Genomic DNA, 72,089 nt, shown 5'->3' with positions numbered 1-72,089 from the left:
GGTTACCAGGTGTTCACCATATGAATGATTTTTATCTCTATGTATGGGATGTGTATTGAAATATGAAATCTTGTGGTCTATTATTATGATTTGATATATATAGGTTAAACCTATAACTCACCAACATTTTTGTTGACGTTTTAAGCATGTTTATTCTCAGGTGATTATTAAAAGCTTCTGCTATCGCATACTTAAATAAGGACGAGATTTGGAGTCCATGCTTGTATGATATTGTGTAAAAACTGCATTCAAGAAACTTATTTTGTTGTAACATATTTGTATTGTAAACCATTATGTAATGGTCGTGTGTAAACAGGATATTTTAGATTATCATTATTTGATAATCTACGTAAAGCTTTTTAAACCTTTATTGATGAAATAAAGGTTATGGTTTGTTTTAAAATGAATGCAGTCTTTGAAAAACGTCTCATATAGAGGTCAAAACCTCGCAACGAAATCAATTAATATGGAACGTTTTTAATCAATAAGAACGGGACATTTCAGTTGGTATCCGAGCGTTGGTCTTAGAGAACCAGAATTTTGCATTAGTGTGTCTTATCGAGTTTGTTAGGATGCATTAGTGAGTCTGGACTTCGACCGTGTTTACTTGAAAAATGATTGCTTAACAAATTTTGTTGGAAACTATATATTTTTAACATGTGAATATTATGTGATATATTAATCTCTTAACGCGTTTGATATTATGTGATAGATGTCTACCTCTAGAACAAGTCCCATTGACTCACCTAATAATAATGAAGAGTCAAATGTAAATTGGAATGATTCGTGGACTGATTCACAAGTTCCCGAAGAGGAACCGGAAGAAGAGTCGGAACCGGAAGAAGAATCGGAACCGGAAGAAGAATCGGAACCGGATGAAGAAATAGAACCGGTGGGGGAAATAATAAAACGGTTAAGTAAAAGAAAATCCTCAACCAACCGACCAAGGTTAATTATGGTCAATGGTGTTTCCGCCAAGGAAGCAAAATATTGGGAGGATTACCAATTCTCCGATGAATCGGATTCCGACGAGAATTCCGATGATGTTATAGAAATTACCCCAACTGAATTTAAAAAGGCAAAAGAAAATAATAAGGGAAAGGGCATAAAAATAGAGAAATCTAATTCCAACCCCGATGAACTTTATATGTATCGTCAACCCCCGAAGTCCTTAAGTTGTAACAATGACCCGGGAACCTCTAAACCACCAGGTTTTTCTAAACCAATGTGGATAATGACGGCTCGTATTAGGGGAACATCATATATCCCTAGAAACTTGGCAAAACGAACCAAAACCGAAGAAGAAGAAACGAGCGAGTCGGAATAAGATAGTTGTATTCGTGTGGTGTAATATATGTAATATAGTGTGCTTATGCTTTATGATATATGTAAAAATTGCTTGTATTAATAAGTATTTTTTTTTATGAATCTAACTCTTGTCTATTTTACAGTTTAAAAACACAAAATGGATAGACAACCCAATATTTTAAGAGACCTACCCGGAGACATGATTGATGAAATCTTGTCTAGAGTCGGTCAGAATTCCTCGGCACAACTATTTAAGGCGAGATCAGTTTGTAAGACATTCGAAGAACGTTCCAAGAATGTCTTGGTTTATAAGAGACTTTCGTTTGAAAGATGGGGGATATCACATTGGGAAACCCATAAGTTACGATGTGTTTACTTTGACGCATATATTGCGGGGAACCCAAATGCTATTTTACGCAATGGGTTAAGAAATTATTTTGACTCAATATATCCGAATATTGGACTTCGTGATTTAGAAAAAGCGGCTAACATGCAACATAAAGAAGCATGTTATGCTTACGGATTAGTAATGTTCGCTTCCCACCAATGTGAGAACAAGAACATCGGGCTACAACTATTAAACAAAACATTTCCACAAGTGACGGAGTCGGTAATTAGGGTAAGAAATGAGGTTTTTAGATTGTTACGGGACTGTTGGACATTACGTAACCCTCGTCCCTTTGACGACGTTACAACACGCTGTCTTATCAACGGCCATAACGGTTATGTTCCACAAGACCAAGGATGGGAAGTAATCCTAGTAAAACCAGAATGCATGACTTGTTTCTGGACGTATGAATTACGTGTCTTTATTGCCTTTGCTGAACGACTTGTGTACTAGCTAGAATTATCTTCACAACCATCTTGTATCAAATTTATTGTGTGCTATATTTCATGCTATATGTAAAATAAGCGGTATTGTAAGTTTGTAAAATATTGTGTAAAAGTTTGAACGCGAAATATTATTATAATTAGTTTTTCATATAGAATTGTAGTAGTTGAATTGTATATTAGCTACTAAGTATGAACTTAACTGGTAGGTACTACCCGAATTTAAACTTATAAAACGCTAATATGAAGAAAAAGCTTTTATAAATGAGTTCATATTATGCTACGAAATACTATTAACTACTCTTAATATTCTGTATGATTAACTTGTTCCATTTAACTATTTTGAAGGAAATGGCACCGACTACTCGACACACCGTGAATATGAATGAAGAGGAATTCCGTACTTTTCTAGCTTCAAACATAGCCGCAGTACAGGCTGCGCTACATACCAACAATAACCTTGGATCTAGCAGTACAGGAAATCGTGTAGGATGCACCTACAAAGAATTCACTGCCTGCAAACCTTTGGAATTTGATGGAACCGAAGGACCGATCGAATTGAAACGGTGGACCGAGAAGGTCGAATCGGTGTTTGCCATAAGTAAGTGTACTGAAGAGGACAAAGTAAAGTACGCTACGCATACCTTCACAGGTTCTGCGTTAACATGGTGGAATACCTATCTAGAGCAAGTGGGACAAGACGATGCGTACGCACTACCGTGGTCAGCATTCAAGCACTTGATGAACGAGAAGTACCGTCCCAGAACCGAGGTCAATAAGCTCAAGACAGAACATAGAGGGTTACGAACCCAAGGATTTGATATTACCACGTACGAAAGACGATTCACAGAATTGTGCCTATTGTGTCCGGGAGCATTCGAAGATGAGGAAGAGAAGATCGACGCGTTTGTGAAAGGATTACCAGAAAGAATCCAAGAAGATATAAGTTAACACGAGCCCGCCTCCATACAACAGGCATGTAGAATGGCTCACAAACTCGTGAACCAGATTGAAGAAAGAATTAAAGAACAGACTACTGAAGAGGCTAATGTGAAGCAAGTTAAAAGAAAGTGGGAGGAAAACGGTGATAAGAATCACCAATACAACAACAACAGCAATTACAACAATAATCGCAACAATTATCCCAACAATCGCAACATCAATCGCAACTACAACAAACGGCCCAACAACAACAACAACAACAACAACAACAACAGCAACTACAACAATCATCCCAACAACAATAATAACCGCAACAACAACAACAATCAGAAGCAGCTATGCCAAAGGTGTGAAAAGAATCACTCGGGGTTCTGCACCAAATTTTGCAACAAGTGTAAAAGAAATGGTCATAGCGCGGCGAAGTGTGAGGTCTACGGACCAGGGGCTAATAGAACGAAAGGAACAAATGGTGTCGGAACGAGTAATGGCGGAGCAAGTAGTGTCGGAGCAAGTTATGCCAATGTAGTTTGTTATAAATGTGGAAAACCGGGCCACATTATTAGAAATTGCCCGAACCAGGAGAACATGAATGGACAAGGCCGTGGAAGAGTTTTCAATATTAATGCGGCAGAGGCACAGGAAGACCCGGAGCTTGTTACGGGTACGTTTCTTATTGACAATAAATCTGCTTACGTTTTATTTGATTCGGGTGCGGATAGAAGCTATATGAGTAGAGATTTTTGTGCTAAATTAAGTTGTCCATTGACACCTTTGGATAGTAAATTTTTACTCGAATTAGCAAATGGTAAATTAATTTCAGCAGATAATATATGTCGGAATCGAGAAATTAAACTGGTTAGCGAAACATTTAAGATTGATTTGATACCAGTAGAGTTAGGGAGTTTTGATGTGATAATCGGTATGGACTGGTTGAAAGAAGTGAAAGCGGAGATCGTTTGTTACAAAAATGCAATTCGCATTATACGAGAAAAAGGAAAACCCTTAATGGTGTACGGAGAAAAGGGCAACACGAAGCTACATCTTATTAGTAATTTGAAGGCACAAAAACTAATAAGAAAAGGTTGCTATGCTGTTCTAGCACACGTCGAGAAAGTACAAATTGAAGAAAAGAGCATCAATGATGTTCCCGTCGCAAAAGAATTTCCTGATGTATTTCCGAAAGAATTACCGGGATTACCCCCACATCGATCCGTTGAATTTCAAATAGATCTTGTACCAGGAGCTGCACCAATAGCTCGTGCTCCTTACAGACTCGCACCCAGCGAGATGAAAGAACTACAAAGCCAATTACAAGAACTTTTAGAGCGTGGTTTCATTCGACCAAGCACATCACCGTGGGGAGCTCCTGTTTTGTTTGTCAAGAAGAAAGATGGTACATTCAGGTTGTGTATCGACTACCGAGAGTTGAACAAACTTACCATCAAGAACCGCTACCCACTACCGAGAATCGATGACTTATTTGATCAACTACAAGGCTCTTCTGTTTATTCAAAGATTGACTTACGTTCCGGGTATCATCAAATGCGGGTGAAAGAAGATGATATTCCAAAGACTGCTTTCAGAACACGTTACGGTCATTATGAGTTTATGGTCATGCCGTTTGGTTTAACTAATGCACCAGCTATGTTCATGGACCTTATGAACCGAGTGTGTGGACCATACCTTGACAAGTTTGTCATTGTTTTCATTGATGACATACTTATTTACTCAAAGAATGACCAAGAACACGGTGAACATTTGAGAAAGGTGTTAGGAGTATTGAGGAAGGAAGAATTGTACGCTAAATTTTCAAAGTGTGCATTTTGGTTGGAAGAAGTTCAATTCCTTGGTCACATAGTGAACAAAGAAGGTATTAAGGTGGATCCGGCAAAGATAGAAACTGTTGAAAAGTGGGAAACCCCGAAAACTCCGAAACACATACGCCAGTTTTTAGGACTAGCTGGTTACTACAGAAGGTTCATCCAAGACTTTTCCAGAATAGCAAAACCCTTGACTGCATTAACGCATAAAGGGAAGAAATTTGAATGGAATGATGAACAAGAGAAAGCGTTTCAGTTATTGAAGAAAAAGCTAACTACGGCACCTATATTGTCATTGCCTGAAGGGAATGATGATTTTGTGATTTATTGTGATGCATCAAAGCAAGGTCTCGGTTGTGTATTAATGCAACGAACGAAGGTGATTGCTTATGCGTCTAGACAATTGAAGATTCACGAACAAAATTATACGACGCATGATTTGGAATTAGGCGCGGTTGTTTTTGCATTAAAGACTTGGAGGCACTACTTATATGGGGTCAAAAGTATTATATATACCGACCACAAAAGTCTTCAACACATATTTAATCAGAAACAACTGAATATGAGGCAGCGTAGGTGGATTGAATTATTGAATGATTACGACTTTGAGATTTGTTACCACCCGGGGAAGGCAAATGTGGTAGCCGATGCCTTGAGCAGGAAGGACAGAGAACCCATTCGAGTAAAATCTATGAATATAATGATTCATAATAACATTACTACTCAAATAAAGGAGGCGCAACAAGGAGTTTTAAAAGAGGGAAATTTAAAGGATGAAATACCCAAAGGATCGGAGAAGCATCTTAATATTCGGGAAGACGGAACCAGGTATAGGGCTGAAAGGATTTGGGTACCAAAATTTGGAGATATGAGAGAAATGGTACTTAGAGAAGCTCATAAAACCAGATACTCAATACATCCTGGAACGGGGAAGATGTACAAGGATCTCAAGAAACATTTTTGGTGGCCGGGTATGAAAGCCGATGTTGCTAAATACGTAGGAGAATGTTTGACGTGTTCCAAGGTCAAAGCTGAGCATCAGAAACCATCAGGTCTACTTCAACAACCCGAAATCCCGGAATGGAAATGGGAAAACATTACCATGGATTTCATTACTAAATTGCCAAGGACTGCAAGTGGTTTTGATACTATTTGGGTAATAGTTGATCGTCTCACCAAATCAGCACACTTCCTGCCAATAAGAGAAGATGACAAGATGGAGAAGTTAGCACGACTGTATTTGAAGGAAGTCGTTGATAATGCTAAAAACGAACATATATTTCATAGCATTATTCCTCAAGAAAGACAAGCTTTTAGTTGCAATTGTTCTATTTACAAGTGATATTCGTTTGTATAATAAAAGGTGAAGACAAAAGACAGATTCGACGAATTGAAGAGGCAAACGACCAAAAAGCTCAAAAGTACAAAAGACAATCAAAAAGGTTCCAATTATTGATAAGAAACGTCTCGAAATTACAAAAGTACAAGATTCAAAACGCAAAGTACAAGATATTAAATTGTACGCGAGGACGTTCGAAAATTCGGAACCGGGACCAGAGTCAACTCTTAACGCTCGACGCAACGGACTAAAAATTACAAGTTAACTATGTATATAAATATAATATAATATATAATTAATTATATTAATTATATATATATTATATTTATAAATAAAAAACCGTCGGCAGAGAAAAACTCCAAGGACTGAGCTGTAAAAGTAACCTCCGCGACTCGCGGAGTTTGAAGAGGTTTTCACCGCGAGTCGCGGAGCCCCAAAATTGAAAACTGCCTATAAAGCCAACCGAATTCTGATCAAAATCATCATCTTTTTCTTCTCTTATCATACGTAAAATTTATATATATATATATAATTTATATTTTAATTTTAATTTTAATTCTAATAATAAGGGTATGTTAGCGAATGTTGTAAGGGTGTAAGTCGAAATTCTGTCCGTGTAACGCTACGCTATTTTTAATCATTGTAAGTTATGTTCAACCTTTTTACATTAATGTCTCGTAGCTAAATTATTATTATGCTTATTTAAAACGAAGTAATCATGATGTTGGGCTAATTACTAAAATTGGGTAATTGGGCTTTGTACCATAATTGAGGTTTGGACAAAAGAACGACACCTGTGGAAATTAGACTATGGGCTATTAATGGGCTTTATATTTGTTTAACTAAATGATAGTTTGTTAATGTTAATATAAAGATTTACAATTGGGCGTCCCTATAAATTACCATATACACTCGATCGGACACGATAGGCGGGGTATTTATATGTACGAATAATCGTTCATTTAACCGGACACGGGAATGGATTAATAGCCACTAGAATAATTAAAACAGGGGTGAAATTACATTCAAGGGTAATTGGTGTAATTGTTAACAAAGTAGTAAAACCTTGGTTTACACGCAGTCGATAACCTGGTGTATTCATTAAACAAAGTATTAAAACCTTGTTACAATTCGAATCCCCAATTAGTTGGAATATTTAACTTCGGGTATAATAATAATTTGACGAGGACACTCGTACTTTATATTTATGACTGATGGACTGTTATGGACAAAAACCAGACGGACAGATTAAATAATCCAGGACAAAGGACAATTAACCCATGGGCATAAAACTAAAATCAACACGTCGAACATCATGATTACGGAAGTTTAAATAAGCATAATTCTTTTATTTCATATTTAATTTCCTTTATTTTATATTTAATTGCACTTCTAATTATCGCACTTTTATTTATTGTTATTTAATTGCACTTTTAATTATCGTACTTTTTAATTATCGCAAGTTTATTTTATCGCACTTTTATTATTCGCAATTTCATTATTGTTATTTACTTTAAGTTTTAATTTAAGTCTTTTATTTATTTAATATTTTACATTAGGTTTTAACTGCGACTAAAGTTTTAAAATCGACAAACCGGTCATTAAACGGTAAAAACCCCCCTTTATAATAATAATATTACTTATATATATGTTTGTATTTTTATAAAAGTAAACTAATATAGCGTTGAGCTTTGTTTAAAGATTTCCCTGTGGAACGAACCGGACTTACTAAAAACTACACTACTGTACGATTAGGTACACTCCCTATAAGTGTTGTAGCAAGGTTTAAGTATATCCATTCTATAAATAAATAAATATCTTGTGTAAAATTGTATCGTATTTAATAGTTTTTCCTACTAAAATTAATAACTATTTTATATACACCTCGCTTAACATCAAGTATTTTTGGCGCCGCTGCCGGGGAATATCTTAAAAGCCGGAAGCGCAACGCTAATATAAAAAAAAAAAAAGATTTTTAGCTTACTTCTATTAAAAATTCGTTTTTGTAAAAATACGTTTTAATTATTCAAAAATATAAAAAGAAAAACAAAAATATAAGTATTTTTTTTAAAATATTTAAGTTTTATAAGTTTCTTTATTTTTATTTTAGTTTATAAAAATATAAGTTTTATTTTAAAATCTTTTATTTATTTAAAAACAGAAAACAGAAAATAAAAAAAAAATAAATAAAGAAAAACGCGTAAAAATTCAAATCTGTCAGCTGAATTCTGGAACCCCGCGACTCGCGGGGTTTGAAGCATAAAATACCGCGGCTCGCGGAGCCTTTTTGACAGGCGACAAAAAACCCTAAACCAGCATTAATTACGGGTTTTAATTAATTATTATTATTTAAACCTAATTATTATTATTATTATTATTAGTTTTATTTTAAGATTTACTTTTTATTTAATTTGTTTTATTTAGTATTAATTAGTTTAATTAATTTGTAAAATTAATAGTTTTATTAAATAAATAATATAAAAATAATATTTTTATAAAAATTGTACTTTTTACAACTTTTTGTATATTTTTATATTTTGTCCCTTTTTAATCGTTGTAGCGTAATATTTGTATTTTTCGCTCATATTTAATTTTAAACTTAGTTTTTGCTATAGTTATTTTTACTCCTAGATTTTTAGGCTTTGCCGTAGAATTCCTTAAGTGCTTTTTCTTTAGACTAAGATTTAGGTGCTTTAGAATTTTGCGACGCCTTTTTAAGTTTTAGTTTCTTTTTAAGTTATTTCCATTTGGGATTTAGTTTTTCCTGTAAGCTTTAATATTTTTAGACACCTTTTACTATGTACCAATTATCATTCCAATTAGTAATTTCAATTTGCGATTATAATTTTAAGTTAGTTGTAGTAATAAGATTAGGTTAGTTAAGTATTTTTAAGTTTTTATAAGTTTCTTTTATTTTTCCGTCACCTTTTATTTTTCAACCATTTTTTCTTTTTCAACCTTTTTCGACGAACTCTTTTTCTCTCTTATTTCTCGCTATTCTAGTTTTAGGACATAGATTTTTATTCTACTTCTTATCTAAATTTCTTAAAATTACGAAAATTTATTTTGAGTGGTTAAATTGATAGACATCAAAATTTTCTGGTTCGTAGTAATAGTTGGATTTGTACGTGGACCGGGTTATTGGAGCCAAACAGTCCTCAATTATATTGAGACCAAACGAATCCTGCCCCTCTGCTGCATCTTTTGGTTATTCGAAACGTGGGCAAAATCAGAAAAGTCTATTAATTGGATAACTTATTATAATTTTTCTTTCCTTTTAAAAACTAATAGGATATTCAGTGAATGCACCGAGCAAGACGTTCATCACCTTTTGTACGTTCACCACCTGTAACTAGATCAAGACATTTAGCAAATATAACCGCCGTTGATTTTTCTTTAGAATCGTCATCCAGTCGACCAAGTACTTCAGTTCAAATTTCCGATAATCCATTTTTTGAACCCGACCTCACAATTGAGAATCCGGAGAATATTCAGGAACGGTTCGTAGATCCTGAACCACTAAACTTTCCTCCGGAGCCACCAATCATTCAAACAGAGATTGTTGAGGAACGAACTATTAAATCAGAATCATCTAGTGATACCGATTCAACAAATTCAATTATGGAGAATCTGGAACCTTTAAGTATGGAAGACCGAATGAGAGCTAAACGCACTGGCCAAGGTCACGCAATTACTCATCCAGACATTAATGCGCCAGATTATGAAATCAAAGGACAAATTCTACACATGGTGACTAATCAATGCCAATTTAGTGGTGCGCCGAAGGAAGATCCAAATGAACATCTATGTACCTTTAATAGGATCTGCACACTATTTAAAATCCGAGAAGTGGAGGATGAACAGATATATCTCATGTTATTTCCCTGGACTTTAAAGGGAGAAGCCAAAGATTGGTTGGAATCGTTACCTGAAGGGGCGATTGATACATGGGATGTTTTAATTGACAAATTTCTTAAACAATTCTTTCCTGCATCTAAAGCCGTAAGACTTCAAGCAGAAATTGTTACGTTCACACAGAAACCAAATGAAACTCTATATGAGGCGTGGACAAGATATGGAAAGTTATTAAGAGGATGTCCGCAACATGGTTTAGACACCTGTCAAATAGTACAAATATTCTACCAAGGATGCGACATCACTACAAGAAAAGACATAGATATAGCAGCTGGTGGTTCTATTATGAAGAAAACCGAAACTGATGCTTACAAAATTATTGATAACACTGCTTCCCACTCACATGAGTGGCACCAAGAAAAAGATATCATTAGATCATCTAAAGCAGCTAGAGCCGATTCTAGCCATGACTTAGATTCCATTTCCGCAAAGATAGATGCTGTGGAACGACGAATGGAAAAGATGACTAAAGATATTCACTCAATACGAATTAGTTGTGAGCAGTGTGGAGGACCACATTTGACAAAAGATTGTCTCAGTATTGAATTAACAATGGAACAAAGAGAGAATATTTCATACATAAACCAAAGGCCTGGAAATAATTATCAGAATAATTATCAACCGCCAAGACCGATTTACAATCAAAACCAGAATTATAACCGAAATATTCCATACAACAACCAACAAGGTCCTAGCAATCAACAAGTATCCAATAATACTTATAATCAGCAAAGACCGAATTTTCAAAACAAACCACCACAACAAACCGATGATAAAAAGCCAAATTTAGAAGATATGATGACAAAGCTAGTTGAAACTCAAACACAGTTTTTCACATCTCAGAAACAAACTAATGAACAAAATGCTCAAGCATTTAGAAATCAACAAGCTTCTATTCAAAATCTGGAACAAGAAGTGAGTAACCTAGCAGGGTTAATAGGTGAAAGAAAACCGGGAAGTCTACCTAGCGATACAAATGCTAACCCCCGGAATGAAACAGCTAAAGCTATTACCACAAGAAGTGGTACAACACTTAAACCACCTGAAATACCTGTAACTTCTGATGAAACCATTCCTACTCCACAAGAACCACAACCTGATCAAGATAAGGAAAAAGAACCGGTAGTTGAGAAGGTTAATGAAGATAACACAGTTAAGGATAAACCTTATGTTAAACCATACCAACCACCACTTCCTTACCCGAGTAAAATGAAGAAAGAAAAACTTGAAGCCGAGCAATCCAAATTCTTGGATATGTTTAAACAGATAAATGTAAATCTTCCTTTCATTGATGTGATTTCAGGAATGCCAAGATATGCTAAATTCTTGAAAGATCTAATCTCAAATAGAAAGAAAATGGAAGAACTCTCGGCTGTTACTATGAATGCTAATTGTTCAGCAGTGCTGTTGAATAAGATACCAGAAAAACTATCTGATCCAGGAAGTTTCACAATTCCATGTTTTCTGGGTAGTCTTAGTTCAATAGAAGCATTGGCAGACTTAGGTGCTAGTATAAATCTAATGCCGTATTCACTATACGCTAAACTAGACCTTGGAGAATTGAAACCAACCAGAATAAGCATACAACTAGCCGATAGATCAATAAAATATCCTAGAGGGATAATGGAGAACATGCTAGTTAACGTTGGTACTTTAGTATTTCCAGTAGATTTTGTTGTTTTGGACATGGAAGAAGATTCTCAAGTTCCTCTCATATTTCCTTGCTTCATTGGTATCCATGTTTCATGGATTCGAGAGTGACCCAGGTTCGAGTCTAACAACTAACAACTAACTTGCCTTTCAAAAAAAAAAAAAGGAAGACCATTCTTAAACACGGCTAAAGCAATGATAGACGTGTTCGGTAAGAAACTGACCCTAAGTATAGAGGATGAGAGTGTTACCTTTTCAGTTGATAGAGCAATGCAACAACCACAATCTGCAGATGATACATGTTATTATATTCAAACTATAGATGCACATGCAGAATTATTAGAAGAATTTCCAGAATTACAAGGAACAGGAGAATGTTCTTTAGGAGAAAGTAATGAACCAATTGATGAAGCTGAAATGTTAGCTACACTTATAGCTAATGGATATGAACCAACAACAGAAGAAATTCAAATGCTAAAAGAAGAAGACAGATATCGATATAAATCATCGATAGAAGAACCTCCGAAATTAGAGTTAAAGCCACTTCCAAACCATTTGGAATACGCTTATTTACATGGTGAATCTGAATTACCTGTAATAATATCGTCTTCTCTTACTGAAAATGAGAAATCACAACTCATTTCTGTGTTGAAAGCTCATAAACCAGCCATTGCATGGAAGATTCATGATATTAAAGGAATAAGTCCTTCGTATTGCACACATAAAATCCTTATGGAAGAGGGTCATAAAACGTATGTGCAACGCCAACGAAGACTAAATCCTAATATGCAAGATGTAGTTAAGAAAGAGATTATTAAACTGCTAGATGCAGGTTTAATTTATCCAATCTCTGATAGTCCATGGGTAAGCCCAGTTCAATGCGTGCCTAAGAAGGGTGGCATGACTGTCATTACAAATGAGAAAAATGAGCTTATTCCTACTAGGACTGTAACAGGATGGCGTGTATGTATTGATTATAGAAAATTAAATGACGCCACCAGAAAAGATCACTTTCCCTTACCTTTCATAGATCAAATGTTGGAAAGATTAGCCGGAAATAGTTACTATTGTTTTCTAGATGGATTTTCCGGATATTTTCAAATTCCAATAGCACCCGAAGATCAAGAGAAAACCACATTCACGTGCCCTTATGGTACTTTTGCTTACAAACGCATGCCATTTGGACTTTGTAACGCCCCTGCAACCTTTCAAAGGTGTATGATGGCGATTTTTCATGACATGATAGAAGAATGCATGGAAGTTTTCATGGATGACTTTTCAGTCTTCGGTGATACATTTAAATCATGTCTAGTTAATCTGGAACGAATGCTAATTAGATGCGAAAAATCAAATCTAGTACTTAATTGGGAGAAATGCCATTTCATGGTTAAAGAAGGCATCGTTCTTGGACATAAAATTTCAAAAGAAGGAATTGAAGTGGATAGAGCTAAAGTGGATGTAATTGCTAAACTTCCACATCCCACAAATGTTAGAGGAGTTAGGAGTTTTCTAGGGCATGCCGGTTTTTACCGACGTTTCATAAAAGATTTTTCTAAAATTGCCACTCCTATGAATAAACTCCTAGAAAAGGATGCGCCATTCATCTTTTCAGATGAATGTATCAAATCTTTTAATATTCTTAAAGAAAAACTCACTAATGCACCGATCATGATAACACCAAATTGGAATCTACCATTTGAACTAATGTGCGATGCAAGTGATTTTGCAATGGGAGCCGTTTTAGGACAAAGGATTGAAAAACGATTTCAACCTATATATTATGCTAGTAAGACATTACAAGGAGCACAAACGAACTATACAACTACTGAAAAAGAACTCCTTGCTATTGTCTTTGCTTTTGACAAATTTCGATCATATCTCGTTCTAGCAAAAACGGTGGTCTATACAGACCATTCTGCTCTTAGATACCTATTTTCAAAACAAGATGCTAAACCAAGATTAATCCGTTGGATCTTACTCTTACAAGAGTTTGATATTGAAATCCGAGATAAAAAAGGAGCAGAAAATCTCGCCGCTGATCATCTTTCTCGTCTTGAAAATCTCGAATTAGAAGTTCTGAATGAATCGGCCATACAAGACAACTTTCCTGATGAATATCTATTGAAGATAGATTATAAAGAAATCTCATGGTTTGCAGACTATGCAAACTACTTAGTTTGTGGATTCCTTGAAAAAGGATTATCGTACCAAAGACGAAAGAAATTCTTCAGTGATATAAAACACTATTTCTGGGAAGATCCACATCTGTTTAAAAGTTGTCCCGATGGAATAATACGCCGATGTGTATTTGGAGATGAAGCTAGTAAAATTTTAAACCATTGTCACACAGGACCAACAGGAGGGCATTATGGGCCTCAACTAACAGCAAGAAAAGTTTATGAAGCTGGATTCTATTGGCCTACAATTTACAAAGACGCACACCTTCTTTGCAAATCCTGTGATGCATGTCAAAGGGCCGGAAGAATAAGTCAACGTGATGAAATGCCACAAAATGTCATCCAAGTATGTGAAGTATTTGACATTTGGGGTATTGACTTTATGGGTCCATTTCCAAAATCTCATAATAATCTATATATACTCGTAGCCATTGATTATGTATCTAAATGGGCGGAAGCACAAGCTCTCCCAACTAACGATGCACGAGTTGTAGTCAACTTTTTAAAACGTCTTTTTGCAAGGTTTGGAACACCGAAAGCTTTAATAAGTGATCGGGGTACTCATTTCTGTAATAATCAACTTGAGAAAGTTCTTAAAAGATATGGAGTAACTCATAAAATCTCCACCGCATATCATCCACAAACAAGTGGACAAGTTGAAAATACAAACTGAGCTTTAAAACGTATTCTAGAGAAAATCGTAGGATCAAATCCGAAGGAATGGTCCATTAAATTGGAGGATGCACTCTGGGCTTTTAGAACAGCCTATAAAACTCCAATTGGAACCACACCTTTTAGACTTGTTTATGGAAAAGCATGTCATCTTCCAGTAGAAATTGAACACAAAGCATTTTGGGCTTTGAAAACATGTAATCTTGATTTACATGAAGCTGGACGTCTACGATTAAGTCAACTAAATGAATTAGAAGAATTAAGACATGAAGCATACGAAAATTCGTTAATCTATAAAGAAAGAACGAAGAAATGGCATGATAAAAGAATCAGAAGTTCAAAAGAATTTAAAGAAGGAGACAGAGTTCTTCTTTTCAATTCACGATTCAAGCTATTTCCTGGAAAATTGAAATCAAGATGGTCTGGACCATTCATAGTCAAAAGAGTTTTCCCATACGGAACGATAGAATTAATAAATTCAAATGGGATTGAATTTAAAGTTAATGGTCACAGAGTTAAACATTACATACATGGTCCGATGGAAGTCGACAACGAAGTTAATCACAATTTCGACACCACAGCTAACTAAGTGTGGGGAGAATCAAGTCTTTAAAGGATAATATGTATTTTTGTTAGAGTTAGATTGTCTGTTTTCGTGTAGTTCTCGAAAATGGAACCCGAATGGTCTTTCCCTAGCAGACCCTAAAGAACTAGTCTTCTCCCCCCATTCTGAATTTTTATTTTTTTTAGGTTTTTACAAAATGAAGACTGCCTGTGAACTAAACCATGGTCTAATGCTACACGCTTTGATCACTAAACGTAATAATGACATACTACCGAGTGAAATAGTATCAGTAATCAGAGAAAGAATGGACGGAGTTAGAAAAGAATCCAGATGCGAAGATAATAAGTTACAATTTGGTAAAGGAAAATCAAAATCCGCAGCGAAAAGAAGAGCACGACACCTAGAAAGATGTCACAAATGCGGAAAATGGTCACATGGAGGTAAATGTTCAAATAATCAAACCTATTCAAATACCGAATTTGTTACTTTATGCAGAGACGGACCGTTCATATGTTTAGAAGAAAAGACACTGAATGCTCGAGGTTACGCCTATGTAGCCATGGAAAACCAATTAAACCGACTATCTTATGAATGGGATAGATCATATAACTAAGAAATCTATTTCACAGGTATGTCTGTACAGTTTTTATTTTTATTTTTATTTTTAACCTTTTGATAATAAACGCTAATTTGTTCGCTAAAAAGTATTAAATTGGTATTGAATAAAATTAGGTTTGGCGACCGAAATTATTGATATCATTCAAAAATTTATTACATCACTGCGAAATTTAACGTTTATTCTTAAGGTATAAATATCTTTAATCAATCAACCCAAAATATTTTAAAAATTCGTCATGAGTTAAATTAGGTCTTGGAACCGAAATTACTTTACCGAAAAGAGGGGCGCATATTTTTGATAATATTTGATTGATTAAAGTGGGATAAAATGACAAAAAGATTTTTAATTTTATTTTTACCATGTTTTTAATCTTAATATTTAAATCTTAAATTAATATTGTAAACTTTGTAAAAACAATATATTTAAAATATTTGAAAAAATTAATATAAATTTTTAATTTTATGCATTTCAAATTTTAAGTTTGGTGTGAATTTTTAATTTTTAAAATATAAAATTTTAATTTTATGCATTTTAAATTTTGAGTTTGGTGTGAATTTTTAATATTACTTTTGAATTTTATATTTAAGTTGTGTGAATTTAAAAACAAAAATTTACTTTATCTCATTAAGTTAAGAATATGATTTTTAAAATTCGTCATAAGTTGAAGACTAGGTCTTTGAACCGAAATTGCTTTACCCGAGGGAGGGACGAGAACTTTTATTATCATTATTTTTAATCTTATTGATTTAAAGTATGCCAAAAACATTAAAAAAAACCCAAAAATCTTAGCTTTTAAAACAATCGCTACAAAAAGACAAATTTTAAAATTTTGTCGAAGGACGGACTAGGACATCGATCCGAAACGACCTCGTCCTAAATAACAAGGGAAACAAAATTTTAAAATTAAGTACTTAATTGTTTCAAAAGTTAATGATTATAAAAAAAAAAAAAAAAAAAAAAAACTCCGCGAGTCGCGGAGTTTGGAGTGCATTTCGCCGCGACTCGCGGAGGGACCGAAAATCAGAAAAAAAATAAAAAGAGCTGAACGATCAGTGCACCACACAACTCAAACACTGCGAAAAATAACAGCGAAAATAGCTGCGAAAAACCCGAAAAACACCCCCAAAAATCCCAATTTTTAACCGTTAATCACCAAATTTTTTGCTAAAATCATGTTGAGAAGGATGCTATCTAAGAATTACTCAAGAAAAACGGTAAATTTCTACACCTAAACACCATTTAATTCGAAATTTGGTGTTCTTGAGCAAATTTTTCCCCAATTTGATTTTGATGCTTTTTAGTGTAATTAGACTTAAATTGTTTATGTATTATGCTTGTATAACCTAGATTGATGCTGTTTAACATGATTAGAAGCCTTAAACTTCAAATTTTGAATAATCTAGGGTTTGTGTTCTTGAGAAAATTTGGGGCTTTTTGATATAAACAGGTTATGGCCGATTTTTGTCATGAATTGTTGCTAAATTGAGTAGTGTAACATGTCTAGGTAGTTAAATGATCCAAACTTTGAGCCTAAACATGATTTTGAGAATTAAAGTGGACTTTTTCAAGTCTAAAATTCATGAACTTGATTTTTGAAAGATAATGCCATTTGAGACTTGTTTAATTGCTAGTAATGATTATTTTGACATGTTATTTGAGTTGAATGCTTATGAACTTGGCGAACATTTTCGTATATGCTTATTTGAAAAAGTGTAGATTTGATGAAAATATGAAAATGAGCTCAAGTTTGATATAAATTGATAATGTCATTGTAATTATTTTGATTGATGATTTTGCTGACACTAATGCATATTTGGATGCACAAAATTTGTGTTTGATGTGTTTTGCAGAATGAAAGGGGTGAATCTTCATCCCAAGCCCGCAATGCTCCTGCTGAGAATTTGGAACAACAGGAGGTGGATAACTACTACAAGCAGGATGTACCTCATCCAGTCATGACTTTTCCGATATGCACTTGGAAGAGTTGCACCCGAACCTGAGATTTGACAAACTTTGGATAGATTATCCAAAATATCAACGGGGTTTGCATACTCTTCATTCTAAGGTTGTTGAGGTACCGAGGGTCATAGAATGGGGACCCTTAGAAGCTGTAGAATTGGCCGGGCCAATTAGGGAATTACTTGTACAGAGGTATGGTAATTCTTCTTTTAATGACTGGATATGTTTATTCACCATACGTAGACCTGTATATAAAGTATGGTGTGAAGAATTGTTATGGTAGCTAGTTTAGCCGATCGTTCTTTTATTAGATTTTTGTTAGGCGGTTCGATGCGCCACATGTCTTTACTGGACATGGCTCAGGCTTTACGTATATATACGCCTGAGGAGTTAGCGTCTGCCGATTGTAGAGGATTGATACTAAACGGTAGAAAGATAGATGAAAATTTTGATACACACGGTGTGTGGAGTCAAATGACAAGCCATCACCGTTTCAAAGGGGGAAATTACTCTTATTTGGATATAGATAGAGCCGAATTAAGAGTGATACATAGGTTTTTAGCTAATTCGATTACACAAAGGGGTAAAAACAAGGAAAAAGTAAATGAACAGGATTTGTTTTACCATATGTGTATTCGAGACCCACAAAGCGCTGTAAGTATACCATATTGTGTGGGTTATTATTTATCAGCTATGGTTCGGGGGATGCGACCACATAGCATAATAGGAGGTGGTATTTTTATTACTTTGATTGGTGAATATCTCGGTGTGGATATAAGTCGGGGGGGATTATTACTAGAAGAGCCGGAACCCCGCGATACTATAGGTTTAAATGTATACCATGGTGCGAAAGTTTTGAAGAGGCGAAATAACGCCGCAGTACGATACCATGGTAGACATCCACAGGTGGAGAGAAACCAGCAGCAAGGTAATGAAGGAGGGGGGAATGAGATGCAAGAAATGCATAGGTTTATAGCTTCTCAGGAATACGAAAATGCTAGACAGAGAGCATTTGAAGATTAGCAAGTTCATCAGAACCAGATCATAGCTCATTGCCAACATATAGGTAGAAACTATATTCCTACACCGAAACCCATCTTCCCTCCTTGGTCTATAGAGATGCAGCCACCATATCCTACGTATGACCCTGCCGAAGCATTCTATAGCACTTATGGTTATGCCTGGAACCCCTATTGGTACCAATATCATCCTTAGTTTATTTATTATTATTTTTTTTATTTTGTAATTTGTAATTATTGATACATTTAATATTTTTGTTAATATTGTAATCATTTTTATAATTATCTAACTTTTATTCTTAGATTTTAATAATTTTTGAATGTGGGGTAATATACCAAACTTCAAAAATATGTATATATGTTTGCAGTTTATCTTATGTACACAACAGGGTAAAACAACGCATTTTCAAAGACTGGCATTAAGTTCAGCAAAAGCAACTAATTTTGACGACAAGATGCAAAATATATGTGAAATAACAACAAGACGGAATGAACAAATGATGTGCACCATTTATCATTCAGCAAACAAACGCCAATATATTTGGAAACTTTGGTAAAAATTTAATCATTTTCACACAAATCACCCTCAATAATTTAAATTGTTACTGATTTCTTGCAAATGAGGGCATTGCAAGATCTTAAGTGTGGGAAGGGGTTAAATTCTTTCGGATTTTAAAATTTTTTACTTTATACACTTGGTTACCATTAAAAATACTAGTAAAGCAGTAGTTGTATTAGAATCTAGTGCTCTCTGATAAAAAAGAACAGCCCTAGTCTTATATACTGACTACCCAATTCTAGTAAAATTTTTCAATTAAATGAATTCAAATCATGTTTATACATATTTATGAACGATAAAACTAGGTTTTAACACCGAAATTATTGTTACCTCGGAAAGGACATAAATTGAGAAACAAACCAAAATGTTAAAATTCATTTAAAATGGAATAGATGACGATAAAAAGAAAAATAAAAAGCCAAGTGTGGGAAAATTTACCAAGTTATTTTAAACATATGTCACATATATCTGTAACAAATAACTGAAAATACTTTTGCTTTGGACTAAACTAAACTGTTTTACCCGATGAAAGAAAAGAAGAGATGGATCTACATGATGAATCAATTCCATCATTAAAAGGAAGTAAAGTCTTCCGAAAAAGACACGCGCTTCTTGATTTAGGTCATGAAGTTGTCGTCCAGACCAGCTGTAGGTTGACGAAAAATCTAGAAAAGTCATCACTAAAATCAGCAGGAAATCCACGGACCTCAGCATTAAACAGGGTCGCCAAGTGGTCAGATTTATCCTAACCATGAGAAGGATTTATCTCGTACAATGGGGGGGCACCGTGCAAATTAGCTTGATAAGACTAATGAATCAGATCCCCAGAAAGGATAATCTCCTTAAAGATTAAAAATCAGCTTTTAAGACTGATATTACTCAATCCTAGAGATTGACCTTAAAGATTGAGAATTACAAACTCATGGAATTCGATGATATCTAAACTCGAGCTTAAACGAGAAAATATTTTGATCAAAATTATAAACCGATTTGTTTTCTGAAAACCCTATTTTCAATGCGTTCATTACCATTGAACGTAAAATCCTAGGAATTCACCTGGAATTCATTAGGTCACCTGAACTAAATCGGGTGTCAACAGTAAGAACGGTGGTTGCATAGTGGTCAAAGACAGGACCTTGTGCCATACCGAAAAAAATTATAAGGGTGAGCTTTACTATTGCTCCTACCAAGGATAGTAATTGCGTCCGACACGTTATAGACCATAATCAAAAGCATGTCACGGGACATTGCCTTAACAGTTGCTTGTTCAACGCTTTCCTTTACAACCGGACGGTAGTTTACCGAAAGGTAATATACGGGACAAGTAAACTGGACGTGTTGCTTTCCAAATACAAGGTTAGCAAGTGGGTGACACAAAACCGCAAGTTTTGAGCTAAAATTTTCAAATTTGAAACCCACCAAACCCACAAAAATATTTTGCAAACACCGGTAAAGGGTTATTCCAAAAAACTTATCTAGGGTAAAAACTAGATTTCAAAAGATCAAATGTTTTCATAAAGATCCAATTTCCTTAATGGATCTAAATTTTTATAGTCATGTGGGACTGTAAACCATATCGTTACTACCATTGTTTATACCGCCGTATAGAAATCTCTGATGTACAAAGTGTGAAGAATAAAGAAGTGATTCTAGTATTTCAAGACAATATTGCTTGAGGACAAGCAACGCTCAAGTGTGGGAATATTTGATAATGCTAAAAACGAACATATATTTCATAGCATTATTCCTCAAGAAAGACAAGCTTTTAGTTGCAATTGTTCTATTTACAAGTGATATTCGTTTGTATAATAAAAGGTGAAGACAAAAGACAGATTCGACGAATTGAAGAGGCAAACGACCAAAAAGCTCAAAAGTACAAAAGACAATCAAAAAGGTTCCAATTATTGATAAGAAACGTCTCGAAATTACAAAAGTACAAGATTCAAAACGCAAAGTACAAGATATTAAATTGTACGCGAGGACGTTCGAAAATCCGGAACCGGGACCAGAGTCAACTCTTAACGCTCGACGCAACGGACTAAAAATTACAAGTTAACTATGTATATAAATATAATATAATATATAATTAATTATATTAATTATATATATATTATATTTATAAATAAAAAACCGTCGGCAGAGAAAAACTCCAAGGACTGAGCTGTAAAAGTAACCTCCGCGACTCGCGGAGTTTGAAGAGGTTTTCACCGCGAGTCGCGGAGCCCCAAAATTGAAAACTGCCTATAAAGCCAACCGAATTCTGATCAAAATCATCATCTTTTTCTTCTCTTATCATACGTAAAATTTATATATATATATAATTTATATTTTAATTTTAATTTTAATTCTAATAATAAGGGTATGTTAGCGAATGTTGTAAGGGTGTAAGTCGAAATTCTGTCCGTGTAACGCTACGCTATTTTTAATCATTGTAAGTTATGTTCAACCTTTTTACATTAATGTCTCGTAGCTAAGTTATTATTATGCTTATTTAAAATGAAGTAATCATGATGTTGGGCTAATTACTAAAATTGGGTAATTGGGCTTTGTACCATAATTGGGGTTTGGACAAAAGAACGACACTTGTGGAAATTAGACTATGGGCTATTAATGGGCTTTATATTTGTTTAACTAAATGATAGTTTGTTAATGTTAATATAAAGATTTACAATTGGGCGTCCCTATAAATTACCATATACACTCGATCGGACACGATGGGCGGGGTATTTATATGTACGAATAATCGTTCATTTAACCGGACACAAGAATGGATTAATAGCCACTAGAATAATTAAAACAGGGGTGAAATTACATTCAAGGGTAATTGGTGTAATTGTTAACAAAGTAGTAAAACCTTGGTTTACACGCAGTCGATAACCTGGTGTATTCATTAAACAAAGTATTAAAACCTTGTTACAATTCGAATCCCCAATTAGTTGGAATATTTAACTTCGGGTATAATAATAATTTGACGAGGACACTCGTACTTTATATTTATGACTGATGGACTGTTATGGACAAAAACCAGACGGACAGATTAAATAATCCAGGACAAAGGACAATTAACCCATGGGCATAAAACTAAAATCAACACGTCGAACATCATGATTACGGAAGTTTAAATAAGCATAATTCTTTTATTTCATATTTAATTTCCTTTATTTTATATTTAATTGCACTTCTAATTATCGCACTTTTATTTATTGTTATTTAATTGCACTTTTAATTATCGTACTTTTTAATTATCGCAAGTTTATTTTATCGCACTTTTATTATTCACAATTTCATTATTGTTATTTACTTTAAGTTTTAATTTAAGTCTTTTATTTATTTAATATTTTACATTAGGTTTTAACTGCGACTAAAGTTTTAAAATCGACAAACCGGTCATTAAACGGTAAAAACCCCCCTTTATAATAATAATATTACTTATATATATGTTTGTATTTTTATAAAAGTAAACTAATATAGCGTTGAGCTTTGTTTAAAGATTTCCCTGTGGAACAAACCGGACTTACTAAAAACTACACTACTGTACGATTAGGTACACTGCCTATAAGTGTTGTAGCAAGGTTTAAGTATATCCATTCTATAAATAAATAAATATCTTGTGTAAAATTGTATCGTATTTAATAGTTTTTCCTACTAAAATTAATAACTATTTTATATACACCTCGCTTAACATCAGTCGTCTCCAGACATGGAATACCAATCTCTATTATCTCTGATAGGGATGGCAGATTTATTTCAAGATTCTGGCAGACATTACAGCAAGCATTAGGAACTCGTCTAGATATGAGTACTGCCTATCATCCACAAAATGATGGGTAGAGCGAAAGGACGATACAAACACTTGAAGACATGCTACGAGCATGTGTTATTGATTTCGGAAACAGTTGGGATCGACATCTACCGTTAGCAGAATTTTCCTACAACAACAGCTACCATTCAAGCATTGAGATGGCGCCGTTTGAAGCAATTTATGGTAGAAAGTGCAGGTCTCCGATTTGTTGGAGTGAAGTGGGGGATAGACAGATTACGGGTCCGGAGATTATACAAGAAACTACCGAGAAGATCATCCAAATTCAACAACGGTTGAAAACCGCCCAAAGTCGACAAAAGAGCTACGCTGACATTAAAAGAAAAGATATAGAATTTGAAATTGGAGAGATGGTCATGCTTAAAGTTGCACCTTGGAAAGGCGGTGTTCGATTTGGTAAACGAGGGAAATTAAATCCAAGGTATATTGGACCATTCAAGATTATTGATCGTGTCGGACCAGTAGCTTACCGACTTGAGTTACCTCAACAACTCGCGGCTGTACATAACACTTTCCACGTCTCGAATTTGAAGAAATGTTTTGCTAAAGAAGATCTCACTATTCCGTTAGATGAAATCCAAATCAACGAAAAACTTCAATTCATCGAAGAACCCGTCGAAATAATGGATCGTGAGATTAAAAGACTTAAGCAAAACAAGATACTAATTGTTAAGGTTCGATGGAATGCTCGTAGAGGACCCGAGTTCACCTGGGAGCGTGAAGATCAGATGAAGAAGAAATACCCGCATCTATTTCCAGAAGATTCGTCAACACCTTCAACAGCTTAAAATTTCGGGACGAAATTTATTTAACGGGTAGGTACTGTAGTGACCCGAACTTTTCCATGTTTATATATATTAATTTAGATTGATATTTACATGATTAAATTTTCCAACATGTTAAGCAATCAAACTTGTTAAGACTTGATTAATTGAAATATGTTTCATATAGAGAATTGACCACCCAAGTTGACCGGTGATTCACGAACGTTAAAACTTGTAAAAACTATATGATGACATATATATGGATATATATATAGTTAACATGATACTATGATAATTAAACATATCATTAAGTATATTAACAATGAACTACATATGTAAAAACAAGACTACTAACTTAATGATTTTTAAACGAGACATATATGTAACGATTATCGTTGTAAAGACATTTAATGTATATATATCATATTAAGAGATATTCATACATGATAATATCATGATAATATAATAATCTAAAATCTCATTTGATATTATAAACATTGGGTTAACAACATTTAACAAGATCGTTAACCTAAAGGTTTCAAAACAACACTTACATGTAACGACTAACGATGACTTAACGACTCAGTTAAAATGTATATACATGTAGTGTTTTAATATGTATTTATACACTTTTGAAAGACTTCAATACACTTATCAAAATACTTCTACTTAACAAAAATGCTTAAAATTTCATCCTCGTTCAGTTTCATCAACAATTCTACTCGTATGCACCCGTATTCGTACTCGTACAATACACAGCTTTTAGATGTATGTACTATTGGTATATACACTCCAATGATCAGCTCTTAGCAGCCCATGTGATTCACCTAACACATGTGGGAACCATCATTTGGCAACTAGCATGAAATATCTCATAAAATTACAAAAATATGAGTAATCATTCATGACTTATTTACATGAAAACAAAATTACATATCCTTTATATCTAATCCATACACCAACGACCAAAAACACCTACAAACACTTTCATTCTTCAATTTTCTTCATCTAATTGATCTCTCTCAAGTTCTATCTTCAAGTTCTAAGTGTTCTTCATAAATTCCAAAAGTTCTAGTTTCATAAAATCAAGAATACTTTCAAGTTGCTAGCTCACTTCCAATCTTGTAAGGTGATCATCCAACCTCAAGAAATCTTTGTTTCTTACAGTAGGTTATCATTCTAATACAAGGTAATAATCATATTCAAACTTTGGTTCAATTTCTATAACTATAACAATCTTATTTCAAGTGATGATCTTACTTGAACTTGTTTTCGTGTCATGATTCTGCTTCAAGAACTTCGAGCCATCCAAGGATCCATTGAAGCTAGATCCATTTTTCTCTTTTCCAGTAGGTTTATCCAAGGAACTTAAGGTAGTAATGATGTTCATAACATCATTCGATTCATACATATAAAGCTATCTTATTCGAAGGTTTAAACTTGTAATCACTAGAACATAGTTTAGTTAATTCTAAACTTGTTCGCAAACAAAAGTTAATCCTTCTAACTTGACTTTTAAAATCAACTAAACACATGTTCTATATCTATATGATATGCTAACTTAATGATTTAAAACCTGGAAACACGAAAAACACCGTAAAACCGGATTTACGCCGTCGTAGTAACACCGCGGGCTGTTTTGGGTTAGTTAATTAAAAACTATGATAAACTTTGATTTAAAAGTTGTTATTCTGGGAAAATGATTTTTATTATGAACATGAAACTATATCCAAAAATTATGGTTAAACTCAAAGTGGAAGTATGTTTTCTAAAATGGTCATCTAGACGTCGTTCTTTCGACTGAAATGACTACCTTTACAAAAATGACTTGTAACTTATTTTTCCGAATATAAACCTATACTTTTTCTGTTTAGATTCATAAAATAGAGTTCAATATGAAACCATAGCAATTTGATTCACTCAAAACGGATTTAAAATGAAGAAGTTATGGGTAAAACAAGATTGGATAATTTTTCTCATTTTAGCTACGTGAAAATTGGTAACAAATCTATTCCAACCATAACTTAATCAACTTGTATTGTATATTATGTAATCTTGAGATACCATAGACACGTATACAATGTTTCGACCTATCATGTCGACACATCTATATATATTTCGGAACAACCATAGACACTCTATATGTGAATGTTGGAGTTAGCTATACAGGGTTGAGGTTGATTCCAAAATATATATAGTTTGAGTTGTGATCAATACTGAGATACGTATACACTGGGTCGTGGATTGATTCAAGATAATATTTATCGATTTATTTCTGTACATCTAACTGTGGACAACTAGTTGTAGGTTACTAACGAGGACAGCTAACTTAATAAACTTAAAACATCAAAATATATTAAAAGTGTTGTAAATATATTTTGAACATACTTTGATATACATGTATATATTGTTATAGGTTCGTGAATCAACCAGTGGCCAAGTCTTACTTCCCGACGAAGTAAAAATCTGTGAAAGTGAGTTATAGTCCCACTTTTAAAATCTAATATTTTTGGGATGAGAATACATGCAGGTTTTATAAATGATTTACAAAATAGACACAAGTACGTGAAACTACATTCTATGGTTGAATTATCGAAATCGAATATGCCCCTTTTTATTAAGTCTGGTAATCTAAGAATTAGGGAACAGACACCCTAATTGACGCGAATCCTAAAGATAGATCTATTGGGCCTAACAAACCCCATCCAAAGTACCGGATGCTTTAGTACTTCGAAATTTATATCATATCCGAAGGGTGTCCCGGAATGATGGGGATATTCTTATATATGCATCTTGTTAATGTCGGTTACCAGGTGTTCACCATATGAATGATTTTTATCTCTATGTATGGGATGTGTATTGAAATATGAAATCTTGTGGTCTATTATTATGATTTGATATATATAGGTTAAACCTATAACTCACCAACATTTTTGTTGACGTTTTAAGCATGTTTATTCTCAGGTGATTATTAAAAGCTTCCGCTATCGCATACTTAAATAAGGACGAGATTTGGAGTCCATGCTTGTATGATATTGTGTAAAAACTGCATTCAAGAAACTTATTTTGTTGTAACATATTTGTATTGTAAACCATTATGTAATGGTCGTGTGTAAACAGGATATTTTAGATTATCATTATTTGATAATCTACGTAAAGCTTTTTAAACCTTTATTGATGAAATAAAGGTTATGGTTTGTTTTAAAATGAATGCAGTCTTTGAAAAACGTCTCATATAGAGGTCAAAACCTCGCAACGAAATCAATTAATATGGAACGTTTTTAATCAATAAGAACGGGACATTTCAGACATGTCCTTTAAAGAAGAAAGTCTTTAATTCTTGACCAATTGTCATTGATTACCAAAAGAGGTAATTGCAGATTTTTGTCTCTTGACAAACCATTAACTTCCAAAAATCTTCATCAACCTTCTTAATCACTTGTCATTTAGCTTATGGGAGTTTCTTGCCCTTTAGAACATTGTTACAACTTAATTGAACTAGTTTGAATCTAGTTTGAACATGATGATTCTTGTTACAACTTGACTAGACTTGAACTAATTACATACTTGCACAAATAATGATACATAGAACTAATGGGAGAGCAACTCTTTAATTGGACTTTAATGACCATTATTAGTATGTTTAAATGATATTATGAATTGGGGTAAAGGGATATGACACTTGAGTGTTTTAGCCTAAATCAAGCTTAAAGTGTCATTAAGATGTCATTGGGTGTGACTAATGAAAATTAGCATCTTTTGGTTCAAAACTCTTTTAAGATCAAAGAGGGCAACTATTATAAGCATGCTTAAAAAGGTTTTGTAAATTATAGATGTCGAGAACTAGTCAAACTTTATTTGTTCAAGATTGGTAACAGAAAGAACTGCGGTCGGGCTGCGGTCGTCCGTGAGTTCAGCCGTGGGTTTGCAGTTTTAGAACAGCTTGAACTCGTTGGTGCAGGACACACGCGGTTGATGTCACGGTCGACCGTGGTGCAGCCGTGTAGCAATTTTCCCAAGATAATTTCTTAATTATTGGTCTTTTGCTAGAGATAGTTTAGGCTCATGAACTCATGTCGTCCTACATATGATTTAACTTCTCAGTTCTTGTGTGTCATCATCAAAACAAAGTGATTATCTTTTGAGTATTATGCTTTGAATCTTAACCAACATTCTCCCCCTTTTTGATGATGACAAACATATGAGTAAGTGTTAACTATGTAGGTCGACATAACTGTTAATATCTGAAACGTCCGCGACTAATCCTCCCGGACGAAGTCTTCAACAGTTGGTTCCATTGCGATGATCGACTCCAAATAAGGTCCTTAATATGAGTTTATGTAGTGTCCTTAATACGAGCTAATGCACAGCGGAAGACTTAATTCGTACCTGAGAATAACATGCTTTAAAATGTCAACATAAAGTTGGTGAGATATATAGGTTTGATGCTAGCAGCGTTATAACTATGGACCACAAGATTTCATATATAAACATTTTAATAAAAATATTCTAAGTGGTTGAGCACTTGGTAACCATACTTAACATTTAATCACGTCGCATATTCCCTTTATTATGAAATCTTACTACACTGTACCAAGTGTAGTTACGAAACGAAGTACTGTGCAACCGTTGAATACTGGTCGTCCAGTCCGGTTGGGGTTGTCAGGCCCGATAGATCTATCAACAGGATTCGCGTTTACAATACCGCTGTAAATATTAGTTACCAAGCTACAGGGAAGTATGCCAGTGGTACAACTCAACGTAGAACATATTTTTCAGTTACTTGTGTCCATATCGTAAAACATAAAATACATGTATTCTCAGCCCGAAATATTTAGAGTTTAAAAGTGGGACTATATACTCACCTAATGTATTTTGTAGTAAAAATACATATAACATCATTGAACACATATAAGGTTGGCCTCGGATTCACGAACCTATAACATTTGTATTTTTTTATTAATATACATAATTTGTAATCGAATAAATGATGTACTTTTTATACTTTATAATATATATATATATATATATATATATAATTATCAATATTGTTAAGCTATGTAATTTTAAGTATAATCTTTATATCTATACCCTTTTTTTTAATATTTATAATCCTAACATTTCAAAACTTTTATTTTTATAAATAATATTAGTTTGATAATAATGATATAGATATTACTTGGTAATGACAATAGCAAAATATTAGATACTAATGGTAATAGTTTTTAATAATAACAATATTATTAATGATAATCATACTAATAATAATAATAACTAAATGATATTTATGTTAATAATAATAATAATAATAATAATAATAATAATAATAATAATGATATAGAAAAGTAAAGCTACCTTCAAAAATTTGCCTAAAAAGAATAACTGCCACATTTGGGACTCGAACCCGCAACCCCTTAGTACCCGCAAACACTCATAACCATAGCTCCATGTCAGTTTTTCTGTTTTTAATACCCTCCTATAATTTATAAACCGTATTCTGTTGATTTCCTTTTCTTCTTCCCCATATACAAGTCGACTAGAAACCCATATTTTACAATCAGTGACTTAATCCAATTGTTTTAAGATACAAAATTAGTTCCTAAACGTTCCAAAAGTGAGATAACATTTAAACAAACGCGAAAAAAAAAAAAATAAAAAAAAAAATACAGCATCTGCTGTTCGAAGTTTTAAGAAAAAAAAAAAATTAATTTCGAGATTAACAATGTTTTAGGTAGAAGTTATAAAACGAAATGAGTTTCAATTCACCTTTTGAAACTATTGGGATCGTTATTTGCCGGTAATTCCTAACAACAAACACAAATTTTTGCAAGAACAAATTCATTGACTTTTTAACTTACAAATTTGACTCCCAAAATTTGTGATAGTTATAAAGAAATGGAATTGAAGACTTTGCAGAAAGATTAGATAAAGGATTTCTAACACAACCTTATTTTTAGATTTTGATATGGAGATCAAATTCGAATTAGGGAGTAATTTGTCAAGAACAGGGGTGTCGACCCATGTTCTTCCCCTTTTAGTTTAATTTGAGTAAAAATTTGATTACTGGTTTCTGAAATTTATAAATGGGTTTTAGGATGTCGTATGGTTATCCATGAACGAATTTATAGAAAAAAAATAGTCGACATGCATTATTCATCTAATAAAAAAAAATATAGAAAAAAATAAAAATATAAAAGTGACAAAGATGTTAATCAAATTCTTGGATTCATCCTTATGTCTTAGACTTAAATTTGTACGAATTTTCAATCAGAAACAGTAGATAACGACTTGTTAGAAATTCTGATTTCTTGAATCTATTTATACGGTTTTTTTTTATAAATAATAAGTTAATAATTAATAATTATATTTATATTAATTATAATCAAAATTACTAATATAAATACCAAACTAAAGAAGAAAAAAAAAACAGTTTGTATTAGTTTCTAATTATAATATCAAAAATAATATTAATGATATTAATTGTAATAATATTTATAATATAATCTCCATTATTCTTATAATGATATTTATGTTTATCATCCTTAATCATAACTTTTTAGATATATATATATATATATATATATATACAATATTAATAATATTATTATTAACATCATCATCTTTGATATAAATATTAATGATAAGAGTGTTATTAATATTACCATATCATTTATATTTTCAATTTGCATTTAATATATCAATATTACATATTCTTAATTATGTAGTGATATAATAGTAAAACTTTATATATATATATATATATATTTCAATATACATATCATAGTAGTTATATATATAGTTTTATTTTTAATAGTCACCTCATTACCATTATGCACTAACATTATTTTAGTTTCCTTAAACTTTCTATATATCATATATATATATAAACACGTTGTCAATATTTTCTATTAACGAGTATATTTTATATATACTTTTCTATATACACATAAATGTTCGTGAATCTTCAGGCATGGTCAAAGGGTAACTGATTAACCGAATATAGATTTTAAACTTTCTAGACTCAATATTAGGGTTTTTGCTTATCGTGTCGGAAACATATAGAGTTTAAGGTTTAAATTTGGTCGAAAATTTCCGGGTCGTTACAGTACCCACCCGTTAAAGAAATTTCGTCCCCGAAATTTGATAGAGGTTGTCATAAATAACAATAGGAATGTTTTCATGACGAATATGAGGTAATAATAGAGTTTCATCATTATTGGATGATATAGATAAACGATTCGATCATGTGAAGCGCACGAGTGAAGCTATCACAAAAGGATGAAATGAGCGAATATGGAATTGTTTTAACCGATGACGTGATTAGGATTGATTTCAGAATTTAAGGGACTTAAAGAAAATCTTATGTATAAGATTTGGTTCTTCGACGATTTAGGAAACAGGATCTTCTTTGATTTAATGCGGCAAATCTGTTGTGATTTTTTTTTTTTGTCGGATATTTTACTTATAAAACTACCCCCTTTGTTCCCTTATTTCCATATCCCACATCTTCTACTCTTTCTCCTTAATTCCTGCTTTAAGACATTTGCTAATATGCTTCATCCCATTCTGATCCTTGATATACTCTTAATTTTTTTTTTTTTTTTTTACATCTGTCATCCTTCTTTTTCATCTATCACCAGAAGAATCTATTTACTTCTACTATACTCTCGCGTTGATAGTGTTTCTAGTTCTCCTGTGTCTCTATATTGCTATCGGCATTGATATACACGGTTTGTAGTTTCTGGGTGATTGTTGGATTTTATATCTTCCCTTATATTTCAATGTTCCTACTTTTGTCTTCTATAATCATTGTCATTCACCGTTAATGCTTTCTCCTATTTGCTGTGATCTATACCCCAAATTTATATTTCGAAGCTTCATTCTTTCGTTTCCTCTTCTTGCGTTTTAGCGTCTCTTGTAATGGTCCAGAATTCGTAGGTATAAGATTTGGAATGAACATAGCTAATGCTCTAAGAAAGAAAGGGTATTGGCAAAATTTTGATTTGTCAAATTACCAGAATATCCAGAAAGATAGAACTATCGAGATGATATGTTCTTGATATGTTTGGAGATTGAATAGAATGTAAGAGCCGTGTAACATGGCACATGATGATGGTACTGTGAATCATCACATTCCATTAGAAACTTAACATAACTTACTGTAATATAATGAAGTTGATCAAGTTTCATTATATTGTACTAATTCATGCATCAGTTCTTAACACTACTTCAAAACATTCATATTTTAAATTCGGAGGTTTCAGAATTTAGAAACTATCACAGTTTCTTTTATGATGTGATACAGATAGCGCGAGAAGATAGATGATTTCCGATATGAATAGTTATAAAAATATCTTCAGAAACATTGAGGATATTTATAATGAAAGATATAATAATATCTTGGAACTTCTAATGCCGAAGGATGATGATGAAGAATAGTGTCAGCAAAGGTTTTAGAGTAAGGAGTAGGGTATGTACTAAGGATTTCAGCAGGCACTGAATCTTTTAAATTCTTTGAAGTCAAACTTATTCTTTGTGATTTGTCCACGGCTTACTTCATAGTTTCACATAATCCGCTTTTTGGTACTAAATTTTCTATTGTGTGTTTCCAATACTCCGTTCTTTATTATCAACTTTTGGCTATTAAGACCATCTACAACATGCTGCTTCGTCAGCATTCTCAAAGTTAACGGATCTGGGTTATCGGTTATCAAACTGAGGTGGTTTCAGGAGAATTGTGTTTTTAGATGGTTAAACGCTGATGATGGAATATAAAAGATTCTCCGGTAACGACAGCGAAAGAATAACGTGTATATATATCGAAACTATCCTTTCTGAGAAGTCGAGGTTAACTTGCGGGAGCTGTGACAAAATTGGCTAATTTGAAAAGGGATTGCAAAGTTATTTTGGGTAATAATAACACTAAAGAAATTAACACTGCTGCGTGTTAAACGTTGACTCAGTCTCCGAGAGTCTTACAGGAGCATAAGTCTTTTCTTCCGTAGATGAAACGCGGTTGGTTCATCCTCTCAATTGAGGGGTTTTCAAGAATCATGAAAGATTTGAACACGCATTGTAATTGTCGAGATACAAATGAGGTTTAAGATGAAATCAAGTGGCAAGCTTGAAGAATTATTTAGTTTCATATGTTATAGTCAATATTTTAATTTTAATTCATTTTAATTGTCCAAAGTTAGCAGTCCAATAGTCCGATGGTTCAATGATTCATATATAATTTAATATGTAATATTCGAATTAAATAATACGTATCGTGACCCGTGTACCGGTCTCGGTGTCGATCACAACTCAAAGTATATATATATTTTGGAATCAACTCCGACCCTGTATAGCCAACTCCCACCTTCACATATAGAGTGTCTACGGTTGTTCCGAAATATATATATAGATGGGTCGATATGATAAGTCGAAACCTTGTATACGTGTCCCGTTTATTTAAAGTGCGTAAAATAAATAACAGAAATTAAATGACGATAAATTAAATGCGTAAAGTAAATAACAGAAATTAAATGACGATAAATAAAATTGCGATAATTAAATTGCGATAAATAAAATGTAATCAGTTAGCTAGGAACAGTTAGCTGGAACAGTTAGCGTAGATTCTTAACAAAATTTCAATTAGTTAATTCGTTTGTTTCTAACAAATTTTATTTTGTCCAATGTTTTCTTCATTATGCCACTTGTTGGATTCTGATAGGTCAAAATCCAAATATGAAATTGAACGAAAATGGATTCTGTGGTGAACGGATACGTATATCTATCGATACAAGTAGGATAGTGACTGACTGTTGAATCAGAGTCGAAGAATGTACCGTGTAGCTGATTAATGTGAAATCTAACTATTCCTCGAGTATTACCTACCCGTTAAAATATTTTCACCATTAACAGTTTGTACAAAAGAATTTTAATTACAATCTTTATGAAAATATACTTGCATATATATTTTCTTCAGATGTAATCATGGATTTAATGAGTCAAAAACTCATCTGATTTACAGTTAATACTAGATTACATAATCTCTAAAACTTTAGAAATTACATATTCACCATGTCGAAAGTGGAAAAATGAGGTAGAATGATACGTAAAGCGAAGATAGCCGATGTAGATCGATGTGTAGAACGAAGTTCATACTCGAAGTACAGATGGTGATATTGAGGCGTGTAATGTTGATATTCGAGGTACATATTGTGATATTGAGAGTTACGGCGCGGTTATGGTTTAGAAATGATAAGGGTACTGTCGACGTCGATGATGGTGGTACTGATTATGCTGCTGGTGCTGCTGCTGGTGTTCGTAACCTTCGCACCAGATTCTCCAAAGTCGTCACACGAGCGCGTAGTTCGTTAACTTCTTCTAGTACTACGGAATGATTGACGGTTGAAGCGAGTGAATGAATAAGATTCGAACTATGGGATAGTATATAATCGTGATGGGATACTTGGAAAAAGGGGAGAGAAAATGGTTTCTCGAACAGGTTCGCCAGTAAGCGCTTCAGGTTGAAAAGGGCAATTTGGTGGATGGAAGAGATCTTCGACGTGAAATGATTTTCGGATATCGGATGATATTATAACTATATAGAATATCTATATGTATTTCATAGACTACAGAGGAAATTACGACATATATCAGGCAAGTCTACAGATATGCTAAGATATGAATCTTGTCTATACACTATCTATGCAATAAAGGCAGTAAGGCATGTCTAGACTTAGGAATGATTAGCAGGAAATTTTCCCACTAGGAATGATATACAATACTTATAATATGCAGCTAAGGTCGAAGTCCAGACTCGCTAATGCATCCTGACAACTATCAGTTAGACACACTAATGCAAGACCTGGTTCGCTAGGACCAACACTCTGATACCAACTGAAACGTCCGCGACTAATCCTCCCGGACGAAGTCTTCAACAGTTGGTTCCATTGCGATGATCGACTCCAAATAAGGTCCTTAATATGAGTTTATGTAGTGTCCTTAATACGAGCTAATGCACAGCGGAAGACTTAATTCGTACCTGAGAATAACATGCTTTAAAATGTCAACATAAAGTTGGTGAGATATATAGGTTTGATGCTAGCAGCGTTATAACTATGGACCACAAGATTTCATATATAAACATTTTAATAAAAATATTCTAAGTGGTTGAGCACTTGGTAACCATACTTAACATTTAATCACGTCGCATATTCCCTTTATTATGAAATCTTACTACACTGTACCAAGTGTAGTTACGAAACGAAGTACTGTGCAACCGTTGAATACTGGTCGTCCAGTCCGGTTGGGGTTGTCAGGCCCGATAGATCTATCAACAGGATTCGCGTTTACAATACCGCTGTAAATATTAGTTACCAAGCTACAGGGAAGTATGCCAGTGGTACAACTCAACGTAGAACATATTTTTCAGTTACTTGTGTCCATATCGTAAAACATAAAATACATGTATTCTCAGCCCGAAATATTTAGAGTTTAAAAGTAGGACTATATACTCACCTAATGTATTTTGTAGTAAAAATACATATAACATCATTGAACACATATAAGGTTGGCCTCGGATTCACGAACCTATAACATTTGTATTTTTTTATTAATATACATAATTTGTAATCGAATAAATGATGTACTTTTTATACTTTATAATATATATATATATATATATATAATTATCAATATTGTTAAGCTATGTAATTTTAAGTATAATCTTTATATCTATACCCTTTTTTTTAATATTTATAATCCTAACATTTCAAAACTTTTATTTTTATAAATAATATTAGTTTGATAATAATGATATAGATATTACTTGGTAATGACAATAGCAAAATATTAGATACTAATGGTAATAGTTTTTAATAATAACAATATTATTAATGATAATCATACTAATAATAATAATAACTAAATGATATTTATGTTAATAATAATAATAATAATAATAATAATAATAATAATAATAATGATATAGAAAAGTAAAGCTACCTTCAAAAATTTGCCTAAAAAGAATAACTGCCACATTTGGGACTCGAACCCGCAACCCCTTAGTACCCGCAAACACTCATAACCATAGCTCCATGTCAGTTTTTCTGTTTTTAATACCCTCCTATAATTTATAAACCGTATTCTGTTGATTTCCTTTTCTTCTTCCCCATATACAAGTCGACTAGAAACCCATATTTTACAATCAGTGACTTAATCCAATTGTTTTAAGATACAAAATTAGTTCCTAAACGTTCCAAAAGTGAGATAACATTTAAACAAACGCGAAAAAAAAAAATAAAAAAAAAAATACAGCATCTGCTGTTCGAAGTTTTAAGAAAAAAAAAAAAAATTAATTTCGAGATTAACAATGTTTTAGGTAGAAGTTATAAAACGAAATGAGTTTCAATTCACCTTTTGAAACTATTGGGATCGTTATTTGCCGGTAATTCCTAACAACAAACACAAATTTTTGCAAGAACAAATTCATTGACTTTTTAACTTACAAATTTGACTCCCAAAATTTGTGATAGTTATAAAGAAATGGAATTGAAGACTTTGCAAAAAGATTAGATAAAGGATTTCTAACACAACCTTATTTTTAGATTTTGATATGGAGATCAAATTCGAATTAGGGAGTAATTTGTCAAGAACAGGGGTGTCGACCCATGTTCTTCCCCTTTTAGTTTAATTTGAGTAAAAATTTGATTACTGGTTTCTGAAATTTATAAATGGGTTTTAGGATGTCGTATGGTTATCCATGAACGAATTTATAGAAAAAAAATAGTCGACATGCATTATTCATCTAATAAAAAAAATATAGAAAAAAATAAAAATATAAAAGTGACAAAGATGTTAATCAAATTCTTGGATTCATCCTTATGTCTTAGACTTAAATTTGTACGAATTTTCAATCAGAAACAGTAGATAACGACTTGTTAGAAATTCTGATTTCTTGAATCTATTTATACGGTTTTTTTTTATAAATAATAAGTTAATAATTAATAATTATATTTATATTAATTATAATCAAAATTACTAATATAAATACCAAACTAAAGAAGAAAAAAAAAACAGTTTGTATTAGTTTCTAATTATAATATCAAAAATAATATTAATGATATTAATTGTAATAATATTTATAATATAATCTCCATTATTCTTATAATGATATTTATGTTTATCATCCTTAATCATAACTTTTTAGATATATATATATATATATATACAATATTAATAATATTATTATTAACATCATCATCTTTGATATAAATATTAATGATAAGAGTGTTATTAATATTACCATATCATTTATATTTTCAATTTGCATTTAATATATCAATATTACATATTCTTAATTATGTAGTGATATAATAGTAAAACTTTATATATATATATATATATTTCAATATACATATCATAGTAGTTATATATATAGTTTTATTTTTAATAGTCACCTCATTACCATTATGCACTAACATTATTTTAGTTTCCTTAAACTTTCTATATATCATATATATATATAAACACGTTGTCAATATTTTCTATTAACGAGTATATTTTATATATACTTTTCTATATACACATAAATGTTCGTGAATCTTCAGGCATGGTCAAAGGGTAACTGATTAACCGAATATAGATTTTAAACTTTCTAGACTCAATATTAGGGTTTTTGCTTATCGTGTCGGAAACATATAGAGTTTAAGGTTTAAATTTGGTCGAAAATTTCCGGGTCGTTACAATATCACTTACCATACACTTTCTCCCCCTTTTGTCGAAGCAAAAAGGTTAGTCCCACATGGAACTAAGCGCGCCCTAGTGTAATGCTCCCCCTTAAATTGTACACACTTATCAAATGTTCCTGTAAACAAATAAAATGGCTCCCCCTCGAACCAATAGTAAGCATAAAGAGTAACAAACATGATAAGCATAGCAAGTGCATTAATAAATTCATAACAAGCGTCAATCCTAGGACAAGTGTTGTGTCTACCTGCCCTTATATTTGTTCTGAACCAACATTAAGTATTTTAAAGAATAAATTCCATTGGTGCTAAATGCATCCGAGATTGTCGAGCTTTCATTATCGGACGAGAGAATGATCAGTTGATGAGCCTCCCAATAAGTAATAGGAATTGTTGACATGGGTTAAGGGATATGAGAAGCGTTGATGTCGTTAATAAATCAGAAAAGCCGATTAAGATGATTTGAATATGGGAGTAGACGAGTTCCTAGTTCTCGAAGGTAACCCATTCTTTGAGTAGTGAGATAGGCAAGATTTATAGGTTCATGAGTGAGAAGTGACCACATGACAACGACTTCGGTTCCGGAGATGTGAGTAGCAGTTGGTTCCCGACAATAGACATTGTTCCGAATGACATTAAGAATAAGTTGAAGATCGTGGCGGATGTCGTCATCTTGAATGCGAAGCCGTTGGTTGAGGTTTCGTTGTACTCCTGGAGTTGTGATGAGATCTAAGATGGGTTGCAACGGAAATGTAGGATTAAGTGATCTTAGATCGGTTGAAGGAGTATAGAAGGATCGCCCATTCGAAGGAATTGCCATAACGGTTCCGAATTGTTCAATGGACCAAGTGTAAGGTGTATTGAAAAGTCGAAATGCCACTTGATCGGGGTTGGAAACATCAAGATTAGCATAGAATTCCCTAATGAGAGTTGGATAAATGGTTTCATCAAGCTCAAGAAATGAGAAACAATTATTATGGGTAAAAAGTTGAGTTAACTCGGGAAACTCGGTATGATGAACAACACGCTCCTCATGAAGTGTTCTAGTCTCCATGTGTTGCCTATTGTTCATGATACGTTGATTTCTCGTGTTGGTCATTGTCATAACCCGTCCTTAACCGTAAGAACGTGTTAGATAACGTATGATTTCATTGCGAGGTATTGACCTCTATATGCGACATTTTTAAAAGAAAAACTGCATATATTATACATTACAAACCATGATTCTTATTTTTGATACAAGCTTTGGACGAAATAAAGATGATTATCGTTTAGCGATAATCTTCGACTTACAAACTTTACAAATGATGATAACAACACGATTTCTAGCATATTTTACAACACAAGTTCTTGGATATGCAGTCTTATTTTTGACACAAATATGCGTACGCAAGATCCTGCTCAAATTCAACATAATGCAGCGTAAGCTTTTAGAAATCACCTGAGAATAGACATGTTTTAAAAGGTCAACATAAAGTTGGTGAGATATAGGTTTAGTGCCGGCAGCAATATATATATAGACCACAAGATTTCGTATATAAACAGTTTAATAAAAATATTCTAAGTGGTTGAGCACTTGGTAACCATACTTAACAATTAATCACGTCGCATATTCCTTTTAATATGAAATCTTACTACACTGTACCAAGTGTAGTCACGAAACGAAGTACTGTGCAACCGTTGAATACTGGTCGTCCAGTCCGGTTGGGGTTGTCAGGCCCGATAGATCTATCAACAGGATTCGCGTTTACAATACCGCTGTAAATATTAGTTACCAAGCTACAGGGAAGTATGCCAGTGGTACAACTCAACGTAGAATATATTTTTCAGTTACTTGTGTCCATATTGTAAAACATAAAATACATGTATTCTCATCCCGAAATATTTAGAGTTTAAAAGTGGGACTATATACTCACTTTCGTCTTGAAGATATATATATATAATTTGACTTGGTCTCCGGTTGATATCACGAACCTATCCATATATAATATATCAATACCTTTTCTTTTTAAACAAACGTCACATATATATACTTGTTATACTTTTAATACTTTGAATAATTCCTTAGTCCGTAGTTAGCAGTTCGTTGTTAGTAATTCAATTTTAATGGTTCATTTTTAGATGTTTAATATACCCGCAATGAAATAAATAAAACCCCCAACGAAATAAATAAAACCCCATCGTATATGTATTGGTCGAGATTAATCTTGACCCACGGTACCGGTGTTGTCAAATGACGTGTTGCGTACATAAAGTACCGGTGTTGTCAAATGACGTGTTGCGTACAATCATGGGATCTTATGATTAATCTTCTCGTGTTGTTTACGGGTGATCCTGAACCATATAAAATTGAATTATATAAAATATCATGTTATCTTAGAAAGATGTGATTTTATTTAATTTTTCCCAATTAATCCCGAAGTTAAACAAGTCTTGGATAACCAATTTTGTTTCGGTCATAGTTTCTTCGTTACAAATCCGTTTTCGTTGATTCAACTTGCCATCTCCTTGGATCGAGTCCCTCTTTAAGACTATGAACTGAAAATACCTTGGTTTGTATTCAAAATCACACGGCATAGGTGAAACTTTAGTGAAACTTATGAAGTTAAACATTTTCCTTTATGTAAACAACCTTAAATGATTATTTTTCTAAAAATACTTATACTTTGAATTAAATCATGGAATTTTTATGTGTTATCATATACATAGTAAAAATCATTTTTCCAGAACATAAACCTCCAATTCAAAGTTTAAGATAGTTTTTAATTATCCAACCCAAAACAGTCCCCGGTGGCACTCCGACTTCGTAAAAACAGTTTTTAAGATAATCTTTGAAAAACCAAGTTATACCTTGTTAAATTAGCATATATTTAAGTTATATTACAGGTCTTGGAGTATTTTAAAAGTTAATTTAGAAGGATCTATTTAGTTTGCAAACAAGTTTGAAAACATTCAAACTATGTTCTTGTTGTTAAAATTTTATACCACAAAATAAGATAGCTATATATATATGAATCGAATAAGGTTATGAACATAGATTCTACCTCAATTTCCTTGGACAAGGTTGCTGTAAAAGAGGAGTAATAACCTAGAACCAAAAGGGTGATGGAAGTGGATGAAAGATTGGAAGTAAGTTGGTGTTCTTGGAAGGTTTTCTTGAAGTATTTTTGTAAGGGTTTTCTTATGATGATTAAGTGATGTTTTGAAGCTAAAAACTTATGAGGACCTTGAAGAACACTTGAAGGTTGAAGATAAGAGAGTTTAGAAGATCATTTAACTTGAAAGAAAATTGTTATGAAAGTGTGCATATGTGTATATAGGCGTATATATGTATATGTATATATAGACTTTATTTTTTTGATTTTTAGCTCAAAAGTCCTCATATATGATCCCACATGTATTGACTAATCAAAGGCTGCTAAGATCATATAATTGAAGTCTAATAATTGGTATTTTTCAATAGTAAAACTTCTAGAAACTACGTATTTATACGGGTACATATACCATAAGTATACGTATAGAAATCTTGTGAAAACGGAACGAGGATTCAAATATAGCTATTTTTTGTGAATATACTTATATGGTTTTATGTATTTAAGTCCTTAAAAAAGATTAAATACATTACTTATACGATATATATATAAACATTATATGTCATAAGTATTTAAGTCAAATAACGTTACGTATGGTTATCGTTTTGAAAACTTAAGTTAGTAGTTTCAAAATATACTTATAACTTATTGTTATTAATACAAAATGAGGTATTAAAACATCCTTAAATCATGTTAAACATGTATATATACATATATATATACAAACGTATAATTATCATATATTGTATAGTTCGTGATATCATCGGTCAAACTAGACGGTCAAACGTTGTGTAAATCTCTTTTCGAAAAACATAAGTCTCGACAATTTGGATTGCTTATCATGTTGGTAAGGTTTAATTTATGTAAATATTAATCTTATAAGTATAGAATGATCAAAAAAGTGCGGGTCGTTACATTACCTCCCCGTTAAATAAATTTCGTCCCGAAATTTTAAAATTGTACCTATTTTGCGTCATCGAGAAACAAGTGTGGATACTTTTGTTTCATCTGATCCTCTCGTTCCCAAGTAAACTCGGGACCTCTTCTAGCATTCCAACGAACCTTAACAATCGGTATGTTGCTCTGTTTGAGCTGTTTAACTTCACGGTCCATGATTTCGATTGGTTCTTCGACGAATTGTAGTTTCTCGTCGATATGGATTTCTTCAAGAGGAATAGTGAGGTCTTCCTTTGCAAGACACTTCTTAAGGTTTGAGACGTGAAAGGTATTATGTACCCCGGCGAGTTGTTGCGGTAACTCAAGTCGATAAGCTACCGGTCCAATGCGTTCAATAATCTTGAACGGGCCTACATATCTTGGGTTCAGCTTACCCCTTTTGCCGAAACGTATTACACCTTTCCAAGGTGACACCTTTAACATAACCATGTCCCCGACCTGAAACTCTAATGGTTTCCTTCGGACATCGGCGTAGCTCTTTTGGCGACTACGGGCTGTTTTCAATCTCTCCTTGATTTGTACTATCTTCTCAGTCGTTTCGTGTATGATCTCGGGACCAGTTAATTGTCGATCTCCTACTTCATTCCAACAGATAGGAGATCTACACTTCCTTCCATACAATGCTTCGAATGGCGCAGCTCCAATGCTCGCATGATAACTATTATTATACGAGAATTCTGCTAACGGTAAATACTTATCCCATCCGTTTCCAAAATCGATCACACATGCCCTGAGCATATCTTCAAGAGTCTGAATTGTTCTTTCACTCTGCCCGTCCGTTTGTGGATGATATGCGGTACTCATATCTAAACGAGTTCCTAGTGCCTCCTGTAGTGCTTGCCAGAACTTTGAGGTAAATCTACTATCACGATCAGATATAATGGAAATAGGTATTCCATGCCTTGAAACAACTTCCTTTATATACAATCGTAATAGTTTCTCCATTCTATCCGTTTCCTTTATAGGAAAGAAATGTGCAGACTTGGTGAGACGATCAACAATCACCCAAATGGTGTCGTAACCCCAGGCAGTCTTTGGTAACTTCGTGATGAAATCCATGGTAATACCATCCCATTTCCATTCTGGGATTTCTAGTTGTTGAAGTAACCCTGACAGCTTTTGGTGTTCTGCTTTGACCTTGGAACAAGTTAAACACTCCCCAACATATGTTGCTACGTCTGTCTTTAAATTAGGCCACCAATAACGTGTCTTAAGATCTTGATACATCTTTCCAACTCCAGGATGTATCGAGTATCTTGTCTTATGTGCCTCATTCAATATCAACTTCCTTAATCCACCCAACTTCGGTACCCAAATACGATTTGCAAAATATCGAATTCCGTCTTCCCGTATAACGAGTTGCTTCTCATACTTCTTCATTATTTCATTTCTTATGTTTTCTTTATTGAGTGCTTCTTGTTGAACTTCTTTGATTTGTGAGTTGAGATTCATGCAAATTTTTATGTTCATTGCTCGAACTCGGATTGGTTCTCGTTCCTTTCTGCTTAGAGCATCGGCCACTACGTTCGCTTTCCCGGGATGATAACGAATTTCACAATCATAGTCATTTATTAACTCGACCCACCTACGTTGCCTCATGTTCAACTGTTTCTGATCAAAAATATGTTGAAGGCTTTTATGATCAGTAAACACAGTGCATTTAACCCCATACAAGTAGTGTCTCCATATCTTCAATGCAAACACGACTGCTCCCAGTTCTAGATCATGCGTCGTATAATTCCGCTCGTGAATCTTTAATTGTCGGGATGCGTATGCAATAACTTTCTTCCGTTGCATAAGAACGCAACCAAAACCTTGTCGCGAAGCATCACAATATATTTCAAAATCATCGTTCCCTTCTGGTAACGATAAAATAGGCGCCGTAGTTAACTTCTTCTTTAGTAATTGAAATGCACTCTCCTGCTCAGAAGTCCATTCATATTTCTTCCCTTTTTGTGTTAACGCTGTCAACGGCTTAGCTATTCGGGAAAAATCTTGAATAAACCTTCTATAATAACCGGCTAAACCCAAAAATTGGCGTATCTGCATTGGTGTCTTAGGAGTCTCCCATTTTTCAATGGCTTCAATTTTTGCTGGATCAACCTGAATTCCTTTGCTACTAACAACGTGGCCAAGAAATTGCACTTCTTTCAACCAGAAAGCACATTTAGAAAATTTAGCATATAGCTGTTCTTTTCTTAACAACTCTAATATCAACCTTAAATGCTGCTCATGCTCTTGCTCACTCTTGGAATAGATAAGAATATCATCAATGAAAACGATAACAAACTTATCTAAATATGGACTACAAACTCGATTCATGAGGTCCATGAATACAGCTGGCGCATTCGTCAATCCAAACGGCATGACCAAAAATTCGTAATGACCGTAGCGTGTCCGAAAAGCAGTTTTCGGTATATCTTCTTCTTTGACACGTAATTGATGATAGCCCGATCTTAGGTCAATTTTCAAGTACACACATGATCCTTGGAGTTGATCAAATAAGTCGTCAATTCTCGGTAGTGGATACCGATTCTTGATAGTTAACTTATTTAATTCACGATAATCTATACACATTCGGAAAGATCCGTCTTTCTTCTTGACGAATAAAATTGGAGCTCCCCACGGTGAAGTACTTGGTCGTATGAATCCACGATCTAGTAATTCTTTTAAATGACTCTGAAGTTCTTTTAACTCGGACGGTGCAAGTCTATATAGAGCACGGGCAACCGGTGCAGCTCCTGGTACAAGATCTATTTGAAATTCTACAGATCTAAATGGAGGTAATCCCGGCAACTCTACCGGAAATACTTCAGGAAAATCTCTTGCCACAGGCACGTCATTGATGCACTTCTCTTTTTCTTTCTTTTCGACTTTATTAACATGTGCTAAGATAGCATAGCACCCTTTCTTCAAATACTTTTGAGCTTTCAAATAACTAATGAGTTTTAGCTTTGAGTTACCCTTCTCTCCATAAATCATTACTGGCGTTTTATCCTTACGAGGAATGCGAATTGCCTTCTTGGCGCACACAACTTCAGCTCCTATTTTGGACATCCAGTCCATGCCGATTATTACATCAAAACTTCCTAATTCTACGGGTATCAAATCAATCTTAAATGTTTCTCCGGCTAAATTTATTTTACAATCACGGCAAATTTTATCGGCTTTAATTAGTTTACCATTAGCTAACTCAATCATGTACTTAGCATCTAGAGGTAATGATGAACAATTCAATTTAGCGTGAAAGTCTCTACACACGTAACTTCTATCAGCACCAGTATCAAATATAATAGATGCGGATAAGTTATTAATGGTAAACGTACCCGTAACAAGCTCCGGATCTTCGCGTGCCTCTCTAGCATTAATAACAAATGCTCTCCCACGTGCAGGTCTGACATTCTTCTCTGAATTCGGGCACTGACTCTTATAGTGACCTTGTTTTCCACACCCAAAACAAGTAACGGTAGCCAAAGCAGTTCTATTTGCATTGGTGGCAGGAGTCTTGGTACCATTTGTATTTGTAATGAGAGCCCTACAATCTTCAGCAAGATGACCCTGTCGATTACACTTGGTGCATAACACACTACAGTAACCAAAGTGATGTTTGTGACAACGGTTGCATAAAGGATTTTGTCCTTTGTAACCAAAGCTTGAACCACTACCTGCACCTTGCGTGGTTTCTTGTTTCTTAAAAGATTGTTGTTGGTTACCTCGATCATAATTTCCATTCCACTTTCTTTTGTTACCTGATACCTTCACATCAGTATTGGATGCTTTCTTATCCATGATGACCTGATCCATTAGCTCGTTTGCCATGGTTATAGCTTCATGAATTGTCTTAGGTTTCGATGCTGTAACATTTGCCTTGACCTTTTTGGGCAAACCATCTTTGTACATTTCAATCTTCCGTTCTTCGGTTGGAACCAATTCAGGACATAGCAAAACTAATTCCATGAATCGCTGATTGTAGTTGGTGATTTCAGTACCAACAACCTTCAGGCTTCGTAATTCATCTTCCAACTTTCTAACCTCGTTCCTTGAACAATACTCGTTGATTAACATTATTTTGAATTCTTCCCATGGAGTATCATAAGCTACATCTCCTCCTACAGCCTTCACATAATTTTTCCACCACGTGAGTGCACTATCTTGTAAAGTGCACGATGCATACTTGGTCATGTCCTTCTCAACACAACCACTGATTTTAAACACAGTCTCCATCTTTTCTATCCACCGGGTTAAACCGATCGGTCCTTCTGTTCCACTGAATGATGAGGGCTTGCAAGCTTGAAAAGTTTTGTAAGTGCACCCCACACGAGGATTTGGGTTAACTGCAGCACCTCTTGCAGCCTCGACCCATAACATTCTGTCGTTCACTCGCTGATTGATGAGTTCCTGGATTTCTTGTTCCGTCATTCGGTTCAATCGCGCCATATTCTTCTATAAGAATGAAAAGAAAATAATTATTCACAAGGAATATTATAGATGTAGTGTATATTTACAGTACATTATAGCTTATTAATAATATGAACCAGGTATTATTATAAAAGCCTTTTCTTCTTATTAGCGTTTTATAATTATATCTAGGGTAGTACCTACCCGTTAATGTTCATACTTAATAGCTTAGTACAGAATCAATTACTACCATCTAAATAATACTTAACCATGGAAAATTATTGCATTTCACACTTCACTATTTTACATATGCTTATCTTACATCGAACATTAAGAAAACCACACTAATAATATTATACAAAACATTATATGATCCCATGGTTTAATACGGCAGCGCATCGTTTGGTCTATTTTCTAGGACGTTTAGGTTCAAAGAATCGCTTAACGCTTATCCTGGCTGTGTGCCTATATTTTGGCTGTGGGACTGAAGAACTGGATGCCGGGATAGAATGAATAGGAATAGCGGGAATAGGGGTGGTAGTGTCTAGTGGAGTTGGTGCCACATCATCCTTATTAAACTCAGGATTTGAATTTTCTAATTCATTAGCCTTTCGTTTCTTTCCTAGTTCGAACTCTTCTTTTGTAATTTCCTGTATTTCTTCCTCGGGTTCACTTTCCTCCTCGGGTTCACTTTCCTCCTCGGGTTCACTTTCCTCCTCGAGTTCACTTTCCTCCTCGGGTTCACTTTCCGGGTTCTCTATAGTCGGTTCATCCGGAATTTGTGAGTCTTCCCCAAAGATATTATTTTCGTCATCGGATAGGTTAATGACTGGAACACCATCTGAAGATTCTGGTTCGGAGTCGCTGAATGTGATAACAAGTTTTGAGCCCGACATCTATCACACAACAACTAACCCATTAGTACTACATAATATTTACATATAAATTTTAACCAACAATGATAAGCAATGGTTTTTAAATCAGACCCGGTCAAAGTCCAGACTTACTAATGTATCCTAACGACTTATCAGTTAGACACACTAATGCAAACCTGGTTCGCTAAGACCACCGCTCTGATACCACATGTCATAACCCGTCCTTAACCGTAAGAACGTGTTAGATAACGTATGATTTCATTGCGAGGTATTGACCTCTATATGCGACATTTTTAAAAGAAAAACTGCATATATTATACATTACAAACCATGATTCTTATTTTTGATACAAGCTTGGGACGAAATAAAGATGATTATCGTTTAGCGATAATCTTCGACTTACAAACTTTACAAATGATGATAACAACACGATTTCTAGCATATTTTACAACACAAGTTCTTGGATATGCAGTCTTATTTTTGACACAAATATGCGTACGCAAGATCCTGCTCAAATTCAACATAATGCAGCGGAAGCTTTTAGAAATCACCTGAGAATAGACATGTTTTAAAAGGTCAACATAAAGTTGGTGAGATATAGGTTTAGTGCCGGCAGCAATATATATATAGACCACAAGATTTCGTATATAAACAGTTTAATAAAAATATTCTAAGTGGTTGAGCACTTGGTAACCATACTTAACAATTAATCACGTCGCATATTCCCTTTAATATGAAATCTTACTACACTGTACCAAGTGTAGTCACGAAACGAAGTACTGTGCAACCGTTGAATACTGGTCGTCCAGTCCGGTTGGGGTTGTCAGGCCCGATAGATCTATCAACAGGATTCGCGTTTACAATACCGCTGTAAATATTAGTTACCAAGCTACAGGGAAGTATGCCAGTGGTACAACTCAACGTAGAATATATTTTTCAGTTACTTGTGTCCATATTGTAAAACATAAAATACATGTATTCTCATCCCGAAATATTTAGAGTTTAAAAGTGGGACTATATACTCACTTTCGTCTTGAAGATATATATATATAATTTGACTTGGTCTCCGGTTGATATCACGAACCTATCCATATATAATATATCAATACCTTTTCTTTTTAAACAAACGTCACATATATATACTTGTTATACTTTTAATACTTTGAATAATTCCTTAGTCCGTAGTTAGCAGTTCGTTGTTAGTAATTCAATTTTAATGGTTCATTTTTAGATGTTTAATATACCCGCAATGAAATAAATAAAACCCCCAACGAAATAAATAAAACCCCATCGTATATGTATTGGTCGAGATTAATCTTGACCCACGGTACCGGTGTTGTCAAATGACGTGTTGCGTACATAAAGTACCGGTGTTGTCAAATGACGTGTTGCGTACAATCATGGGATCTTATGATTAATCTTCTCGTGTTGTTTACGGGTGATCCTGAACCATATAAAATTGAATTATATAAAATATCATGCTATCTTAGAAAGATGTGATTTTATTTAATTTTTCCCAATTAATCCCGAAGTTAAACAAGTCTTGGATAACCAATTTTGTTTCGGTCATAGTTTCTTCGTTACAAATCCGTTTTCGTTGATTCAACTTGCCATCTCCTTGGATCGAGTCCCTCTTTAAGACTATGAACTGAAAATACCTTGGTTTGTATTCAAAATCACACGGCATAGGTGAAACTTTAGTGAAACTTATGAAGTTAAACATTTTCCTTTATGTAAACAACCTTAAATGATTATTTTTCTAAAAATACTTATACTTTGAATTAAATCATGGAATTTTTATGTGTTATCATATCCATAGTAAAAATCATTTTTCCAGAACATAAACCTCCAATTCAAAGTTTAAGATAGTTTTTAATTATCCAACCCAAAACAGTCCCCGGTGGCACTCCGACGTCGTAAAAACAGTTTTTAAGATAATCTTTGAAAAACCAAGTTATACCTTGTTAAATTAGCATATATTTAAGTTATATTACAGGTCTTGGAGTATTTTAAAAGTTAAGTTAAAAGGATCTATTTAGTTTGCAAACAAGTTTGAAAACATTCAAACTATGTTCTTGTTGTTAAAATTTTATACCACAAAATAAGATAGCTATATATATATGAATCGAATAAGGTTATGAACATAGATTCTACCTCAAGTTCCTTGGACAAGGTTGCTATAAAAGAGGAGTAATAACCTAGAACCAAAAGGGTGATGGAAGTGGATGAAAGATTGGAAGTAAGTTGGTGTTCTTGGAAGGTTTTCTTGAAGTATTTTTGTAAGGGTTTTCTTATGATGATTAAGTGATGTTTTGAAGCTAAAAACTTATGAGGACCTTGAAGAACACTTGAAGGTTGAAGATAAGAGAGTTTAGAAGATCATTTAACTTGAAAGAAAATTGTTATGAAAGTGTGCATATGTGTATATAGGCGTATATATGTATATGTATATATAGACTTTATTTTTTTGATTTTTAGCTCAAAAGTCCTCATATATGATCCCACATGTATTGACTAATCAAAGGCTGCTAAGATCATATAATTGAAGTCTAATAATTGGTATTTTTCAATAGTAAAACTTCTAGAAACTACGTATTTATACGGGTACATATACCCTAAGTATACGTATAGAAATCTTGTGAAAACGGAACGAGGATTCAAATATAGCTATTTTTTGTGAATATACTTATATGGTTTTATGTATTTAAGTCCTTAAAAATGATTAAATACATTACTTATACGATATATATATAAACATTATATGTCATAAGTATTTAAGTCAAATAACGTTACGTATGGTTATCGTTTTGAAAACTTAAGTTAGTAGTTTCAAAATATACTTATAACTTATTGTTATTAATACAAAATGAGGTATTAAAACATCCTTAAATCATGTTAAACATGTATATATACATATATATATACAAACGTATAATTATCATATATTGTATAGTTCGTGATATCATCGGTCAAACTAGACGGTCAAACGTTGTGTAAATCTCTTTTCGAAAAACATAAGTCTCGATAATTTGGATTGCTTATCATGTTGGTAAGGTTTAATTTATGTAAATATTAATCTTATAAGTATAGAATGATCGAAAAAGTGCGGGTCGTTACAGTCATTTCCTAGAAAAATCACAAATTTAGCAAACTAATTTGTTAAGTTTGAAAATCTATATGCTAAACATGTGTAGATTAGTCCTTGTCAAGACTTATTTTGAAAACTATGAATTTGAAATTAAATTGTACTATTTTTCTTTTGAAAATTTAGACAAGTTTCATCATTTTGCTCTATATTTGTCAAAAGTAGATACTAGTCATGAGATTGATAAGTATCATAATGAATTGTTCAAACATATGTGTGTGTGCATGAGTGAGTTTAAAAATTTGAAGCATATATGAGTTTTTATGCAAGAAATCACTATTATGAAAAGATAAAGCTTTTTACAATAATTTTACTCATATATTTAAGTAATTCATGCAAGAAATAAGTGTTCCTATGATTTTAGAAAGAATATAATCAAAAGTATGGTGATTACCTTGAATAGATTTGAAAGAGTATGGACCACTTTTTGAAGAATACTTGAAGGTAGGACAAAAGTAAAACCAGAAATTCAGTGGTTAGGGTTTAAGGAAGAGATGTGGTTGGTGGAAAAGTTGTTTGGGTATTAAATGATTTGCAAAAAGGACAAAGAAATTCATCAGACATCAGGCGGCTCTCATCACGGTCGACCGTGGTGCGACCGTGCGTGATCAGGATTAAATTTTACGAAATATCTTCCATCATTACCAACCCATTCCTAAGCAAGTTAAATGTTTCCTTTTTAAGGGGCTTAGTGAATATGTCAGCTATGTTTTCAGCAGATTCTACTTTATCTATTACAATATTACCGTTTTGGACGTGGTCACGAAGAAAATGGTGCCTAATGTCTATGTGTTTAGTCCTAGAGTGTAATATTTGATTTTTCGATATGTCTATAGCATTTTTATTATCACAACATATGGGTATTTCAGATGATATGATACCGTAGTCGAGGAAGGTTTGCTTCATCCATAGCACTTGTGCGCACGCTCTTCCCATTGCTACATATTCGGCTTCGGTGGTAGACAATGCGACGGATGTTTGCTTCTTTGAGAACCATGACGTTAAGCAAAGCCCCACGAATGCGCATACTCCACTTGTGCTTTTTCTATCAATCATTGATCCACCATGATCGAAATCCGCAAAGCACATAATATCAATCCCGGTAAACTTTGGATACCATAACCCAAGATGCATTGTTCCCTTTAAGTATCTAAAGATTCTTTTAACGGCCTCTACGTGTGACGTCTTTGGATTTTCTTGAAATCTTGCACATAAGCACACGCTAAACATGATGTCGGGCCTACTTGCCATTAAATATAGAAGGGATCCAATCATTCCCCTATATTTAGTACTATCAAATGGTTCTCCTTCCCCTTCTAAAGTAAGTTTCACATTTGTTGCCATTGGAGTCGCCATTGGTTTTGAGTTCTCCATTCCGAATTTCTTGAGCATTTCATGAATGTATTTTTGTTGATTGATGAATGTTCCATCTTCTATTGCTTGATTTGTAGTCCGAGAAAGAACTTGAGTTCACCCATCATGCTCATTTCAAACTCATCATGCATTAACTTACAAAACTCATTGCTAAGAGATTCGTTAGTAGATCCAAATACAATATCATCAACATATATTTGAATTATGACTAAATCCTTTTCATGTCTTTTGATAAAGAGTGTATTATCAATTTTTCCCATTTCAAATTCATTATTTATTAAGAATGTTCTAAGTCTTTCATACCATTCTCTAGGGGCTTGTTTAAGTCCATAGAGAGCCTTTTTAAGTTTATAAACATGATAAGGTTTTTCAAAATCCTCAAACCCCGGAGGTTGTGATACATAAACTTCTTCACTTATTACACCATTTAAAAAGGCACTTTTGACATCCATTTGATAGAGTTTGAAATTATGAGCACATGCATAAGCAAGAAGTATTCTTATTGACTCTAGCCTAGCGACGGGAGCAAATATTTCATCGTAATCAATTCCCTCTTGTTGGCTATATCCTTGTGCAACTAGTCTAGCTTTGTTTCTAACTACTTTGCCATCCTCATCTAGTTTATTTCTATAGACCCATTTTGTACCTATGATGTTGCTTTCACTCGGTAAAGGAACCAAATCCCATACATTACTTCTTTGGAATTGATTTAATTCCCCTTGCATAGCTTCTATCTAACTTTCATCTAATAGAGCTTCCTTAATATTCTTGGGTTCTATTTGTGAGATAAAAGCATAGTTGGCAATTAGGTTAAATACTTGTGACCTAGTGGTTCTACTGTTGATGTCTCATATGACTTGGTCTATGGGATGATCTTTTATATGTTTAATATCTATTGAGGACGCTAAGTTATCCTTACTTGGTTTCAAATGAGATCCATCCTCATTTGTGTCATTGAACTCGACTTGAGTTGGTATTATTTTTATAGCATCTTGTTCGATCACATCATCATTCTCTAAAGGTTTAGTCTTAGGTGGTGGAGGAGTTTCATCAAATGTGACATCTAGGGATTCTTCTATGACATTTGTATATTTATTTAGAACCCTATATGCCTTACTTTCTAACGAATATCCTAAGAATACTCCTTCGTAAGCTTTAGGCTCAAACTTTGTAAGATATTCCTTTTTGTTTAGGATAAAACATTTGCACACGAATACTCTAAGATGACTTACGGTTGGTTTTCTACCATTTAAAATTTCATAAGGTGTTTTATCCATTGATGGCCTAATTAAGACTCTATTTTGAATGTAGGTGGAGGTGGCAACGGCTTCACTCCAAAACTTTTGAGGTATTGATTGTTCATTTAACATAGTTCGACTCATTTCTTGAAGAGTTCGGTTTTTCCTTTCAACAACCCCATTGGATTGAGGTGTGCGAGGAGCCGAGAAGTTTTGGGTAATACCATTTAAATCACAAAAGACTCCAAATTGAGCATCATTATCAAATTCTCTACCATGATCCGTTCTTATTGTTACTATAGTACAACCAAGCAAATTTTGTATCTTAGTAGCAAAAATTATAAATCTTTCACATGCTTCATTTTTATGTTTTAGAAATAGTGTCCATGTATATCTTGAAAAATCATCTACTATTACTAAAGTATAAAAATTTCCTCCATAACTTTGAACGACCGATGGCCCAAATAAGTACATGTGCAAAAGTTCTAAACTCCTTTTAGTAGAAATGAAATTCTTAGGTTTATGACTTGTATGAACTTGTTTTCCTACTTTACATGCATCACAAAAATGGCTTTCGTATTTTAATTTAGGCAAGTCTCTAACTATGTCCTTTGAGGATATGTTATGAATTAGTTTCATGTTAGCATGCCCTAATCTCCTATGCCACAATGTAGTAGTATCATGTATAGATGTGAGACTGATGTGCAGCGGGGTGTATATAAAATAGTTATTAAATTTTTGCAGGAAATACTATTAAATACGATACAATTTTACACAAGATATTTATTTATTTATAGAATGGATATACTTAAACCTTGCTACAACACTTATAGGCAGTGTACCTAATCGTACAGTAGTGTAGTTTTTAGTAAGTCCGGTTCGTTCCACAGGGAAAATCTTTAAACAAAGCTTAACGCTATATTAGTTTACTTTTATAAAAATACAAATATATATATATATATATATATATAAGTAATATTATTATTATAAAGGGGGGTTTTTACCGTTTAATGACCGGTTTGTCGATTTTAAAACTTTAGTCGCAGTTAAAACTAAATGTAAAATATTAAAAATGAATACAAGACTTAAATTAAAGCATAAAGTAAATAACGATAATGAAATTGCGAATAATAAAAGTGCGATAAAATAAACTTGCGATAATTAAAAAGTACGATAATTAAAAGTGCAATTAAATACAATAATAATAAAAATGCGATATTTAGAAGTGCAATTAAATATAAAATAAAGGAAATTAAATATGAAATAAAAGAATTATGCTTATTTAAACTTCCGTAATCATGATGTTTGACGTGTTGATTTTAGTTTTATGCCCATGGGTTAATTGTCCTTTGTCCTGGATTATTTAATATGTCCGTCTGGTTTTTGTCCATAACAGTCCATCAGTCATAAATATAAAGTGCGAGTGTCCTCGTCAAATTATCCTTATACCTGAAGTTAAATATTCCAACTAATTGGGGATTTAAACTGTAACAAGATTTTAATACTTTGTTTAATAATTACACCAGGATGTCGACTGAGTGTAACCCAAGGTTTTAATATTTTGTTATCAATTATACCAAATGTCCTTGTACATAATTTCACCCCTGTTTTAATTATTCTAGTGGCTATTAATCCATTCCCGTGTCCGATTAAATGAACTATTATTCGTACATATAAACACCCCGCCCATCGTGTCCGATTGAGTGTATATGGTAATTTATAGGGACGCCCAATTGTAAATCTTTATATTAACATTAACAAACTATCATTTAGTTAAACAAATATAAAGCCCATTAATAGCCCATAGTCTAATTTCCACAAGTGTCGTTCTTTTGTCCAAACCCCAATTATGGTACAAAGCCCAATTACCCAATTTTAGTAATTAGCCCAAGATCATGATTACTTCGTTTTAAATAAGCATAATAATAACTTAGCTACGAGACATTAATGTAAAAAGGTTGAACATAACTTACAATGATTAAAAATAGCGTAGCGTTACACGGACAGAATTTCGACTTACACCCTTACAATATTCGCTAACATACCCTTATTATTAGAATTATAATTAAAATTAAAATTAAATTATAAATATAAATATATCGTATGAATGAGGAGAAAAAAGATGATGAAAATGATCAGAATTCGGTTTGCTTTATAGGGAGTTTCAAAACTGGGGGCTCCGCGACTCGCGTCCTTTTTGGCCTTCAAATTCCGCGAGTCGCGGAGTTTGCTTTTACAGCTCAGAGGAGTTTGGCTCTTTGTTTACCGACGGTTTATAATATATATATAATATATATATAATTAATATAATTAATTATATATTATATAATTATTTATATACATAGTTAACTTGTAATTTTTAGTCCGTTGCGTCGAGCGTTGAGAGTTGACTCTGGTCCCGGTTCCGGATTTTCGAACGTCCTTGCGTACAATTTTATATTTTGTACTTTGCGTTTTGAATCTTGTACTCTTGTAATTTCGAGACGTTTCTTATCAATAATTGGAACCTCTTTGATTGTCTTTTGTACTTTTGAGCTTTTTGGTCGTTTGCGTCTTCAATTCGTCGAATCTGTCTTTTGTCTTCACCTTTTATTATTTAAACGAATATCACTTGTAAATAGAACAATTTCAACTAAAAGCTTGTCTTTCTTGAGGAATAATGCTATGAAATATATGTTCGTTTTTAGCATTATCAAATATTCCCACACTTGAGCGTTGCTTGTCCTCAAGCAATATCGTCTTGAAATACTAGAATCACTTCTTTATTCTTCACACTTTGTACATCAGTGATTTTTATACGGTGGTATAAACAATGGTAGTAACGATATGGTTTACAGTCCCACATGACTATAAAAATTTAGATCCATTAAGGAAATTGGATCTTTATGAAAACATTTGATCTTTTGAAATCTAGTTTTTACCCTAGATAAGTTTTCCGGAATAACCCTTTACCGGTGTTTGCAAAATATTTTTATGGGTTTGGTGGGTTTCAGATTTGAAAATTTTAGCTCAAAACTTATGGTTTTGTGTCACCCACTTGCTAACCTTGTATTAGGAAAGCAACACGTCCAGTATACTTGCTCCGTATATTACCTTTCGATAAACTACCGTCCGGTTGTAAAGGAAAGCGTTGAACAAGCAACTGTTAAGGCAATGTCCCCTGACATGCTTTTAATTATGGTCTATAACGTGTCGGACGCAATTACTATCCTTTGTAGGAGCAATAGTAAAGCTCACCCTAGGAATTTTTCGGTCTGGCACAAGGTCCTGTCTTTGACCACTATGCAACCACCGTTCTTACGGTTGACACCCGATTTGGTTTAGGTGACCTAATGAATTCCAGGTGAATTCCTAGGATTTTACGTTCAATGGTAATGAACGCATTGAAAATAGGGTTTTCAGAAAACAAATCTGTTTGTAATTTTGATCAAAATATTTTCTCGTTCAAGCTCGAGTTTAGATATCATTGAATTCCATGAGTTTGTAATTCTCAATCTTTAAGGTCAATCTCTAGGATTGAGTAATATCAGTCTTAAAAGCTGATTTTTAATCTTTAAGGAGATTATCCTTTCTGGGGATCTGATTCATTAGTCTTGTCCAGCTAATTTGCATGGTGCCCCCCATTGTACGAGATAAATCCTTCTCATGGTTAGGATAAATCTGACCACTTGGTGACCCTGTTTAATGCTGAGGTCCGTGGATTTCCTGCTGATTTTAGTGATGACTTTTCTAGATTTTTCGTCAACCTACAGCTGGTCTGGACGACAACTTCATGACCTAAATCAAGAAGCGCGTGTCTTTTTCGGAAGACTTTACTTCCTTTTAATGATGGAATTGATTCATCGTGTTGATCCATCTTTTCTTTTCTTTCAGCGGGTAAAACAGTTTAGTTTAGTCCAAAGCAAAAGTATTTTCAGTTATTTGTTACAAATATATGTGACATATGTTTAAGATAACTTGGTAAATTTTCCCACACTTGGCTTTTATTTTCCTTTTTATCGTCCTCTATTCCATTTTAAATGAATTTTAACATTTTGGTTTGTTTCTCAATTTATGTCCTTTCCGAGGTAACAATAATTTCGGTGTTAAAACCTAGTTTTATCGTTCATAAATATGTATAAACATGATTTTGAGTTCATTTAATTGAAAATTTTGAAAAATTTTACTAGAATTGGGTAGTCAGTATATAAGACTAGGGCTGTTCTTTATTATCAGAGAGCACTAGATTCTAATACAACTACTGCTTTACTAGTATTTTTAATGGTAACCAAGTGTATAAAGTAAAAAATTTTAAAATCCGAAAGAATTTAACCTCTTCCCACACTTAAGATCTTGCAATGCCCTCATTTGCAAGAAATCAGTAACAATTTAAATTATTGAGGGTGATTTGTGTGAAAATGATTAAATTTTACCAAAGTTTCCAAATATATTGGCATTTGTTTGCTGAATGATAAATGGTGCACATCATTTGTTCATTCCGTCTTGTTGTTATTTCACATATATTTTGCATCTTGTCGTCAAAATTAGTTGCTTTTGCTGAACTTAATGCCAGTCTTTGAAAATGCGTTGTTTTACCCTGTTGTGTACATAAGATAAACTGCAAACATATATACATATTTTTGAAGTTTGGTATATTACCCCACATTCAAAAATTATTAAAATCTAAGAATAAAAGTTAGATAATTATAAAAATGATTACAATATTAACAAAAGTATTAAACGTATCAATAATTACAAATTACAAAATAAATAAAACTAAGTATACTAGGGATGATACTGGTACCAATAGGGGTTCCAGGCATAACCATAGGTGCTATAGAATGCTTCGGCAGGGTTATACGTAGGATACGGTGGTTGCATCTCTATAGTCCAGGGAGGGAAGATGGGTTTCGGTGTAGGAATATAGTTTCTACCTATATGTTGGCAATGAGCTATGATTTGGTTCTGATGAACTTGCCAATCTTCAAATGCTCTCTGTCTAGCATTTTCGTATTCCTGAGAAGCTATAAACCTTTGCATTTCTTGCATCTCATTCCCCCCTCCTACATTACCTTGCTGTTGGTTTCTCTCCACCTGTGGATGTCTACCATGGTATTGTACTGCGGCGTTATTTCGCCTCTTCAAAACTTTCGCACCATGGTATACATTTAAACCTATAGTATCGCGGGGTTCCGGTTCTTCTACTAATAATCCCCCCCGACTTATATCCACACCGAGATATTCACCAATCAAAGTAATAAAAATACCACCTCCTATTATGCTATGCGGTCTCATCCCCCGAACCATAGCTGATAAATAATAACCCACACAATATGGTATACTTACAGTGCTTTGTGGGTCTCGAATACACATATGGTAAAACAAATCCTGTTCATTTACTTTTTCCTTGTTTTTACCCCTTTGTGTAATCGAATTAGCTAAAAACCTATGAATCACTCTTAATTCAGCTCTATCTATATCCAAATAAGAGTAATTTCCCCCTTTGAAACGGTGATGGCTTGTCATTTGACTCCACACACCGTGTGTATCAAAATTTTTATCTATCTTTCTACCGTTTAGTATCAACCCTCTACAATCGGCAGATGCTAACTCCTCAGGCGTATATATACGTAAAGCCTGAGCCATGTCTAGTAAAGACATGTGGCGCATCGAACCGCCTAACAAAAATCTAATAAAAGAACGATCGGTTAAACTAGCTACCCGATCATTCAACTCTATACTACATAACAATTCTTCACACCATACTTTATATACAGGTCTACGCATGGTGAATAAACGTACCCAGTCATTAAAAGAAGAATTACCATACCTCTGTACAAGTAATTCCCTAATTGGCCCGGCCAATTCTACAGCTTCTAAGGGTCCCCATTCTATGACCCTCGGTACCTCAACAACCTTAGAATGAAGAGTATGCAAACCCCTTTGATATTTTGGATAATCTATCCAAAGTCTGTCAAATCTCAGGTTCGGGTGCAACTCTTCCAAGTGCATATCGGAAAAGGTCATGACTGGATGAGGTATATCCTGCTTGTAGTAGTTATCCACCTCCTGTTGTTCCGCATTCTCAGCAGGAGCATTACGGGCTTGGGATGAAGATTCACCCCTTTCAGTCTGCAAAACACATCAAACACAATTTTTGTGCATCCAAATATGCATTAGTGTCAGCAAAATCATCAATCAAAATAATTACAATGACATGATCAATTTATATCAAACTTAAGCTCATTTTCACATTTTTATCAAATCTACACTTTTTCAAATAAGCATATACGAAAATGTTCGCCAAGTTCATAAGCATTCAACTCAAATAACATGTCAAAATAATCATTACTGGTAATTAAACAAGTTTCAAATGGCATTATCTTTCAAAAATCAAGTTCATGAATTTTAGACTTGAAAAAGTCCACTTTAATTCTCAAAATCATGTTTAGGCTCAAAGTTTGTATCATTTAACTACCTAAACATGTTACACTACTTAATTTAGCAACAATTCATGACAAAAATCGGCCATAACCTGTTTATATCAAAAAGCCCCAAATTGCTCAAGAACACAAACCCTAGATTATTCAAAATTTGAAGTTTAAGGCTTCTAATTATGTTAAACAGCATCAATCTAGGTTATACAAGCATAATACATAAACAATTTAAGCCTAATTACACTAAAAAGCATCAAAATCAAATTGGGGAAAAAATTGCTCAAGAACACCAAATTTCGGATTAAATGGTGTTTAGGTGTAGAAATTTACCGTTTTTCTTGAGTAATTCCTAGATAGCATCCTTCTCAACATGATTTTAGTAAAAGATTTGGTGATTAACGGTTAAAAATTGTGATTTTGGGGGTTTTTTCTCGGGTTTTTTCGTGCAGTTTTCGCAGTATTTTTGAGTTATGGTGTGTGGTTTGAGCTGTTCTTGCGTTTTATTATTTTTTTTTTTTGTAAATTGGTCCTCCCGCGACTCGCGGAGATTTCCCCTTCAAACTCCGCGAGTCGCGGAGTTTGCTATTTTTTTTTTTATATAATCATTAACTTATAAAACAATTAAGTACTTAATTTTTAAAATTTTGTTTCCCTTTAGGACGAGGTCGTTTCGGATCGATGTCCTAGTCCGTCCTTCGACAAAATTTTAAAATTTGTCTTTTTGTTGCGATTGTTTTAAAAGCTAAGATTTTTTTTTGTTTTTTAATGTTTTTGGCATACTTTAATTCAATAAGATTAAAAATAATGATAATAAAAGTTCTCGTCCCTCCCTTGGGTAAAGCAATTTCGGTTCAAAGACCTAGTCTTCAACTTACGACGAATTTTAAAAATCATATTTTTAACTTAATGAGATAAAGTAAATTTTTGTTTTTAAATTCATACAACTTAAATATAAAATTCAAAATTAATATTAAAAATTCACACCAAACTTAAAATTTGAAATGCATAAAATTAAAAATTCATATTTTAAAAATTAAAAATTCACACCAAACTTAATTTAAAAATTCATATTATAAATTCATACCAAACTTATATCAATTTTTCAAATATTTACAATTTTAAAAATATTGTTTTTACAAAGTTTACAATATTAATTTAAGATTTATATATTAATTTTAAAAACATGGTAAAAATAAAATTAAAAATCTTTTTGTCTTTTTATCCCACTTTAATCAATCAAATATTTTCAAAAATATGCGCCCCTCTTTTCGGTAAAGTAATTTCGGTTCCAAGACCTAATTTAACTCATGACGAATTTTTGAAATATTTTGTGTTGATTGATTAAAGATATTTATACCTTAAGAATAAACGTTAAATTTCGCAGTGATGTAATAAATTTTTGAATGATATCAATAATTTCGGTCGCCAAACCTAATTTTATTCAATACCAATTTAATACTTTTTAGCGAACAAATTAGCGTTTATTATCAAAAGGTTAAAAATAAAAATAAAAACTGTACAGACATACCTGTGAAATACATTTCTTAGTTATATGATCTATCCCATTCATAAGATAGTCGGTTTAATTGGTTTTCCATGGCTACATAGGCGTAACCTCGAGCATTCAGTGTCTTTTCTTCTAAACATATGAACGGTCCGTTTCTGCATAAAGTAACAAATTCGGTATTTGAATAGGTTTAATTATTTGAACATTTACCTCCATGTGACCATTTTCCGCATTTGTGACATCTTTCTAAGTGTCGTGCTCTTCTTTTCGCTGCGGATTTTGATTTTCCTTTACCAAATTGTAACTTATTATCTTCGCATCTGGATTCTTTTCTAACTCTGTCCATTCTTTCTCTGATTACTGATACTAATTCACTCGGTAGTATGTCATTATTACGTTTAGTGATCAAAGTGTGTAGCATTAGACCATGGTTTAGTTCACAGGCAGTCTTCATTTTGTAAAAACCTAAAAAAAATAAAAATTCAGAATGGGGGGAGAAGACTAGTTCTTTAGGGTCTGCTAGGGAAAGACCATTCGGGTTCCATTTTCGAGAACTACATGAAAACAGACAATCTAACTCTAACATAAATACATATTATCCTTTAAAGACTTGATTCTCCCCACACTTAGTTAGCTGTGGTGTCGAAATTGTGATTAACTTCGTTGTCGACTTCCATCGGACCATGTATGTAATGTTTAACTCTGTGACCATTAACTTTAAATTCAATCCCATTTGAATTTATCAATTCTATCGTTTCGTATGGGAAAACTCTTTTGACTATGAATGGTCCAGACCATCTTGATTTCAATTTTCCAGGAAATAGCTTGAATCTTGAATTGAAAAGAAGAACTATGTCTCCTTCTTTAAATTCTTTTGAACTTCTGATTCTTTTATCATGCCATTTCTTCTTTCTTTCTTTATAGATTAACGAATTTTCGTATGCTTCATGTCTTAATTCTTCTAATTCGTTTAGTTGACTTAATCGTAGACGTCCGGCTTCATGTAAATCAAGATTACATGTCTTCAAAGCCCAAAATTCTTTGTGTTTAATTTCTACTGGAAGATGACATGCTTTTCCATAAACAAGTCTAAAAGGTGTGGTTCCAATTGGAGTTTTGTAGGCTGTTCTAAAAGCCCAGAGTGCATCCTCCAATTTAATGGACCATTCCTTCGGATTTGATCCTACGGTTTTCTCTAGAATACGTTTTAAAGCTCGGTTGGTATTTTCAACTTATCCACTTGTTTGTGGATGATATGCGGTGGAGATTTTATGAGTTACTCCATATCTTTTAAGAACTTTCTCAAGTTGATTATTACAGAAATGAGTACCCCGATCACTTATTAAAGCTTTCGGTGTTCCAAACCTTGCAAAAAGACGTTTTAAAAAGTTGACTACAACTCGTGCATCGTTAGTTGGGAGAGCTTGTGCTTCCACCCATTTAGATACATAATCAATGGCTACAAGTATATATAGATTATTATGAGATTTTGGAAATGGACCCATAAAGTCAATACCCTAAATGTCAAATACTTCACATACTTGGATGATATTTTGTGGCATTTTATCACGTTGACTTATTTTTCCGGCCCTTTGACATGCATCACAGGATTTGCAAAGAAGGTGTGCGTCTTTGTAAATTGTAGGCCAATAGAATCCAGCTTCATAAACTTTTCTTGCTGTTAGTTGAGGCCCATAATGCCCTCCTGTTGGTCCTGTGTGACAATGGTTTAATATTTTACTAGCTTCATCTCCAAATACACATCGGCGTATTATTCCATCGGGATAACCTTTAAACAAATGTGGATCTTCCCAGAAATAGTGTTTTATATCACTGAAGAATTTCTTTCGTCTTTGGTACGATAATCCTTTTTAAGGAATCCACATACTAAATAGTTTGCATAGTCTGCAAACCATGGGATTTCATTATAATCTATCTTCAATAGATATTCATCAGGAAAGTTGTCTTGTATGGCCGATTCATTTAGAACTTCTAATTCGGGATTTTCAAGACGAGAAAGATGATCAGCGGCGAGATTTTCTGCTCCTCTTTTATCTCGGATTTCAATATCAAACTCTTGTAAGAGTAAGATCCAACGGATTAATCTTGGTTTAGCATCTTGTTTTGAAAATAGGTATCTAAGAGCAGAATGGTCGGTATAGACCACCGTTTTTGCTAGAACGAGATATGATCGAAATTTGTCAAAAGCAAAGACAATAGCAAGGAGTTCTTTTTCAGTAGTTGTATAGTTCGTTTGTGCTCCTTGTAACGTCTTACTAGCATAATATATAGGTTGAAATCATTTTTCAATCCTTTGTCCTAAAACGGCTCCCATTGCAAAATCACTTGCATCGCACATTAGTTCAAATGGTAGATTCCAATTTGGTGTTATCATGATCGGCGCATTAGTGAGTTTCTCTTTAAGAATATTAAAAGATTTGATACACTCATCTGAAAAGATGAATGGCGCATCCTTTTCTAGGAGTTTATTCATAGGAGTGGCAATTTTAGAAAAATCTTTTATGAAACGTCGGTAAAAACCGGCATGCCCTAGAAAACTCCTAACTCCTCTAACATTGGTGGGATGTGGAAGTTTAGCAATTACATCTACTTTAGCTCTATCCACTTCAATTCCTTTTTTTGAAATTTTATGTCCAAGAACGATGCCTTCTTTAACCATGAAATGGCATTTCTCCCAATTAAGTACTAGATTTGATTTTTCGCATCTAATTAGCATTCGTTCCAGATTAACTAGACATGATTTAAATGTATCACCGAAGACTGAAAAGTCATCCATGAATACTTCCATGCATTCTTCTATCATGTCGTGAAAAATCGCCATCATACACCTTTGAAAGGTTGCAGGGGCGTTGCAAAGTCCAAATGGCATGCGTTTGTAAGCAAAAGTACCATAAGGGCACGTGAATGTGGTTTTCTCTTGATCTTCGGGTGCTATTGGAATTTGAAAATATCCGTAAAATCCATCTAGAAAACAATAGTAACTATTTTCGGCTAATCTTTCCAACATTTGATCTATAAAAGGTAAGGGAAAGTGATCTTTTCTGGTGGCGTCATTTAATTTTCTATAATCAATACATACACGCCATCCTGTTACAGTCCTAGTAGGAATAAGCTCATTTTTCTCATTTGTAATGACAGTCATGCCACCCTTCTTAGGCACGCATTGAACTGGGCTTACCCATGGACTATCAGAGATTGGATAAATTAAACCTGCATCTAACAGTTTAATAATCTCTTTCTTAACTACATCTTGCATATTAGGATTTAGTCTTCATTGGCGTTGCACATACGTTTTATGACCTTCTTCCATAAGGATTTTATATGTGCAATACGAAGGACTTATTCCTTTAATATCATGAATCTTCCATGCAATGGCTAGTTTATGAGCTTTCAACACAGAAATGAGTTGTGATTTCTCATTATCAGTAAGAGAAGACGATATTATTATAGGTAATTCAGATTCACCATGTAAATAAGCGTATTCCAAATGGTTTGGAAGTGGCTTTAACTCTAATTTCGGAGGTTCTTCTATCGATGATTTATATCGATATCTGTCTTCTTCTTTTAGCATTTGGATTTCTTCTGTTGTTGGTTCATATCCATTAGCTATAAGTGTAGCTAACATTTCAGCTTCATCAATTGGTTCATTACCTTCTCCTAAAGAACATTCTCCTGTTCCTTGTAATTCTGGAAATTCTTCTAATAATTCTGCATGTGCATCTATAGTTTGAATATAATAACATGTATCATCTGCAGATTGTGGTTGTTGCATTGCTCTATCAACTGAAAAGGTAACACTCTCATCCTCTATACTTAGGGTCAGTTTCTTACCAAACACGTCTATCATTGCTTTAGCCGTGTTTAAGAATGGTCTTCCTAATATGAGAGGAACTTGAGAATCTTCTTCCATGTCCAAAACAACAAAATCTACTGGAAATACTAAAGTACCAACTTTAACTAGCATGTTCTCCATTATCCCTCTAGGATATTTTATTGATCTATCGGCTAGTTGTATGCTTATTCTGGTTGGTTTCAATTCTCCAAGGTCTAGTTTAGTGTATAGTGAATACGGCATTAGATTTATACTAGCACCTAAGTCTGCCAATGCTTCTATTGAACTAAGACTACCCAGAAAATATGGAATTGTGAAACTTCCTGGATCAGATAGTTTTTCTGGTATCTTATTCAACAGCACTGCTGAACAATTAGCATTCATAGTAACAGCCGAGAGTTCTTCCATTTTCTTTCTATTTGAAATTAGATCTTTCAAGAATTTAGCATATCTAGGCATTCCTGAAATCACATCAATGAAAGGAAGATTTACATTTATCTGTTTAAACATATCCAAGAATTTGGATTGCTCGGCTTCAAGTTTCTCTTTCTTCATTTTACTCGGGTAAGGAAGTGGTGGTTGGTATGGTTTAACATAAGGTTTATCCTTAACTGTGTTATCTTCATTAACCTTTTCAACTACTGGTTCTTTTTCCTTATCTTGATCAGGTTGTGGTTCTTGTGGAGTAGGAATGGCTTCATCAGAAGTTACAGGTATTTCAGGTGGTTTAAGTGTTGTACCACTTCTTGTGGTAATGGCTTTAGCTGTTTCACTCCGGGGGTTAGCATTTGTATCACTAGGTAGACTTCCCAGTTTTCTTTCACCTATTAACCTTGCTAGGTTACTCACTTCTTGTTCCAGATTTTGAATAGAAGCTTGTTGATTTCTAAATGCTTGAGCATTTTGTTCATTGGTTTGTTTCTGAGATGTGAAAAACTGCGTTTGAGTTTCAACTAGCTTCGTCATCATATCTTCTAAATTCGGCTTTTTATCATCGGGTTGTTGTGGTGGTTTGTTTTGAAAATTAGGTCTTTGCTGATTGTAAGTATTATTGGATACTTGTTGATTGCTAGGACCTTGTTGGTTGTTGTATGGAATATTTCTGTTATAATTCTGGTTTTGATTGTAAATTGGTCTTGGCGGTTGATAATTATTCTGATAATTATTTCCAGGCCTTTGGTTTATGTATGAAATATTCTCTCTTTGTTCCATTGTTAATTCAATACTGAGACAATCTTTTGTCAAATGTGGTCCTCCACACTGCTCACAACTAATTCGTATTGAGTGAATATCCTTAGTCATCTTTTCCATTCGTCTCTCCACAGCATCTATCTTTGCGGAAATGGAATCTAAGTCATGGCTAGAATCGGCTCTAGCTGCTTTAGATGATCTAACGATGTCTTTTTCTTGGTGCCACTCATGTGAGTGGGAAGCAGTATTATCAATAATTTTGTAAGCATCAGTTTCGGTTTTCTTCATAATAGAACCACCAGCTGCTATATCTATGTCTTTCCTTGTAGTGATGTCGCATCCTTGGTAGAATATTTGTACTATTTGACAGGTGTCTAAACCATGTTGCGGACATCCTCTTAACAACTTTCCATATCTAGTCCACGCCTCATATAGAGTTTCATTTGGTTTCTGTGTAAACGTAACAATTTCTGCTTGAAGTCTTACGGCTTTAGATGCAGGAAAGAATTGTTTAAGAAATTTGTCAACTAAAACGTCCCATGTATCAATCGCCCCTTCAGGTAACGATTCCAACCAATCTTTGGCTTCTCCCTTTAAAGTTCAGGGAAATAACATGAGATATATCTGTTCATCCTCCACTTCTCGGATTTTAAATAGTGTGCAGATCCTATTAAAGGTACGTAAATGTTCATTTGGATCTTCCTTCGGCGCACCACTAAATTGGCATTGATTAGTCACCATGTGTAGAATTTGTCCTTTGATTTCATAATCTGGTGCATTAATGTCTGGATGAGTAATTGCGTGACCTTGGCCAGTGCGTTTAGCTCTCATTCGGTCTTCCATACTTAAAGGTTCCAGATTCTCCATAATTGAATTTGTTGAATCGGTATCACTAGATGATTCTGATTTAATGGTTCGTTCCTCAACAATCTCTGTTTGAATAATCGGTGGCTCCGGAGGAAAGTTTAGTGGTTCAGGATCTACGAACCGTTCCTGAATATTCTCCGGATTCTCAATTGTGAGGTCGGTTTCAAAAAATGGATTATCGGAAATTTGAACTGAAGTACTTGGTCGACTGGATGACGATTCTAAAGAAAAATCAACGGTGGTTATATTTGCTAAATGTCTTGATCTAGTTACAGGTGGTGAACGTACAAAAGGTGATGAACGTCTTGCTCGGTGCATTCACTGAATATCCTATTAGTTTTAAAAAGGAAAGAAAAATTATAATAAGTTATCCAATCAATAGACTTTTCTGATTTTGCCTACGTTTCGAATAGCCAAAAGATGCAGCAGACGGGCAGGATTCGTTTGGTCTCAATATAATTGAGGACTGTTTGGCTCCAATAACCCGGTCCACGTACAAATCCAACTATTACTACGAACCAGAAAATTTTGATGTCTATTAATTTAACCACTCAAAATAAATTTTCGTAATTTTAAGAAATTTAGATAAGAAGTAGAATAAAAATCTATGTCCTAAAACTAGAATAGCGAGAAATAAGAAAGAAAAAGAGTTCGTCGGAAAAAGATTGAAAAAGAAAAATGGTTGAAAAATAAAAGGTGACGAAAAAATAAAAGAAACTTATAAAACTTAAAAATACTTGACTAACCTAACCTTATTACTACAACTAACTTAAAATTATAATCGCAAATTGAAATTACTAATTGAAATGATAATTGATACATAGGTAAAAGTCGTCTAAAAATATTAAAGCTTACAGGAAAAACTAAATCCCAAATGGAAATAACTTAAAAAGAAACTAAAACTTAAAAAGGCGTCGCAAAATTCTAAAGCACCTAAATCTTAGTCTAAAGAAAAAGCACTTAAGGAATTTTACGGCAAAGCCTAAAAATCTAGGAGTAAAAATAACTATAGCAAAAACTAAGTTTAAAACTAAATATGAGCTAAAAATACAAATATTATGCTACAACGATTAAAAAGGGACAAAATATAAAAATGTACAAAAAGTTGTAAAAAGTACAATTTTTATAAAAAATATTATTTTTATATTATTTATTTAATAAAACTACTAATTTTACAATTTAATTAAACTAATTTAACTAAAATATAAATTAAATAAAACTTAAATTAAAAATAAACTTAATAATAATAATAATAATAATTAGGGTTAATAATAATAATAATTAATAATAATCCGTAATAAATGCAGGATTAGGGCTTCCTGTTCGTGTGTCAGGTCCCCTCCGCGAGTTGCGGTATTTAATGCATCAAACCCCGCGACTCGCGGGGTTCAGAAATTCAGATGACAGATTTAATCTTCGACGCGTTTTTCTTTATTTATTTATTTATTTATTTTTTTTTCTGTTTTCTGTTTTTATATAAATAAAAGATATTTAAATAAAACTTATATTTTTATAAACTAAAATAAAAATAAAGAAACTTATAAAACTTAAATATTTAACAAAATCTTAAAAATACTTATATTTTTGTTTTTCTTTTTATATTTTCGAATATTTAAAACGTATTTTTACAAAAGCGACTTTTAATAGAAGTAAACTAAAAATCTCTTTTTTTTTTATATTAGCGTTGCGCTTCCGGCGTTTAGAAAGTTCCCCGGCAGCGGCGCCAAAAATACTTGATGTGCAGCGGGGTGTATATAAAATAGTTATTAAATTTTTGCAGGAAATACTATTAAATACGATACAATTTTACACAAGATATTTATTTATTTATAGAATAGATATACTTAAACCTTGCTACAACACTTATAGGCAGTGTACCTAATCGTACAGTAGTGTAGTTTTTAGTAAGTCCGGTTCGTTCCACAGGGAAAATCTTTAAACAAAGCTTAACGCTATATTAGTTTACTTTTATAAAAATACAAATATATATATATATATATATAAGTAATATTATTATTATAAAGGGGGGTTTTTACCGTTTAATGACCGGTTTGTCGATTTTAAAACTTTAGTTGCAGTTAAAACTAAATGTAAAATATTAAAAATGAATACAAGACTTAAATTAAAGCATAAAGTAAATAACGATAATGAAATTGCGAATAATAAAAGTGCGATAAAATAAACTTGCGATAATTAAAAAGTACGATAATTAAAAGTGCAATTAAATACAATAATAATAAAAATGCGATATTTAGAAGTGCAATTAAATATAAAATAAAGGAAATTAAATATGAAATAAAAGAATTATGCTTATTTAAACTTCCGTAATCATGATGTTTGACGTGTTGATTTTAGTTTTATGCCCATGGGTTAATTGTCCTTTGTCCTGGATTATTTAATATGTCCGTATGGTTTTTGTCCATAACAGTCCATCAGTCATAAATATAAAGTGCGAGTGTCCTCGTCAAATTATCCTTATACCCGAAGTTAAATATTCCAACTAATTGGGGATTTAAACTGTAACAAGATTTTAATACTTTGTTTAATAATTACACCAGGATGTCGACTGAGTGTAACCCAAGGTTTTAATATTTTGTTATCAATTATACCAAATGTCCTTGTACATAATTTCACCCCTGTTTTAATTATTCTAGTGGCTATTAATCCATTCCCGTGTCCGGTTAAATGAACGATTATTCGTACATATAAATACCCCGCCCATCGTGTCCGATTGAGTGTATATGGTAATTTATAGGGACGCCCAATTGTAAATCTTTATATTAACATTAACAAACTATCATTTAGTTAAACAAATATAAAGCCCATTAATAGCCCATAGTCTAATTTCCACAAGTGTCGTTCTTTTGTCCAAACCCCAATTATGGTACAAAGCCCAATTACCTAATTTTAGTAATTAGCCCAACATCATGATTACTTCGTTTTAAATAAGCATAATAATAACTTAGCTACGAGACATTAATGTAAAAAGGTTGAACATAACTTACAATGATTAAAAATAGCGTAGCGTTACACGGACAGAATTTCGACTTACACCCTTACAATATTCGCTAACATACCCTTATTATTAGAATTATAATTAAAATTAAAATTAAATTATAAATATAAATATATCGTATGAATGACGAGAAAAAAGATGATGAAAATGATCAGAATTCGGTTTGCTTTATAGGGAGTTTCAAAACTGGGGGCTCCGCGACTCGCGGCCTTTTTGGCCTTCAAACTCCGCGAGTCGCGGAGTTTGCTTTTACAGCTCAGAGGAGTTTGGCTCTTTGTTTACCGACAGTTTATAATATATATATAATATATATATAATTAATATAATTAATTATATATTATATTATATTTATATACATAGTTAACTTGTAATTTTTAGTCCGTTGCGTCGAGCGTTGAGAGTTGACTCTGGTCCCGGTTCCGGATTTTCGAACGTCCTTGCGTACAATTTTATATTTTGTACTTTGCGTTTTGAATCTTGTACTCTTGTAATTTCGAGACGTTTCTTATCAATAATTGGAACCTCTTTGATTGTCTTTTGTACTTTTGAGCTTTTTGGTCGTTTGCGTCTTCAATTCGTCGAATCTGTCTTTTGTCTTCACCTTTTATTATTTAAACGAATATCACTTGTAAATAGAACAATTTCAACTAAAAGCTTGTCTTTCTTGAGGAATAACGCTATGAAATATATGTTCGTTTTTAGCATTATCAGAGACAAATATCTACATGCTTAAAGTCATCCAATTTACATGTATAAAGACCTTTCTTCCTAATTCCATTTATGATACTTTTACCATCTTTTATTATGTGTGATGAATTTTTGGTAAATGTCATGTTATATCCTTTGTCACATATTCTTCCTACACTTAGCAAGTTAAAACTTAAGTTTTTAATGTGCAACACATTATCAAGTGTAATCTTTTGATTAGTAATGTTACCTTTACCGATGATTTTTCCTTTCACATCGCCACCAAAGATTACATCGCCTCCATTACGCTCCGAATACTTTGTGAAGAATTCTTTATTACCCGTCATGTGTGTTGTATATCCGCTATCAATTATCCATTCCTCATTTTGTACAACACCATTGAGACAAACCTATATTTGATTAATCAATAACTTTGGTACCCAATGTTTGTTGGGTCCGGGATGATTAGCATTAAAGATTCCTACTCTAACCCATTTCTTAACAATTTTAATTTTGTTGTTCCTTTTAGTTTTTGTAACATCCCGCCTTTTTCCGTTTACTTTCCGTTTATTCATTTTAAAGTCCGTTATATGTTTATAACATCTCCCGTTGATACGCATTTTAAATTATCTCGTTTAGGTAATTCACGCACCCAAATGAAACTTGAGGGACTAAACTTGTCAAAATGCCAAAATGGTGACTAGGTCAAAGGAGTCAAACTCCTCTCATCCATTCATTCATCTCCTTCTTCTTTGTTACTTCCTCCATTTTCTCTCAACACCCAATTACAAAGAATCATCATCTATTTCAAATCGAGCAAGCTTCAATCCAAACAAATTACATATTTGGAATCCTTGCATCTTCCTCTTCGATTCCATACTGATTTCATTACATTTGGGTAACTTTTTAAAATCACTAGATTTTGTGTTCTTGATGTTTTTAACTTATAGAAGTGTTAATTAGTGTCTATGACTCAAGTCTAACATGAATATATGATTTGTATGCTCGATCTCGTTATTTTAAGAAACTAGCATGAACTTGAATTTTGGTGTGTTTGATTTGGTGATTTGGTTGCTTGAAAGTTGTTAGATGTTAAAAGTTCATGTTTTAATTGTGTTACTAGTATCACTAGCTTCAATTTGATGTGTAGGTTGTGTTAGAAAACTTCATAAACTTGATTATTGATTTTGGTGATATTGGTTAGGGTTTGATAGAACTAAATGTGAACATTTGATGCATTGAATGCCATGAATTGTTGTTAGTAAGTGTTAGTTGGATTGTATGCTTGATTACCTACGAAACGGCATATCACATGTGTGCATTTAATTTCCCGAATCATCAATATGCATTTATGATCTTGAGTGTGATAAATGATGAACATTAAATGCGGTTTTAGTTGTTGTAAGTAGTAGATTGATTGATGAAATGTGCTTAATTGTTTTCCTCGTCAAAATAACTTCCCGATGATATAAGATACATGTTTTGATTGTTTGCGGGTCATAAATTGGAATTGTTTGAGTTTGGGTTCGTGCATTTCTTTGTTTCAGCAAAACAGGGTCTGGATACAGATCTGGACGCCGTCCAGATTATTGGACGCCATCCAGGCCTTCAATGCTGGACGCCGTCCAGCAAATCTGGACGCCGTCCAGATGCACTACCAGATTCTGTTTGGTTTGGTCATCTTACGAAAAATGTTTGCCATGCTATGGACCTCCGATTCACATGTAACTTGTTCTAACATGCTCATATATGATTAAAAACCTCAGAAAAATAGTTCG

General features: G+C 33.4%; 1 protein-coding gene across 1 annotated transcript; it reads right to left on the bottom strand.

Annotated features, from left to right (window-relative positions):
* Positions 1-50,783: 50,783 nt before the first annotated feature.
* LOC139868650 (secreted RxLR effector protein 161-like) lies at positions 50,784-51,536 on the bottom strand. Its single transcript, XM_071856981.1, has 2 exons — positions 51,044-51,536; positions 50,784-50,893 (listed from the first exon to the last, which is right to left on the bottom strand). Exons 1-2 carry the CDS (start codon positions 51,534-51,536, stop codon positions 50,784-50,786), a joined length of 603 nt encoding a protein of 200 aa, XP_071713082.1.
* Between the last annotated feature and the right edge of the window lie 20,553 nt (positions 51,537-72,089).

This window comes from Rutidosis leptorrhynchoides, chromosome 9 (genome assembly GCF_046630445.1).
Source record: "Rutidosis leptorrhynchoides isolate AG116_Rl617_1_P2 chromosome 9, CSIRO_AGI_Rlap_v1, whole genome shotgun sequence".
In the NCBI taxonomy this organism is placed as follows: Eukaryota; Viridiplantae; Streptophyta; class Magnoliopsida; order Asterales; family Asteraceae; genus Rutidosis; species Rutidosis leptorrhynchoides.
Note: the sequence above shows the minus strand (reverse complement) of the source record. Positions and strands in the feature narration are given on the sequence as shown.

Excerpts from the sequence above, each read along its gene's own strand:
- LOC139868650 (XM_071856981.1), bottom strand. The coding sequence starts at position 51,536 with ATGGAGAACTCAAAACCAATGGCGACTCCAATGGCAACAAATGTGAAA. Across the intron at positions 50,894-51,043 it reads GCAAACCTTCCTCGACTACG|ATAAAGTAGAATCTGCTGAA; the intron begins GTATCATATCAT and ends ATATTGTAATAG.